Below are 71,321 nucleotides of genomic sequence, written 5' to 3' on the forward strand. Positions count from 1 at the left end.
GTGGAAACAAAGATTGGCTTCGTTGCCTTCTCGTCCGCTTATGTGTAATCTGCAGTTTGCTGCAGCAGATGGAGTGTTTTGTCCGATAAAACACCTTAACATTGGACAATTTTCCCTATGAACCAGGTGACTGCAGCATAGCAATCGTTCTCGCACTCAGCCAGAGACTTAATTCTTGCTTTGAACTTGATAATTAAAGAAAAAAAATAATAATGGCAAGGGTGGGAATCAAACCCGCGTCACCAAATTCAATAGCCTTTGCCTCAACCACTCAGCCACGTAAGCGCTCGTGAAATCTTCGCTTAATTTGTTTATATGGGTAATGTTTCGAGAACGTTCACAATATTATCAGTTTAGTTTGTTTTTATTTCTGACCATCACAACGAAAAAACAATACACGACAAACTTAGCACAGATTTATAAAAGGTAGAAGCGACAAAACGCGGACGTTATAACGTGCACGATACCAAAGCCTGCAGATTACATATAGGCTACGCTGACATGAGGCGTAAGTAATTCACGTTGCTTATGGGTAATTCGACGCGACTTATGGGGCATTTGGGTAATTCGACGCGACTTATGGAGCTTATGGGTAATTCGACGCGACTTATGGGGCTTATGGGTAATTCGACTCGCGTCGAATTACCCATAAGTCGCGTCGAATTACCCATAAGCAACGTGGAATTACTTACGCCTTCATGTCAGCGTATATGTAATCTGCAAGTCGCTGTTGCGACTTGCGATCGTGTCACTTAAACTGATTGTCCTGCTTTGGTATCATGCATGTTATAACGTCCGCGTTTTGTCGCTTCTACCTTTTATAGATCTGTGCTAAGTTTGTCGTGTATTGTTTTTTCGTTGTGATGGTCAGAAATAAAAACAAACTAAACTGATAATATTGTGAGCGTTCTCGAAACATTACCCATATAAACAAATTAAGCGAAAATTTCCCGAGTGCTTGCATGGCTGAGTGGTTAAGGCAAAGGCTATTGAATTTGGTGACACGGGTTTGATTCCCACCCTTTTCATTATTCTTTTTTTTCTTTAATTATCAAGTTCAAAGCAAGAATTAAGCCTCTAGCTGAGTGCGAGAACGATTGCTATGCTGCAGTCACCTGGTTCATAGGGAAAATTGCCCAATGTTAAGGTGTTTTATCGGACAAAACACTCCATCTGCTGCAGCAAACTGCAGATTACACATAAGCGGACGGGAAGGCAACGAAGCCAATCTTCGTGTCCACCTTTAGGCATGCCTTCAAGTGTCCTGCTCTTGAGCGGTGTCGAACTATATTTTGGAACGCCCAGCCCGTGCTCCTCACCACTTGGCTATGCAGCGGACTACTATAGGCTTCTAGACGGCTATAGACTACACTCTACACTATACAGGCTTATGGGTAATTCGACGTTACTTCTATGTAATTCAATGTTACTTATGGTGCCTATGGGTAATTCGACGCGACTTATGGGGCTTATGGGTAATTCGACGCGACTTATGGGGCTTATGGGTAATTCGACGCGACTTATGGGGCTTATGGGTAATTCGACGCGACTTATGGGTAATTCGACGCGACTTATGGTGCTTATGGGTACTTATGGGTACTTATGGGGCTTATGGGTAATTCGTGGGACCCACATCATAAGCTATTAATTTCGTCATGATGCTGATTGCTGAAGTAACGCCTAGAACATCACACAACTAACTACCTGGGACTGGTATATAAGTCCCCCCACCCCCCTTGGTAACTCATGACAAAGACAGGACTCAATTCAATTTTCTCTTTCGCCTTAGTTGTGTGATGTTCTAGGTTTTTCCGATTGCTGAGGTGAGTAGCTGCTGACAGTCTCTTGAGTTAGTGAGACAGTGAGTTTGCAAGTGTTCGTGTTGTGTCAAAGTTTTCCGTGACTGTTCTTCATTATTTCATTTAAAGCTTTCTTTTTTTGCAGGTATTCAAGTTAATGTAAGGTTTTAGAGTAGGATATTATAGGTTAGTGGCAAGAAAATAGGTTACACGTCGCTTATGAAAAGAGTAATTTTGGTTGGTTTGGAATCTTTATCCTCAAATGCTACCGTAATTGATAGGTTATTTCTGGCAGTTTCCCAAACTTGTGCAGGCTTGAACCACTGTGCAGCCTAGTGACATTTTGGATGAAAGCCATTTTAGTGTGAAATGAGATACAAATTGTTCTAATTTAGGAAAGATGTCATTTGCATATATCAGAATGACAGGGAAAACAGTTCAGCAAGTCTGCTTAAAGTAGCCTACCCATGATATGGGACCCAGCATTCCATAAAAGACAATTTGAATTAGCTATCAAGGGTGGATAATAACTGCTACAAGTTACCACCAGTAGCCTAAATATTGTCCAAAATCAAATTTGACATGCACTTTTGCAAAAAGTACAGTGTACCGTATTGCTGTCAGATTTTGTGCAGTGCAGGCCAGGGATATCTATAACTACGGGATTGGAAACTCTATCCAGTGCTATACATCAGTAGGGTCATCACATTACGACGACTATTACGACTACAGAAAGATTAACAAAATAAAATACCGACTAAAAGATATACAAAATTCGATTTTACAATAATAATACAAAATGTACACTCATATTAAAACTTAATTGATTATAAAAGTACATTTACGCTGCTAGAAAAAAAATGATGAATCCAAAAAATGAAAGAATGCAACAAGTCCTAAAACCGCCTACTGTTGTTTTTTAGCATTTTGGTTACTGCAAATCGGATCAGAAGTAAGTGAGGAGTGTTCAGCAATCAGTGAAATATGCTGTTGTATCATCAACTTGTTCACAGACCAATCCAGTACGAAACCAATCCGTTTACGATGTCATCAGAACTTAAACCAATAGCCATTCTGGACATTTTTTAAGCACCAAACAAAATACATCATGACTGCACTAATGGAATACAAACAAATAAACAAACCAGGCAAGCGTAGTCCTTACAATTTACAGCAGGTGAATTGATTGTTACACTTTTGGTTGTTCGTTAACCTACTACTTGCTGCCCTTTGAGGTCAATTTATGTGATTATTTATCAAAGCAGCGCCCAAAGAAAAGTGACCCTACTGTTGTATAAAATGGTTTTGAGTTCCACATAGTTTCCAATCCCGTAGTTATAGATATCCCTGTGCAGGCGCAGTGAGACACTTTTAAATTTTATACGGTATGCAAGCATACATTTACAGTGACGATAGAAAACAACTTTATGAACATTGAACAAGATACAGTTAATCAATGTACAGTACACTTTGTACAGCTTTTCAGGTTTAGACTTTTAATTTACTTGTGATTATATATATATATAACTTTTGCAATGGATAATGAAGTGTTAAGGAAAGGTGACGCTGTAATTGTTATTTCTTCTGATGATGAAAAAGATGATTGGATAAGCTCCTCCAAAAACAGTGATTCTTCGACAAAAAACACAATTAATGGAAACGGTGAAGAGAAAAAAGCGATTTTAAACAGCCATAAAGCACTAGACAATAGCAAGGCCCAGGTTTCTGAAGATTTGAAAAAAAAGACAATTGCAAACTGCTTTTCAATTGATGATTTGTTTGAAAAGGTACTACCGGAGTACCGATATTGCTTTATTTTCAAAATTTTGGAGTTGTTCTTGCTAACATTCAGATATGATTGATAGAAATTAAATCATTAATTTTAAATTGTGTTGAAATAATCGTGAAAGAGTCAACATAGTGTAAAGAGCCAGTTAGTGTTGCAATTGATATTTGGTGTATTACGTACTGTATTATAGGTTGCAGAATAATGTTCCAAGGCAATTGTTGAGTTGAGAATGTGCAAAAGAAGAAAAGCTCCTTTCCATCTGAGATAAGGATGTTGGGATTACTCTAGCCGTAATAGTTAATGAAATACAATTTCAAAATGTTTATTTTTTTAGTTTATTCAAGTTTGCACACCCTTAATGAATGAGGCCAAAGACATTCCTAAAATGATAAAGATGGTTCGTTCGCACTATACAAAAGCATCTGATCAATTCAAAGCCTCAAAAACCTTTCATGGTGTATTAAGCAAGTATGTTCATGTTGGTATAATATTGTTTAAAATAGTGACACATGAAATTAATTGGCTATACAAGTATACAGTCGTCGTCGGCGACTCCAGCTCGTGTCCGAGCATTGGTTTCGTCTTCAAATCGAATTTGGCTTTGGATGGTGATTGGTGATGTCATATGTGGCTTTGGCGGCCTAGTCTGTGATAGAAAAGATGTGGGCAAAAGTTACATTGTAGGCCTATATATGTAATTATGTATGGTGGGGGACATGGTAGTTTTAGCTTTTCTTTTCTTGTGTTTTGTTTTTCTTGGGCTTTTGTATCATGTTTTTTTTTCGAAAATTTTTGTGCCTTTTCTAGTTCTTTTTCTCCAGAGTGATCTGTCACTGTAGTAAGTTATTCCCATGAATCCAGATCAATGTTTGCATGGTTGAGAAAGACTTTCAGCTGATCTTTGTATCTCATTTTTGGTCTTCTGGGGGTCTTTTCCCTGTCTCTGGTTCACCATAAAGCATTATTCGAGGAAGCCTCATTGAGTCCATTTGAACGACATGTCCTGTTCAGCAAAGGTGATGTTGCAATAGGGTGACTTCTAAACTTCTATACCTAGCGTGATCAAGCATTGTTGGTGAGACCGGAATGGCCCGTTTCGGTGAGTCCGATTCGGTGAGTCTGATTCGGTGAGTCCGATTCGGTGAGTCCGATCCCTTAACGGGGGATTTTTTCAATTTTTTTTTAAATTATTGGGTACCGTAGCCTAATTATCATTGCCGTTTTAGGGTTAGGGGGTTAGAGGTTAGGAACTCACCGAATCAGACTCACCGAATCGGACTCACCGAATAGTAGCAGACCCGGTGAGACAATTTTCAAACGTCACCTGATCACACCTCCCCACTCCCCAGAGATCAATATCGACAAAAGACCTCTACTTCTCGTACCTTGGTAGCATACTTTCAACAGTCCAACATGTGCAAGGATATTGAACATTGTATAAAAGCAGCACATTGTGCCCATGGAAGACTTAACTAATTGTGTTTTATCTACAACCATGCTATATCTTTTACCAACAACCATGCTACTGCTATATCTATCCGCAAAAAAATTGTGGTCTTTCTGGCAGTCGTTCTGTCCACCCTTCTCTATGCTTGTGAAACCTGGACAATGGACATTATACAGCCGTGACATCAAACGTCGTAAAAATTTCCAACAAATATACATTGTTACTACTGAATACTGATGTTAGTTGTGTTCATAGGCGTCGAAATAGGGTGGGCCGGGTGGACGGCGCCCACCCTGCCGTGAAACGAGGGTGGGCAAAATATGTTTCGCCCACCCTGTTTTTTTGTTAAACGCTGAATTATTCAACCAACTGCAGCGCAACTTCTTGTTTTACGCTATGTCTCTCGCTAGGTATCCGACAGAACAAACCAATTTTGTAACAACGCTGCGTTGAAAAAAAAACGGTCACTGCATTGTTGTTGCTATGGCAACTGCCACACGCTGGCAATTCCTGGTGAGAGAAAGCCACGTTTGATTTTTTCTCCGAATGTTCTCACTTTCGTTACGTCACAATCAAGCTTCAGTTCCGGGTCAGCGTAAGGGAATATGAATATGACAATGAAATAACAGATACAAACTAAAGACGTACTTAAACAATCGCTTTTTACAAATCTTTCCTCACAAACTTGTTGCTGGGTATAAATTGGGGCACCGCGCGATGTTGTCATTTCATTATTGAAAAGTTAAACATGAAGCAAAGTCAAACATCTATTCGCACATTTTTTAAACCAGCTTCCAAAAGGCGTCGAGATGAACGCTGAAGAAGCCACGTCCAGCACGAATGAACGTAGATATGACATTGATGAAGAAAGCAGCGCTTCAAGGATGGACAGTGGTGAAGTCAATGTTTCAGGCAATGCACCGGTAGTTGTAGAAGACAGCATGAGCCATGGTTCTATACCAGCTCCATTTGACGTTAGCATGCTGCCGGATCAGCTTCCGGCTCGGGAAGGTCGTGTGTTGCAAAGGAAGCTTTTTTTTCGAATTCCAGTGGATGCGTCTTAACCCTGATGGTACTTGTTACTGTAGTCACCTGTCCGCACATTTTGAGATAAATTCGAAGGCGCCACTTTAAAGTTAACAAGTCACGAGTCACGCGCTTTTAAGGTCGCAAAGGAAAACATGAAAGAAGTTTGTTTAGTTTAGCAGCGCTCGCAAGAAAGCAAACATCAAACCTATTAAAGCTTAATTGCTGTAGCGACGCTAAACACAGTCTTTGTAAGAAAGACTAGCCATTGGGAATATCCGAACATACACATTCAATGAAATCTGTTTGAAAACTCTTGCCCACCGAGAATTCCTCTCTTCTAAGAAAAAATCGACGCCTATGGTTGTGTTTATAAGGTTTGTTGAACTTTTGTTGAAGTGAATCCGACCACCCTCTCTAACGGGGGAACATTACCGAATTGAAACTGGACTACTACTTTTAAAACTTGAACAATTGAACTTTATATACAGTTTAATAAATGTAAATTTTGTTTTTTAGATTTATTCGTAAGTTGGAGAACGGCCATGAAATAGTGTTTGTATGTATCAATGACTTGGTGACATTGCTTCGCAAACATTCTGAAAAAGAGAACAAGTATATATACTTCTTTGTTTGCTGGTTTATGTTGCCTATATGTGCAGTGTGCACTTATATAGCTTCTTTTCAATTAAAAACTTTGCATTGTTTGAAAATTAACTTTACAATTTAAAATCGAAGATTTGTTCAAATTGACCCTTTTTTAATGTGGCGGATAAGCAAAATCTAGTTTTGCAAATTCCTTAATGCAGATTTCCCGGTCGGTAGTAACAAGACAACTAATGTGAAAAAATGTGCTTTTTGTTTGCTGTTATTGCTGATTGTATGACATTTAAGACAGGTTTGCAAAGTTTAAGAGAACTAGAGTATTTGCAAAGTAGGCTAGATACCAATATTTGCATATTGCATATGGTACAACTACAACTAATTTTTTTTTCTGTCAAGTCATACTGTGTTTACAAAATAGTTCTGAAAAGTTAAATGGTTTGTAGCTGTGTGAGATATGTCAAGGAAATTTTTAATTCGCACCGTTTGTTAAATTAAATAGACTTAACTGACTGCTGTGAGCAACTGAACACAACAACATAACCACTAGAATTGTAAAATGAACTAATTAACTGATGACCACCGATGCAAATGGATGTTTTGATTTGGACCTGCTATGTTGGGCCTGCTACAATTCGGTGAGTTCCTAACCCTAAAACGGCAATGATAATTAGGCTACGGTACCCGATATTTAAAACAAAAAATCACCGAATAGGGATCGGACTCACTGAAACGGGCCATTCCGTGCTATGTTTGCTTGGGTTTGCCCATGTTTTTCTTGCAACCAAGCGAGATAACCCATCTGATCATTACTATTGTTCAGAAGAAGTAACTCTGACAATGGAGAAGCTATTGCTGTCGTTGCGAAAAAGCGACTCAAACTAGATTCCGTACAAACCGAAACCCAATCATCAGGTATGTCACTGATGCAATGGCAACAACATCTACTGACTTGTGGGCTTTCTTATTGTTGAGACTTCAAAGAGAACTTTGTAAGGTTTTTTGATTTCATTGCTTGCATACGTTGAAAAACGTGTTTAATGTGCTGTAATGTGTTTAACAAACTGCTGAACACTTGTTTTAAGACTCTCGACCTGAAGAGGCCAGCAGTTCAGGATCAAACCAGAAAGAATCTTTAGAATCGGTTAAATCCAAACGTCAAATTCATGATGAAAAAGTTAAAACTAAAGTTGCCTATTATGAAAGTCTATTGTCAAAAGTAAGCAGATTTTATTTTTATGATTCTTATATTATAAAGACCACAGACTTCAAACTTTCTGTCTCTACTCATAGCTTTAGTAGTCTTTAGTGATTTCTATGGCAATTTTTTTCCTTTTTACGTAAATTTGTGTCTCAACAATCAACATTAGGGAAGATTATAACCGCTACTGTTGCTTTATCCCACTGAAGCAACGGTTTATATCACGTGATGTTGGTGTGGGCTGCATAGACGCGTAGTGAGACCCACGATACGGCACTCGAAAGGGAGTCCGTTCGACACCGCTCAAGAGTTTGTTGCTGTTTGCTTCCTTGCCTTCCTGTCCACTTAATCTAAATATTTAACTACTGGGCGTAAGCCTGGATACGACAAAGAATGACTTGGTGTTTTATGCAGTTTTCCGACGAGATCAAAAGACTTCAAGCTCACGAACTTTCGTTGGAAGAAATGGGTCAGGAAGACTCCATGTACATACAAGAGGCGTTGCTCAAAAAGAAGTTTATGAAGGTGATGTTGCTTGGTAGTTTTAAATTATTATCACACTCATGTCACAGTTTTGTTTTGGTTTCTACCTGGTTTGAATGACGGTACTCAATTTAATCGCTTATGTTGATTGTTTGTTTGTAGTACGCAAACTTCTTTTTTCCATAGTTAACCGCAGTGCTTAAATCAACCATTTGTTGGAGACTGGGTCAATTGCGCCATGACTCTCTGATTTACCATTGAAATAATGTACGGTAGGCTACTTAAAATAATCGAACAGATATACTTCAAAACAAGCCTTATGGCACTGAATAAAAATGTTCAAAATTAGGATATCATTGCCTAATTTTTTTCCAACACAAGTGAAATTACCTTACAATTGTTCAAGTGTTGAACTAAGGTTATACCTGATATGAATAGCCGGATTAGCCTGATCGAAAAATATTATTTATATGCAGCTGCTAATTAGTTTTCAGGTTGTGTGGAGCATAAGTTCACTGTTATGTTTCCCCCAACTTAAATTAAATATTTAGATATTTACATCAAGTTCAGTTACTATTATCTAATAACCTCTACAGAGTCTACACTCTACAGCCTGTTTCACCCTTACTGAAAATTATCAGAAGATCCTTCAACAAATAGAATTTATATTTTATACTTTACGATTCTGTTTGAATAAGAACCTACTAATGATCCCCAGTAAGGGTGAAACAAGCTGTAGAGGTTATTTAATATAGCAACTGAAATTGATGTAATTTGCTCTGCTTGGCTTTCTTGCTTGGCATTGAGCACTTTTTGTAAATTTAATAGCATTTATTGTTTATTTAGATATTTCTATTTGGGCGACTAAATATATTAGGCTACTTTAGACGTGTACATTTTGAGAGCGTGGAAATCCATAACCTGATAAATCAGTGAGCTGTGCTTGCACTGTTTGGACAAAAAGAGTTTAGGGTAAAACAAATTTTGCTCTTCACCCCAAAATTCCCCCAAAACTCCCCCCAAAATTCACACCCAAAATTCCTTTTTCATGTTCATGTTTTTGATCACGTCTAAACTGCGCGCAAATGAGAAGCTGTTGGAAAAAATGTTGTTAATTTCTTCTAATGTATGACGCTATTTTGGTTTGGTTGAAAGCGCCTTTTTCATGTTGTGTGAACGTACTTTTTGAGTGCTATTGTTCTAAAGCCTTTTCATTTTTTATCGCCGAAGCGCGATGCCCCACTACTTCCCAGACAGCAAAATGACGAATTTTGCTGTTTAAGTTTAGCCACGCTTCTAAATCTAAATGTCATTGGACATAGCTTCGTCGTCGTCGTTCGTATGAAGATTGGACATAGCTAATACATGCAGACACCTCGCATCTTCATTACGCTGTACTGCATTGTTTGCAGATTTTCAACCAACTCTGTGCCCTTAACAACGTTTCGGTAAAAGTCGGCAGAGTCACTGAGCCTCCTCTTAAAGTCACATGTTCAAGATTTCCTGAGATCAATCGAAAAGTTGAATCATACATCAACAAGTGAGTATGTCCTTGGTTTTTCATGTGATTTCTTCATCTCGTCTTGCAGGCTTACCTGGCTCAACTTCGTTTGCTCTTTAAAGGGACTGTCGTACACTTTTCCTACTTTATTCTCTTCGATTCTTGTGCCACAGCTGGCTTGAATCAACTAGGCAAAACATTGATTGTGTTTTTCATTATACGAAATTCTCCCATTTCCAACCACGCAGATATCCATGCATTATGAAAACTTTTTGATACTTTTTGGGTTGTCACTTTTCATCAAATTGTTTTGATAATAATTTGCGTTTGTATTGTTGGAGAGATTTATTTTGTGACAAAGATTGGTAATTTCATGTAGAATGGAAAAATATTTCCTGTCGATATTCCTTCATCGTTAAATTTAATTTGTTTGTTATTTTCAAAATTATCGAACTTATATTTTTCAATTAGGGTAAAAAAGTTTCCAGACTACTGCGACATCCTCTACCTTGTGAAGCAAAGCAATAAGAAACACAACCTACAGCTGCTTCCTAAGCAAATTGAAATTATCGCTCAAAAGGTCTTCAAGGAAGTCGGTGAAGACATGAAGGTAGTTGAGGAAAATAAGCTTACATGTGCTTTAGTTAGACATGCTTGCTCCGCAGGCATTGAATCAATGCAAAAAAACGGCTGATTTGCTGTCTGGGTTGTGTGGATACATATTCGCGTTGCTTCACATCTTACTAATGTAAATTTCAGAGAAGACGTCATGGCGATTTCGTGCAAGACTTCGGGTGCTACCTCACTGATCCCTTCATCGAGAAGAAGGAACTTGTTGATCCAGCTGCAGAAAATCAAGAACTGCGCAGCAAACTACGGGACAATAAGTAATTGATTCTTTATTTTATGTTACTTCAATGTATCAAGCTTACAATGTGTTGTTCTCACATTGGCAGAATACCCAGTGGACCAGATAAAGTTGCCATATTAAAAATGACGTTGAAACAATGTAAAATTGGAACTTGTTGGATGTGGTTCGATTCTGCACTTCCGATTGTTCGATTTATAACCAGGATGTTGAAAAAAACACTGCTCAAGATTTAGTCGCTTGGTTGGTGTTGTTGTTGAAAGAAAAGAATTGGCCACCCGACTCTCATTAGTGCACCAACCTTAAAACAACGAAAACCGTTTCTTGTCCTTAACGTTCGTTAACATTGTATGTCACTAAATAGAATCAAATCATTATCTTGGCTTGTGGTTAATTTTTTACACTTTTTACTGCTGGTATTGTAAAACACGGTCGTTTTGCGTTGATTCTAGATCAGAATACAGCCGAGAAGCAAAGGTTTTCAAGCCATTTTCTAATTTAGGCAAGATTGACTGGGATGGTCCATTTATTTTCCAGGACGAAATCACAGTCTGCCCTCCAAGAAGTGATCGAAAAATATTCAAAGAAACAAGAAGAAATTGAGCTTGCTCCCGTCTTAAAAGGTCGTGAAGAGGATTCCGAGAAGGACACGGACTGTGGAAGCGAACCCCCAAGTGTATGTGTTAATATTTTGTGTCCCCCAAGGAGTGTGTCAATTGTAAACGTTTTAATTATTAATTTTAACTGTTGAATTAATTATCAATTTTTATTCTTACAATTTTATTACTGTTAAGTGTTACTCATGTTTATTTATAATTCAATATTTTTATGTGTAACTTTTTATTAGTATGCTCTACTGTGCCCCCTTAAGCTTTCCAATCACTTTTTTGTGTCTCTGATATAATTTCAATTTAAGAACATTGCACTTCTGGTTATGCGCCCCTCCCAGAAGTATTGTACTTGTCGGAGAGGTTTTGGCATGTCCGGAGTCGTTAGAAAGGACCGACTCCGGCTTGATACAAAACGATAAACAATAAAATTTTTGTTTGCCAACTTTTTTAAAAATATTGTTTCTTGTTCGATTTTCGCTCCAAAACTTTACTAGAAAATAGTTATAGAAGTGTTTGTTTTTGTGAAAGTCGCCGTTTGGATTTCGATCACAACTTTAAAGTGAGATTAAAGTAAAAAAATCTAATAACCCTTCGAAATCTGGCAACACTGAATTCGGAGTCGGCCAGTTATAAACTGAGGTGTCCGAGTCGTATATCTTTCGCCCGACTTAACAACCCTGTTGAAAATAATATCATGGTGTCATGTGATTGCATTGGAAGCATTATTATTCATAAACAACTCTTTGATGAGCAGGAGAAGGAAGAAAACGAAAGCGGCGACGAAACCGACGAAACGACATCTATTAGCGATTCGGACGACGTGATCGAAATACTTGACGAAGAAGAGCATGAACTTGGTTGATGAAACGTAAGCCTGGTGAAATTCGGCCAAAGATATTTCACCTCTTGACCCAGGTCTATCCATCCAACCAACAAGCCTCGTTTACACTTGTGTGAGAGCGTGCATACCACAAGTGACTTCAGTGCAAGCAAAGCTTCATTTCGATTCAAACGACGCACATCACACAAAAGACTTCATACGGTGCCTGTGTGAAATGCAACCATATCACTGTGTTCTGTACGACGAAAAACTTCATCAAGGTCAATTCCTGTTTTAAATCTTGAAAGTTGATGTTAACCAACTAGATTACTATTGGGATGTTGCCATGGCGACCTATTTATAATACCAACTCATTCATTTAGACGTGGTTGTCATAATATCAAATTAAAAGCACTCTTAGTTGGGTTAAAAACATGAGCCGGTAATAGTGCAGACCTTTGACTCAAAAGGCTCGTGAATACGCATGATGACTGTGTGGCATTGCGCTTGCCTTCCTAGGGACCTGGTTTGATTCCCAGCTGAGCTGGATGTTGAAACACTTTTCACTAAAGCCAAGTATGTACTATAGTCGGTGAAAGAATTTTATTATTAGTTATTCCCCTTGGCTTGGTGTGGTGAAAATATCATCCTTCCGTTTTCTGAAAATCAGCCCTTGACCATGATGTTCTACAGACGTTGAATCAACATAAAAAGGGCTGATTTTCTTTCTAAGATCTTCAAAGGAACGGTGACTGTGTCGGTGATGTTTGATTTTCGTTTCCACCATCGTGTATTTACAGCAATTTCCTTTTTGCTGACACCATCAAAAAGAAACAGAGATCATATCGACTCTAAACTTTTCTCCACAAAATATGAGTCACGCTGTGAGGCAATGATGGCATGGTCACGACTAAACCGCGGTGGTACCTTCGTGGCGTATCTACTTCATGTCTGATGTAAAGGCTGTTTTTACCTTACCGAATTAAATTAATGTGTTGTTTTTGCAAAGATAAATATAGCTTACATGATAGCTGCTAGTTTGTCATCAGTTGAATATTTCAACACTTATTGTGACCTACAAACATATTTCTTGTACGTTTCAACGGTATGGAGTGGTGCCTTTATTTTGTTTTTCTTGCGGCCTTCATCAATGTCTTGGGAGCATTGTTTTTCTGGTAAACTCTTCATTACCGGGCATTTTAAGGCGTTTTTAACGTCATCCAAGCCAAGGGATTTGCTATGCAAGTTGTCACGGAACAGGCCGTAAGGAACTACAAATACGATTCACTGTCGGCAAACAACTACCTATTGAGCCGAGGATTGCAGAGTTTGATGAACATGGCATCGTCGATTTTTATTGAAGTTTTGCTTTGAACATGTTTTATTCCCGATCATCACAGCGAAAAGTATTACAAGTCATAACATGGCAGGTGCCTGGAAAAGGCGGAAGCTACAAAACGCCAACGTAAAAGCGTGTTCAAGACCAAAATGACTCACTAAATTTGACACGCCACATATGCTTTTAACATTGATCCTACGTCTGCAGACGGTAGATTAATGTAATCAATTTTGCTAACTGAGTAGGTGTTAATTTTTTGGTCTGATTCATAGAGATGTTGTGTTGTTACTTTTCAGTGTCTCAGCTTTGGTTCATGCATTGTCACGCCTAAACAACAATTCAATCGTTCATGTTTGCTTGAATGGTAGCGACTTTCCAGATACCAAAATCCGTTGAATCAATGTAAAAATTACGGATATTTCTGTCTGGGTTTTAGACGTTTTTGGAGATCCTGCAATTTATCTCAGTGGAAGTTGTTTGTGAGAATGTGGCAGTGCAATGAAATTCGTTCGCATTTTTGCTCACCAGATGACAGCTCATGTGTCGTTACGTTTTTACAACACTGTCGTGTGTCAATCACAATGTAGTTTTTAAAACTGCTAAACCGACTTTTTGGTGCAATGGCAGTTGCTTTTAACTTTTTTTTCAACTCATTTATGTGGATTGTACGCAAACTTCTTTGCGCTTTTGCCGTCCCATCTAACAACAGTGTCTGTCTATTTTTCAAAGCTTTTACGTCTGGCGGTACAAAATTGACAATTACTGTAAGCTGGGTTCGTGATCCCAAAGTGGATTTTATTCTAGTTGGTAAAATGCGCAATTTATTTTATCTTGAAAATTACATGACTTTTGATTCTTTTATTTTATTTTTTAAATTAAAAAATAAAGAAAAGTCAAAAGTCATGTAATTTTCACTTTGCGTGGAGTTACGTGTACTTGAGAGGTTACTGATATTTTATTCACTTGTTGATTTATGCATATCAGTTTGTGTCCTCTGTGCATCTTTCTCTTGTACCAAGGGCCAATCCTATAGATGTTTGCTGGTACATTTTCTTTCATTTGATCGTGTTCGGCTTTTCTTGACTTGGCAGTTGGCAGCTTAGTTGTCGTTACTATTCTGAATTCCCCGACAGTTTGTAAGCAATAGAGATCTCCTGTCGTCTGCGTGGCGGAATGGTGAGAGCGCTTGTACCACACTCGAAAGGATGTCGGTTCGATACTCATTGAGAGCATGTGGCCGCAATACGTTAATGACATGCCTGAAGGTTGGCTTCCTCCGTTTCATTTAAATTTTCAACTGGCGGGAATAAAATTGACGAAAAGAATGGATCTTCTGATGATGAGCAACCGTCTGTGTTAACCCACAAATTTTGTAATAAGCCTAGCCTGATGCTTTTCACCAGCACTTCTTCTCACGAAACAGTTTTGAGTGGAAAGATTTTTGTCTGAAAATAGCGAATAGAAGCCGAAAGTTGCTCGGAGCTGCATTTTTTCGTCTGACTCTTCAGGAGCTGTCGTCAGAATAAAATAAACCTAAATGTGGTGAAGTAGGCTATTTATAGTAGAAGGAATGTAAATTTGGCTTTCCTTCATTCATTTATATTTATTCTTATTCTGATTAACCAAATTTATATATTTTTTGTCCTACTATAAATACTTAACCAGATTTAGGTTCATTTTATTCTGACGACAGCTCCTGAAGACAGTCGACAAAAAACTGCAGGTATGAGCTACTTTCTCGCTATTTTCAAGTTTTGTACCACCAATTTACTCGTCAAGTATTTTATTTTGAAGAAAAGTCACGTATTCTACAATTTGTGAGTTGTAGCCTAATACATGAATACTTTACTCTGACTGCGAAGCTTTAAATACAACATGCAAAGTGTTTTCTCTGAGATCATTGCAAGAAATAATGGCCAGTTGCCTTCCAAAACCACATTTGCAATCTTTATTCTATTTGAAGCTTTGAAATGTCACAGTTGCACCAGACAACAAAGACCATAAGATGGCCTGGAATGTTTTAGCCTGCACTGAAATTACAAAAATAAATCGCGAAATAGCTTACTAGCCTATGACTGTTGCAGTATCGAAACAAATTTGACGAATCACTTTACTTGTAACAGATCTACCTAAAATCCCGTTGTAGATATTTTTACAACAGAAAAGTTACAAATTTGGCAGAAAATTCTCATTCAGAAATAGACTGTATCACACTCTCTTTGTTCTGGAGTGTCCAATCATAGAAAGAAGCAACATCACTCTCCAGTAGCATTGTTGTGACCTGGTTATTCCTCTGCACACTTCTAGTTAAGTAATCGAAGAAGTTAGCCATGTCCTCTGCGCCGTTCCAGTCATTTCTATCCACGAACTCTTCTGGCGTCAACTGAAAAGCAATAAAAAGCTTGCGGTAACAAATTTTTAGTTGATAGGTGGTGATCCAAGAATAATTTCGCTTGTTTGGTTGAATGTGCAGTCAGCCGTATATCCGTCCCGTTGGCTCAGAGGTTACGCGCCCGGCTCAAGATCACACGGCCCTGGTTCGACTCTCCGGGTGTGCGCTTGAGCAACTCACTTTCAGGACTACGGTACTCTACATTTAGCGACACCTAGTGAATGGAATAATTCCCCGGTAACATCCGGAAAAAAATTCACTCTACCAATCTCGGTAACCGGCCCTGCGTCAAGAGCCTCTACAAGTATGCGAAACTACCAGAAATAACCTATCAAGGCTTTGTCAGTCCGAGAATAAAGATTCAGAAAAACTACCAACAAGCCAGAAAATCAGTCTTTTTCTCCATTGATTTAACGTCTGCATATGCCTTTTTGGCCTAGGCAACTTCGCATAGAGAATAGGCTTAATCTGTAACACAATCATACTTGAAGTCAACACAAAATTTATCACCGACTAGGCTACTAGTAGGTCTAATTTGGTAACGTCTATCACACAGGCCCGTAACTAGGGGGGGCGAAGCCCCCCCTGCAATAATGTTGGCCCCCCTGGAAAAAATGATGTTAATTAGGTCTGTTCGCTAACTTTTTAATTTTTGTACCCAATTCTCTTGTGTTGCTTAATTGTAAACAATGTGTGTTTAATTGTTTTTGTTTGTCGTATCCAGGCTTACACCCGGTGGTTGAAGATTAAGTGTACGGGAAGGCAAGGAACCAATCTACGTGTCCACCTTCAGGCATGTCTTTAAGTGTCCTGCCAAAGATACAGCCGCATGCTCTTGAGCGGTGTCAAACCTGCGGCCTTTCGAATGCCGTTCCAGGGCTCTCATCACTCGGCTGTGCAGCCGCAGTGTGTTTAATGGTGTGGTCGAATGTTGTGTTAAACAGAGAGACTCGAGATTTATTGCTGGAGAGATCCAGAGTAGGCCTACACCAGTTTCCAACTGAGCTAAGCAGTGTGATAGCAGATCAATCTCCAGAATACTGTGCAGTTGACTGCCACTAAGCGTTATTAAAGTACCGGACAAACACCTTGGGATTTGCGTTCTAGGTATGCTTCCATAGGCTACCTGCAGTTTGAAACTCAGAATGGCAGACAATTCATGGTTTCACACATCTGCTCGTGACCTTTCAAGAAAAAATGAAAACTTCTTGGACCGTGAATCGCTCATTCCTCATACGAAAGTGAAGATAGATATTCCATCAGAGACGGAATTGCAAGTCGCAAAATAGTTCCTGCATGATCATGTGGAAGTTGCAGAACACCAGGATTCCAATATAGTACCGTACTGAAAGAACTGTAGGCTACAATCCACGACTGGCATTCCTGAATGTATCCAGGCTAAGCTTGCTGCTACTGCGGCATCATTCGGGTCTAGTAGTGCGGTTTGTGAAAGTGGCTTCTCGGTCTTATCTCGGATAGACAAGCCTACATGCAGGTCTACGTTCCAGGCAAACTTGGTTCTGTTGGAGTTTGAAAAGGAAATGACCGAGAAAATATACCTGGACATTTTTGTCAATAGGCCTACATTCAATGAAGTCCATCCACGCCTTCTGTTAATGTAGGACCTAACCTATCTATAGCGAGGATACATTTCACTGATGGTGTGAAATAGATTCGCACTGTTATCATTAAAGGATTGATCTTGAAGAGATGATTGTTGATTCTGCACAAGAAAAAATGAGGTGCATTGTAGCCTACAATTATTTACAAAACGATGAGTGACAGGTGCAGCGGTTGCAGCCCTGTTTGATCATAGTTCAACGCCTATTTTCTATGTATAGGCTAGGCCTAGTATATTTTGTGTGATTTATGCAGCGCATTAGAGGAAAATGTAAATAAACTAAAACCACACTAAAACGAACTCAAAGTTCATGAAAGGCAATGGATTAACTAACAAAAGAATCAACTACAAAATCATAAATTTCGCTGCGGTTTCTATGCCAATTTTTAACCATTTATCATTAGATGATGGTCGGAAGTTTTAAAAATGATTTAGCTTCTCAATGTCATGCTGTCGTCATTTTGTTTTTCGTATCTTCATCCTGCATTGCGGGAAAGCGGACTTGAGCGCTATGCACCGGTGTACGCCTTCCGACGTATTGGTATTACGCCTTCCGACGTACACCGGTATACGCCTTCCGACGTACACCTGACCCACGCTGCAGCCAACGGCAATGTCTGTTTCCGGTTGTCTACTCTACTTATGACTTAAATTTAGACTACTTATTTATGACTAAATATTTTATGACTACCCATTACTCGAAATCGATCACTGGGTAGAGGTAATTATCGTAAAGTTTCTTGCCCAGAGAAACAACAACAAGTGCGGGTGGCTGGAGTCGAACATGCAGGCTCTCGACTGCGAGCCCAACGCGCTAACCACTCAGCCACTGCTGCCGAACAATTATAACTGTTTAAGCATGTAATTCACTTTATAATGCCAGTTTACGCTGCTGTTTCTATGATAATCTATGCTAATGTAAATGCTGTATTACGATTAGTGTTTTTGCGTAAATATACCCACATTGTGTACAAACGTCGTTTTCGTTACTTACGTGATACGGAAGGTAAAACTTGGGCCCCTCTAGAATATTTCTTGCCCCCCCCTAATGCTCCAAGCTAGTTACGGGCCTGCTATCACATATACGTTAGGCTGCTGAGAAAGATGGTTCTAATCTGGGGCAAAAGGGAGAGTACGGTACACACAAGCCGCTCTTTTCTTTTTCGGAAACAGTGCCGCTGAGTGGATGAAATAGTGGACAGTGCGTGCGTCAATAGACTAACTGTGGCCAGGTGTGCAACATTGGTTTAAAACTATACTTAACCGTCAGCTAAGTTATGCTAGGCCTACCTGGTTTGGAAGGCTTTCTAATCATAAGTTATGTTAACGAACCTGACCGTCCAAAATCGTGTGAGGATATGTGTGATTTGTCATTGTTTGCGCGTATTCCTGGAAATGTATAACAGTTAATAATGTGAAGTCAAATGTTATAGGAAGGGAAAAGAAAGTTGAAAAAAAGAGCCATATGATATTTTAATGGTCTGAAATATATTCTCCCATATTGAAACTACTTATAGTCACAGCTGGTGAAAAGTATAAGCAAAGAAACGTTTGAGTTAACTTAATGTAAAATAAAATGAATGAATTGAAAGTTGACTAAAACAACATGTTGTTTAAAACAAAATGCGGTGCCCGAAGCTAAAATGTAGCCTAGCCTGGAGGGCATAACAAGTAATCGGACATAAGTAGAAATTTAAGAGAATTTTAAGACTTCAACAAGTAAGTTAGCCTCCAGCCCTAAAACGGCATTAAACTTAAAACAATTTCAATTTGAGATTGAATTGATTTTTTTATTTTGTGCCTGATCCGATAAACCTGATCATGGTCGTCCAAACGTCTCTGTCATTTCATACCCGTCTAAAACCAATGGTTCTTAACATTGGGGATTTGCGCACGAGTTCTAGGGGACCAAAGATCCAATCTAAGTCTTAGGCCAGAGGCGTGCAACATACGGCCTGCGGGCCAGAGCACGGCCCGCGGTACCCATTTACGTGGCCCGCACATTTTTCATCAAGTAGCCCATTGTTTTTAAATACTTTTCACTGTTAGATCGGAGGATGTTGTTATTTGTAACGTCATCATTAGCATTATTGACTTTTAGCATTATTACATCATTAGCATTATTGTTGCGTCATTAGTAAGCGTTGTAGAAAACCGCCTTGTTCTTCTGGCAATGAACCAATGATTCAGTAACATAAATCTTACTTTATGGGTGCAGTGTGGTGAATATATTAATATTTATTCTACAAAAAGCTTAGCATAGTAAAAATGTCTACAAGTAAGAAAAGGAAGGTTGGTTATGAAAGGCGGAAGTTCAACAATGAGTGGTGTATAAATTACTTCGTTGTTCAACACAATCAGGATGTTGTTTGCCTGATTTGTCAAAACACTATAGCAGTAATGAAAGAGTACAATATCAAGCGACACTACTGTGCAAAACACTCTGCTAATATGATAGCATTGTGGGTCAATTACGGGTTGACAAAATGCAGCGGTTGAAAAAGTCTTTGAGCAAACAGCAAGAGGTATTTCACGGTGACAAGAAAGACGTTGAGCTTGGTACAAAACTGAGCTTCAAGATATCTGAAACTCAATGTGTAACTTGATTGTGTGTACTTTTCCATTAAATAAATTGTTCATATAAATTCATGTGTTATTCGATAGACTGGCCCTCAGCATCATTATAATTGTACGTTGTGGCCCATTGCGATAAACAGTTGCACGCCCCTGTCTTAGGCTATATAGCCTAACTTTCAAAACAAGATTGAATTCAAATAATTCTATTGTTTATTTCTAGAAAACAGCTTGTTAATTGTTATAGAAAGGAATTGGGAAGAAAAATCTGGCTGAAAAAAGCTTCAGTTTTTATTATTTGATTAACACATAAGCAGTGATGGGCATTATCGGCGATAATTTACCGGCGATAATTATCGGCGATAAATTTTTATCGCTTATCGTTATCGCTCAATTATTTTTTCAGTTATCGTTTATCGTTATCGCCAAAGGCAATATTTGATTATCGCCGATAATCGCTGATAAATTTTATTTCGGATCAACACACAAGTGGAAAAAACATGAAAAGTAATATTTTTACTAGCCACCTAGTAAATGAAACTAAAATTGAAACCAGTTCTTCTACAGTGCCTGAAGTGTGTGTGCACGGGTCGTTGTCAGGAGAGGGGGCACGCCCCCTGCAGCGACGGCCCTGACAACACAATAATTTTTAGAGCTGCAAATTGCAATGCAATGAAATGCATGCAACAATTCTCTTGTTGTTTTGCTGCAATCGGCAATCGCGAGTGAATTTTACAATTAAAATGAAAGCGCACAGGCGACTTTGCTGTAAACAGCCGTTTAAGCAGAAATCAAAATACAAAGTTTGGAATTTTTATGGTATTTTCATTTGATTTAATTATTTTGTCTACTGCACGTAAGCGGCAGTGTAACTCAATTGATAAAAGCATCCAACTGGTATCTGAAGGTATAATTATAAGCACGGCGGTTACCTCGGTGGTTTGATTCTGGATCAGGAGGTTGAAGATTCGATACCCACTGCCGCTGTTGCGATTCTATTCATGCATAACTTACAAAAAGTTTTGTCCCTTTACAGTAGTAAAAGGGACAAAAGTAGTAATAGTAACAAGTACAGTAGTAGTTACAGTAGTAAAAGGGACATAATGTTCGATTTTTCGTCATGTTGATGAAAACAGTTCGTGCTGCATGGGATGGGGCAGTGCTAATCAAGAAAAAAAAATTATCGTTATCGGACATTATCGGCGATAATTTTATCGTTTATCGTTATCGCTTAACTTTTTTTTGATTTATTGTTTATCGTTATCGCTTTAGGCATTTTTCGTTTATCGATTATCGTTATCGCTTAACTGAAAAATGAGTTATCGCGCCCAACACTGCACATAAGAAACAATTAACTGCACAACAAGATGGCGTACCAAGAACATATTGTAGGGATTCATGGCAAAATAAGTTTACGAATTCTGCGTTTGTTTGAAGGGCAGTTCAAATCAGTTTTCCTGTGGTCGACATCTATCAGAGTTCTGCATTACAAGCATTGATTTGAAACGAAATATATTGGAATGAATCAAGTAAAAAAATTTTGTGTTGAAAAGAAATTTTTACATTTCGAAAAGACATCTTTAGGATAGGCTACACCAAAACCGGTGGTGTTGAGGTGTTGCAACCGTGCCATATTTTAAACTGATTGTCCTGCTTTGGTATCATGCACGTTATTATAACGTCCGCGTTTTGTCGCTTCTACCTTTTTCTAGACCTCTGCTATGTTTGTCATATATCATTTTTGTTGTTGTGATGGTCAGAAATAAAAACAAACTGAACTGAACTGAAAACCCAACAAGGCATCATTTTCACTTTGAATGAAACGTCGTAGAATCTTTCTCAGCGCAGATTATAAAACCAACGCAGTATCTTTCTCAATTACCTCTTTCTTTGTTGGCATTGTTTAACACCAAAAGTAAATATATCTTAACTTACTTTTAAAGTCATTTTATCACCAGAAAGGGTCAATGTTTTTCCAAGCCATTGCTTTTTATTTTCAAATATGCTTTTCACGCATAACCCCAAGTCACGCATTCCAATGCTATCAAAAGGAATGTATCCTATCGGAGCAACTGCAAAGATAAAGTTACTTAATTTGTAAATTATTCTTTTCTTTAAAGTAATCCGAGGCATTTTCTCATATAATCGTTCTCTGTAGTTTAAAAGAAAAACTTTCATCCTATCGCTGCTTTCATCTCAGAACAAACGTACCGTATCGAAAAGAATACTAATAGGATTAATAGAAAATGTCGTTGAAATTTGATCGTTGAATCTTTTCAATCCCATAAAGAAGGACTTTTAAATTTTAAAGATAATCTAGTCCAGGGACGTAGGCTGCAGCGATGGCTCAAATTTGATTTTTTCCATCCAGCTTTGGTTTGGTTTTGAATCTTTATTCTCAGGCTGACAAATCCTTTGATAGGTTATTCCTAGTAGTTTCGCATACTTGTGGAGGCTTTTAACACAGGCCCGGCTACCGAGATTGGTAGAGTGAATTATCAGGTTGTTGAAAATGTTGCTACCGGGAATTATTTCATCCACTAGATGCCGCTGAATGGAGAGCAGTCCTTAGAATGCGTTGCTCAAGTGCATAACCTGAGAGCCGAACCAGCGCCGCTTGATCTTGAGTCGGGCGCATAACCACTGAGTTAACGGGATGCTTAAGTTAACGAGACTTAGCTTAAGTTAACGAGACTTAAGTTAACGAGACTTAGCCTACGTAGTAACGTAGGCTATGTGCAATAAAAAGTAAATTTGTTGAAAGCTTTTTTTTAAAAGCTAAAACACGTGCGTGTTCTCACCTTTTTAAGTTGTTTTTCTTTTTTATACTTAACCAGCAGGTAACAACTTTTGAGCAAGCAGTAGACCTATTCGATATCATTTCTTTAGATAAAACTCCAATGTAAATCAAAATCGTCTTACATTTACTAAAATTAAAATTTCATAAACATTTCGTGCACCAGCAAAAATTTATCAACTCACTGATTTTGCTGAAGTTATTTTGATCCATTTTTGATGGTTTTAACAATCCGTACAAGAAATCTTCATACAAAAAGGGCACCACAAGTAGAGTCCTCGAAACTTCATTTTCCGTTAAATATTCCGCAACATAAGCTTTTGCATCACATGGATCCGACCTCAATCCTATGCTAGAGTATACGTGCATCTGCGTACTGTACACAACGTGAGGTATATTGCATTTCAAGCAAGCGTCTGCAATAGACCTTCCCATTGATACTTCTTCCTGTCAGGTAATGCAAATAAAAGGAAAACAAAAAAAAAAATGCTGTAATTTAACTATAGGCCTATGCGGGCTATTTATGTTATTAAAACAACTAAAAGCATGAAGTAGCCAACCGCGATTATTTATTTGTTAAATCAGATTATAAAACTACAATCTCACGTGCAGTGGCTTACGATGATATAATCAATCAGAACATGCGATGGAAATCTATGTTTTGTTAATGTAGCTATAATCCAGTAGCCTAGCGGTTCTATAGAGGGGTCATTTGATCATCACTCATGTCACTCTTAGCATGCGTTTGTTAACCTTTTATTGTATTTTTACTAGACGTGTATTTAACAAAAGACAGAATAAGGCAAAGACAGGCAAAGTAAGTGGAAGAGAAATATTGTAGTCGATTGCACATTTGTACTACGGCAGTAGACTCACCTAATAATAGTAATGTTATGGTTTTATTTGTGTCACTCTATACAACAGCTAAGTTCTTTTAGCGACAGGGCTCATGTTTAATTTTGTATCATGTTTACGATGTCATTAGCCTACATGAGAACTTTATTCTCACTTACTCTCACTGCATTAGGCAAGAAAGAACACAATCGATACCGTTTTAAAGTCTGCGGTTTGACCCGGACTGGAATCGATCTAAGATCTACCTACACCAGAGCCGGAGGCGAAGCCACTCGGCCACTGATCTGGTGAAGACTCACCTAAACTGGTTATAGGTGAATTGTTCGTAAACAGTTGTTCGTAAAACAATTGTTCGTAAACAGTTGTTCGTAAAATTAATTCTTTGTAAAACAATTCTTCGTAAATCGTTTCTTCGTATACATCAATTGTTTATATACTGAATTGTTCGTAAACAGGTGATAGGTCAATTGTTTGTAAACAATTTTTTAGTTGTTACTCAGGGGCGCCGGATGCGGGGGGTATCATGGAGGGACATGGGGGCAATGATGCCCTTTTAAAGTGATGTAAGCTACTGCACATTTTGCAATATAACAATTTCTGCTATTCGCTTTTAGCCTAATTATCACACAGGCCAACAAAATTTTTTTGCCACAAATAAAGGTGAGAGTCATTTTAAAGTATTTTAAGGCCCCTGATTCCGAAAATGCACTTAGTTTTTTCGAATTGGCTCTAGTTTTCGAGATATTCGACAATGAAAATATTTTTGAAATCGTTACTCAAAAGCTCAAAATAATATTCACAGCAAAAATTCTGCAACACAGTAGGTTACATCATTATAACATAGCATGATGTCCTTCTTTGTATACCGGACACTTGTATCACTACTCGATAGTGAGCTGATAGATCAGCATTATCGCTATATCTTATCTTAAAAGTTTTAAAAAAATTGGCCTTTCAGCAACAAAAGTGCCCTTTTTCATAATCTTGCTCCCCCCCAGTTAAAAAATTGATTCGGCGCCCCTGTTGTTACTCGTGCAGGACATTTCCTTTGAAAATGCTCAAATTTCCAATAAGTAGTTTCTTGCCCTTGTGCGTTAAGTGCACTATAATCTTCGTAATAAAGCTGGCCACCATACAAAAGTTTTGGTTTTCCTTTTTTTCTGCCATTCTGAATCAGGGACTCTACACTCTGTTTGCTCGGCTACAGCACATCTCTAGCATATACGCTACCCTAATTAATTTTTCGTAAAGAATTGTAACTGTTTTACGAACAATTAGTATTACGGTCAATTGCATGCACGAAGAAATGCTTTACAAAGAATTGTGTTACGAAGAATTAATTTTACGAACAATTGCTTACGAACAGTTGTTTTACGAACAATTGTTTACGAAAAAACGTCGGACACCACCTAAAGTGATGTTAAATGCCAACGTCAACCTGACGCAAACCTTATGCGAGGCATGGCATGCTCTCAGTTTTTTAACTGGGGCCTACTTAGCCTAAATAATTGTCTCTTTAAAACATACTTTTTGTATTTTTCAAGCTCTCTCTCAGTATTTGTTTTAAAGAAATTAATACTAACCATAAACTTAGGAGCAAAATGGTTGGAACGCCTGGTTAATCTAATCAAAAAATAAAGAGCCCAAAATGTAGATACTAAACTCTACATTTTGGGCTCTTTATTTTTTGATTAATACTAACCACCTTAACAAATATTTATCTCTCTTATTGCTTCAAATAGTTGATAAATTTAAAGATTTCAAAATCGCGTTGTGGCATCCAGCAAAACTCAATTTTTATTTCGTTTTGGAAGCAGAAAAGAAGCCACCTATCATATACCAATAGTCTGGATAAGTCTTCGTGTAAAAGAGGATAGGCTGCTTACAAGCATGTTTCAATATTTGAAAACTTACTGCAACAGAACCATCTCGGTTATAGATCACATTTGTTACAAAAAATACACCATCCGCTCCATCAATGGCTTTTGTAACAGCTTCAACTTTTTCTACATCAAATCCGCAAAGTAGAACTTCAGGATTGGATGACTTAATTGCTCGTACAAAGAAAGAATCTGCAAGTGATAAAAGTATAGATTAGCAAGCCATCCCAAACAGTTAACCAATGTAAACGTTATGTCAATTTAAACAACAGTCCTTTGTCCTGTAGCGTAGCTAGAAAGTTATGTTCCAAGAGAAAATGCAGCTAACAGTTTATTGCTCTGCTATTCAATATTAAATATAATGATAGCAGGAGTGGGAATCGGAGCTTATATTGCTTGCTAATGCTAACCATGGGATAATGTGAAAAGGAGTGCGAATTTTTTAGAGTGCAACAGACAATGGAATGAAACGAAACTTTCTTAGTATTACACTTTTTGTAGTATTAATAATATTTATTATTTATATTAATAATTATGGTCTTTAATATAATATATATTCTGCATGACTATATGATAACTTTACCTGATGGTGCTGGCGTTAACACCTTAACCATAAAGTTTCTTTTATCAGATGCAAAAGCATTAATAACTGCCAAACACTGATTTGCAGCGGCAGCATGCCAATATCCATCGTGGCAACTGAAATATCTACTGGATTCTGAATCATGAGAAATTCCAGATGTTGGGTGCACTGCAGCAATCACCACTATTTCCTTCATTGAAATTTATGACTTTTTGAAAAATTGTTTGATACTATTTTCAACTCGCTTATCCTGAAAAGAAATTGCATCATGTCATGGAAGCCTAAAGATATTTTTGAGGATGTTTAAGTTACAACATAGTAGGCTACAATGTAGTAAGCTAAAACTTGTGTAAAACTTGTTGTTCTCAAACGTACATTCAATCGACATTGTCATTTCAGTTTACATTATTTCTTTTACTTCCACCAATAAGCTAGGACAAAACTTGGCCCAGAAATTGACAATGTTGCAAGCAGCTAAACAGAAATATAGCCTAACTGAGTAATGTGCTACGGACTGAATATTAAAAACAAGAACGAAAGTAACCACGGTCAACGGTATTGGATCACCGTTAGCTGTCCAGGCTTCTTCGCAAAAATAAAATTTTATATTATTAAGAAATCCTGCCACAGTTGTTTATGATGGATAGATAGGCGGTCTGTGAGATAGGCCTAGTTTGCTTTGCCCTGCTAAGATTTGCAGAAAGATCACTCACAATTGGGGTGTTTAATTTTTGAAAAGAAAGCCATTGTTGTCTTTTCGAGCGTCTACATTGTCCAAACAATTATTTGTGTTCATGTTACAGACAGAACATCAATGACCTCCCTAACATTGTTATTCATTGTTAGAACGCTTTTGGAAATAAATCAAGACAGCATTCCAAAGTGCTACGACGAAAATGACTATTTTGCTGTAAGCCCTTATAGACTCGGCTACCAATATCCGTTCTGATGAAGTTAAAAGCAGATTTCTATCGTGGCTCACGCTGAGTTAAAGTAGCCTAAAATAGAAATTGCGTTTTTGCACCTGCAGTTACTTCAAAACTTTTATTCTATGAATATGTAGCCTACAGTAGATTGTAGGCCTATTGGTTGACTGTAAAATTAAAGATGCAAACAAAAATCGTAAATGAGAATGGCACTTCAATTCTTGATCACAATGCAACACTTCTGTTCTATTGTTATGAGAAGCTACAATGATCAAAGCTACACAGTGAGAGAAAAAGCTTCATCGATAGAAAAAAATTGAACAATACACTCGTATGCCGAAACAGAAATAGCCATCACAATCCAATTTTACTCACATAAAAGCAAATATTTTTTATCCAATTTTTTAAGCATGGCCAATATATTAGAGCAAGCCAGGGAGTGTTGTCACAGGGGCGTACTGCTACAGTGCTACTGTCACAGCACATCAGCGACGCTCAACGGATGGTTTGATTTAGAAGCAACAACACTTTAATTATAATATCTTGGTTTCGCTTGGTTTATCTCGCTGATCCGGAATGCATGACTGATTAAAAGTTTCTATTCAAGCTTAACTTTGTATATTTTTTTGAAGCATCTAAAAAATGCATTAACCTACCCATCCGCAGACTTCTGTAGTTTGGTCTTATTGTAGCCTTTAAATTACGAAAGTGTGTGTTTTGAACAATAAACCGTTGAGGGGTAACAAAACGCAAAGATAGCGAGAAAAATTGCCTGATTTTTCCAATTTGGGAGGAGCATGTGATCAAGTGTCCGGGTCGCTAGGCTACTGTTCAGCCTGGAATAGACTGAAACAACTTTCGTTTTTTCGAAGTCATTACTCACTGCCGTAAGTCCGTTGTAAGTTTTATCAAATCCGTATCTGATGCAGTCTGTTCCAATAACACAAACTGGCAATATAGCGTACCCACTACCCACATATGTTTGCATCTTGACAAATAGGTTACAAAGTGGGCGCATTGGTAGCCGTTCTACACCAGATGCAATTATCGTGACGTGACGGCTCACTTGTCTTCAAAAAGGTTCGTGAATTATGAACCACTGTCTACGTTACTGGCCCAGAATGCAAAATCCGTCATTTCTACATTGATTCAACGTCAGCTGACGTTAAATTAATGTAGAAATGACGGATATTGCTGTGTGGGGTGTATATGGTCATTTTGTCGTCTATTGATAAGCAACAGAAGTAGAGTAAGTCTATAGCCTATTGACATCTTGCACTGAATTGTGTTACTCTGTCTATAACTTCAGTCGTGGACGTCGCCAGTATAGCGACATCCACGCTTCAGTGAATGAACGAATGAACACTCAAACTACCTCCTAGTTGACAAAATTGATTCTTGTTACATTTACCGTTTGCAGACTTACAATCGATGAAAAAAGAAAAGATTTTGTTAGGGTGGATTTGCCCAGTGACGTAGCCAAGGGGGGGGGTTGGGGGTTACAACCCCCCCTTTGGCACGCATGTGACGTCACGATATTGAGAATGATGCTTTCGGTCTCTATGTCTCTAAAACAAAGTTTGCCTAATTTTAAACGAAACTGCATTAAAAGAACGAGTTTTGCCAATACCAAACATTCAAATACCTCAGCCAAGAATTAGCAACAAGAAAGCATAGAAACTTAGCTTTAATTCCGAAAAATGCCCAGGAAAACATGATCTTATCGTTTTGCCATGCTACCGGACAGCACCATTTTACAGGAATATTTATACCCACATTTTTGTTGAAAAAGCTCTCAGAATGCACCAAATTCAAAGTAATTTTTCGAAATTTTATGGGGGAGGCCCCCCAGACCCCCCGCCGCTGGATGACGCCTTTGGCAAAAACGCCGTCGGGCTTCGCAGCCGGCGGTCAAAACCCCCCCTTTCAACATTCCTGGCTACGCTACAGGATTTGCCTTAATATGAATTGGTATTGCGATAACGTATAAACATCTTGAAGTCAAAAGCGCAGCTTAGCTAATAAAATCCTGCCTAAAAGAAATTGTATAGGTAACTCCTCAAAGAAAGTGTAGACTAGCAGGGCATATTTTCAGTTTAAAACTAAAAAATACAAAAGCTATGAGTGTGTTTTGTACCGGAATTTATTGTTTTTACTCACTATGTCCCCGGTTTTGTTAATACGTTTTTGATGAAAAGACTATTTTTTATCATAAATTCTTAAAGCAAAATGTTTCTTGATTTGGTTGCATCCGATTTTTGTGTTGGAAAGTTATTCTATTTTATTGAAAAAAGACATCGCAACTTCTTGTTGAATGAAAAGGTAATATTTATTTCGATATGTATTTCTCTTACAGAGGTTTCGTTGCATCATACTAGCTTCAACTAATTATTTCCATGGGCGAAAACTGTAAACAATGATGTGTCCTTTCTTACGCAACCAGCTGTTTGAAACCATTCAAAAAGCTGCTGATTCATCATTAAATGTGGCGAGTCACCTAACGTAACAATTTCAACCAATCGCTTGTAAGCACACGTGCTTAAATCAGCCAATCATAAGCCACCACACGCAGATAACGAGAAATACTCGCCGGTTGCTTTATATAAACTGATCAACTTATTCAAAAGCGCAAGCAAAGCTTAGCTGTATTGTAGATTTGTAGTAGTAGGGTTTAGTGAAGCGGGTGTTGGATTTTAATTTTTTCGGATTGTCCTAAGAAAAGTTATAAAAAGTGTTAGTACTGTCAGCTGAATTCGTATAATTTTAGGCAAGTCCATTCATTTTGAAGTTTTGATTTCCTTCAGGCTTACAGTTTGATAGCCTATTTTGTTTATATTTGATCCATAGCGAAATAACATAATATACGGCACCGTACCCTACATACAATTGAAAAGCGTTTTACTAAAGCTATCACATTTTGTTACTAGTACCTTAGATCTTATGTTAAATTTAGAGCATATTGTCGGTTACAATTTCAACCACTGTTCCTGTGGGTTATCATATTTTTCAAAGTAACCCCTTTTTTAGTTAGCATAAACAATCAACTGATTTTTAACTTTCCCAGAAACGATACATATTAAAAAACACTTGGTTAGTACAAATGTTTTATGATATTTGCTAATTATGGAGACATTTCATTGACTTACCATCAACTGCTCTAAAATAAATCATAATTATTGGTTTTGTGGCATTCTTTAAATGAGGAGTGTCCAAAGTATGGACTGCTGGTTAATTATGGTACAAGCCTGTTGGTGCATTATTTTTGTCTCGCAGATACACCATAAATTATATCAATCTTAATTGTATTTTTGTTTGTACAGTAGCCTAAAGAAATGTTGTGCTTGTTCAGCTCAACATATGTATATATAGGAGCATTCAATCATACTCGGTTATGAACTTTAAAAGAACTGCTTGAGATCAATAGGGTTAGAGTTAGGAATAAGGTTAGGGTTTTGATCTTTGCCCAGGACTGAAAAAAAATTCCAAAATACAAGTTTTTGTTTTCAATCCGCCCCGATAGCTCAGTTGGTTAGCACGTGACTTCTAGAACAAAGAAGCTTCAAGATTAAGCTGTGCTGGTTCGACTCTCGGAGTGTGCGCTTGAGCAACGCATGTTAAGGACTGCTCTCCATTCAGCGGCATCTAATAATTCCCCAGCAACAAGACTTCAACAATCGGAAACTTCACTCAGGTGTCAATCTCGGTGATCGGGCCTGCGTCAGTGATTCAAAGCCTCTACAAGTATGTGGGGATTAAGCTCTGCAAGAAGCTTTCCCAGTCCGAGGATAGATTCAATCAATCAACACCTTTAAACTTTTCTCAAATTAGGGCTGAATTTATTATCTGGCAACGCTATTGAGGCTATATTTACATTATGTAACTTGTATTGAGGAAACTTGTATTTTGGAAATTTTTTTAGTACAATACTTACTGTGTTGGTTAACACCTAAACAGCATACTTTCAACTTGATGTTTCAAGCTGGACAGTACCAATCAATGTCATTGCCTACACTATAAAATAAGTAGTAGCCTATATATATTTATATACAGCCAGTGTGATCCCAGGACAATTTATGCCACACCAGTAAGCAGAGTGATCAATAGTTTTGTTTTCGTTACTGTTTTGTTTTCCTTTGTCAGATTATGATGTTTTTATATTTATTCCGGTTTTCTTTGGCAGACGTTATATTTTTTGTATAGTATTAGTGAACAGTGAGATTTAAAGTGATATCATGATTAAGTGTTTTTGTATATTGGCATTTCTATGCCTTTCCTTTGTGAATGCAGCTGATGATGACAGTAAAGATATGGGCACTGTGATTGGAATTGATTTGGGAACGACATATTCATGGTAAGTCAATTTAATTATTGAGACTCCACATACGTTTTGTGTGTGTAATTGTAGATTACATTTATTTTACTTTTCAACTAAACAACATCTTTTTTGCTAGGACCTTGGCTGCTATTGGGCATTGGCGAATAAATAAGGCTCTCTATCGTTCTGCTTGTTTAATTTACAATATTTAATTTTGTTTACTATGGCTATTTGTATATTCATGCAGTGTTGGAGTCTTCAAGAATGGTCGTGTTGAAATCATTGCAAATGATCAAGGAAATCGTATCACTCCCTCATATGTGGCATTCACTTCAGAAGGTGACAGACTCATCGGAGATGCTGCCAAGAACCAGCTTACTTCAAACCCAGAAAATACAGTTTTTGATGCAAAACGGTTGATTGGACGTACATGGAGTGATTCTGCTGTACAGAGTGATATTAAATATTTTCCTTTTAAAGTTATGGAGAAGAATAAGAAGCCTCATATTCAAGTTGATGTTAAAGGCGAAAAAAAGGTAGAGTTTGTGCCCACTGTTTTGTAAAGGTATTTTTGTGAATTTTTAAGTTCTTTAAAGATGTCGTCTCATTATCATTAGGTATGAGTACATGCATTTTATTTGTTTGTTTAGGTATTTGCTGCTGAAGAAATTAGTGCAATGGTGCTGGGAAAAATGAAAGAAATTGCTGAGGCATATTTAGGAAAGACTGTGACACATGCAGTTGTAACAGTTCCAGCCTACTTCAATGATGCCCAGAGACAAGCTACAAAAGATGCTGGTATCATTGCTGGCTTGAACGTCATGAGAATTATCAATGAACCGTAAGTCTAGTTTTGCTTGTACACTGGCGCACCGGAAGTGGAGGGGCAGCTGCACCCCTGCCTTCAATTTTTTTGTGGATAGGGGGCAGGGGGGCAATGGTGTCTTTTAAGATCATGTAAGCTACTGCATATTTTGCAATATGATATAACAATTTCAGCTATTCACTTTTAGCCTAATTATAATCTTTCATTTCTGCCTCAAAATAATATTCACGACACAAAATTCTGTATCACAGTAAGTTAACCTACAATCATGATAACATAGCATGATGCCCTTCCTTGCCATTGTTCTTTGTATACCGGATGGCGGACACTTGTATCCATTACTCGATAATGAGCTTGATGGATGAGCATTATCGCTACGGTATATCTTATATTAAAACTTTTAAAAAAGTTGGCCTTTCAGCAACAAAAGTGCCCTTTTTTCATAATCCTGCGCCCCAGTCAAAAACCGTTCCGGCGCCCCTGCTTGTACAATTGTACATGATGCTGATTGTTGTGAGCATGCCCATGAATAAAAAAAAAATGTAAAAATTGGTTTTACACTCTCATGTATAATATATTGTATATCTACTATTTCAGGACTGCTGCAGCTATTGCTTATGGTTTGGACAAGAAAGAAGGGGAGAAAAACATCCTTGTTTTTGATCTTGGCGGAGGCACTTTCGATGTTTCAATGTTGACAATTGATAATGGTGTATTTGAGGTTATTGCCACAAACGGAGACACTCATTTAGGTACAAAACTCAAATATTATTTCAATTAGCCCTCTAGATAAGGTTTTTCTATCAAAATTTGTGTCTCTGATGCAGTGATATCACGCACAGCATGGTATGAGTTAGGAGATGTACAATAAAGTTGGCATTTATTATATCCTTTCACTTAAAACAAGGTTAGCTGTGCTTGTTACGTAACTTAGATACTCTTTTAAGGCTTTGCACACTATTACTTTCTTTTTAATTTTACAGGTGGTGAAGATTTTGACCAGATTGTTATGGACTACTTCATGAAATTGTACAAGAGGAAAACCGGAAAGGATGTGCGCAAAGACAACAGGGCGGTGCAGAAGTTGCGCAGAGAAGTTGAGAAAGCAAAACGAGCTTTGTCTTCCCAGCAAACAGCACGAGTTGAAATTGAAAGCTTCTTTGAAGGCGAAGATTTCTCAGAAACTCTCACTCGAGCAAAATTCGAAGAATTGAACATGGTGAGAGATCAGACTGACTTGCATAGGTTGCTTTAAGAATATATTTTTTACTGTGGAAATGGTGCTGACTTTTATTGTGCGTGATTTTACTCAAGATTTTATTGCTTTTGGTAAGTTGGTGACACGGTACTTGCGTTTTTGGTATTAAATTAATTTCTTTTTATATAGAAACTCTTCAGATCCACAATGACTCCAGTGAAGAAGGTTTTGGAAGACTCCGATTTGCAATTAAAAGATGTTGATGAAGTTGTTTTAGTCGGTGGATCAACCCGAATTCCTAAAATCCAACAGCTGGTGAAAGAACACTTCAAGGGCAAGGAACCCAATCGGGGTATTAACCCTGATGAAGCCGTCGCTTATGGGGCTGCTGTCCAAGCTGGCGTCTTGGGTGGTGAATCTGACACAGGTATGAAAAAATAAATGCAGGATCTAATAAACCTTATGAATCGTGACGAAGAAACTGATGTTAATATAAGTAGTTGTTCATCTCACCCGCTTAATTTGCAGGAGACTTGGTACTTTTGGATGTATGTCCACTCACTCTTGGCATTGAGACCGTTGGAGGAGTAATGACGAAGCTTATCGCTCGGAACACTGTTGTCCCGACCAAGAAGTCGCAGATTTTTTCAACTGCCAGTGATAACCAACCCACCGTCACTATTAACGTTCTTGAAGGTAGCGCTTTTGATTAATATTATTGAAATTTTTCTTGTGTTAAGTGAGCGTCGTGGTTTCTTTGACTGTTGTGACATGTCAATTCACCTTCACAGGGGAGAGAGCCATGGTGAAAGATAACCATCATCTTGGAAAATTTGATTTAACTGGCATTCCTCACGCTCCAAGGGGAGTCCCTCAGATCGAAGTCACCTTCGAAATTGACGTGAACGGTATCCTCCGTGTGTCCGCTGAAGATAAGGGTACAGGAAATAAGGAAAAGATCACAATCAAGAACGATGATAACCGGTTGTCAAAAGAAGACATCGAGAGAATGGTACAAGATGCCGAGAAGTTTGCAGCGGATGATCAGAAGGTGAGACCATTTGCAGTTAAAACGTAAACGGTAAGAAACTTTGCAGCTGTCTCTCTCATCCTGTTTTATCTTACCACCATCAAACAATCCCTAATCTAGGAACATTGCTTCTTTTGGCGAAGTCGCCCATTACATGAAACTGATTCACGGTTTTGCACGTAAAACCTAATTCTTGGATCAGCTTCCTTTCTTCAAAATAACACTTAAAATTTGCCTACAGCATGGCCACCTGGAGATGCGGCCTGATTTGTCACATTTTGCAGATTTTGATTACAGCTACTGCTAGTGTTTGACTGATATTTTTTGAGATATTTTTACTTTTTGCGGTTTCCTAATGACATAAAACTTTTTTGTTGCCTTGAGGAAGCAGTAGCAAATGAGAAAAAGTAAGTTGAAAAACGCAAAATCAGACTGTTATTGAAAATTAACAGTCTGACTAAAATCTTTGAAATCAAATTTTCTTTGTTTTTCAACATGTGAGGATGTTAAAACCTATTGTGTCATCTGGGGAAAAGAATAAAGAAAGCGTAAAAATCTAATTTTTAGAAAAATTTATTTAAACGTTCGTCCAAAGTTAGAAAAACCTGGAAATTTCTGCAAAATGTGACAAATCAGGCCGTATCTTTAGGCGGCCATGCCTACAGCAAAGCTTGTTTGCAGTCACAATATAAATATTCTTTTCTTACAGTTGAAAGAACGCGTTGACGCCAGAAACGAATTAGAGAGTTACGCTTACTCGCTCAAGAACCAAATCAATGACAAAGAAAAGCTTGGAGGCAAACTCTCTGACGACGACAAGAAAACTGTGCAGGATGCAGTTGATGAGTCCATCGCTTGGCTCGACGAACATCAAGAAGGAACAGAAAAGGAGGAATATGAGACACAAAAGAAAAAGATGGAAGAAGTCGTTCATCCAATTGTTTCAAAACTTTATCCTGATGGAGCCGGAGGAGCAGGTGGTGCTCCGGAAGAGGACGATAGTTCTGATGATAAAGATGAATTATAAATTGATTTTTTTTTTATACGTTAGACCATTACTATTTTTGGAACCTCGGTGGTGAAGAAATAGTACCGGTACCGTACTTCAAAATTTATGTCTGGTGTAGCCAAGGCGCTGGAGTCGGTGGCTAATTCATAATAATTTCTTTGTTCCACGAGGCTCAGAAAAATACTACTGTATGAAGCATTTCCAGCCTTTTCTACCGGATTGCAGTGAAGATTGTACTACTCTATTTGATTACATGACGACCGTAAACCGTATTTATTTCAATTGTTTACGTTTTGTGTATTTCTTCCGCTGCGTTTTTTTCTGGTCGCTTTTTCATTACTTCGAAGCTTCAGTGTGAAGCTTTAATTAAAATTTGTGAGACAAGTTTTGTAGTGCTTTAAGCTATTGCGTGTACTGTATTTTCTGAAATAGTTTTACAAATATTACTTAATGTAATACTGGAGTGCATTCTCTCTATTGCAAACAGAAATGAGAATGTCTAGCAATTGCAAGATTAACGTGGAGTAACACCATCCGAGATGATAAGGACATCTTACCAAATGAATGAGAATTAACACCACGAGTTGATCACCCTTTTCCTAAGAAAACCCGGTTAGTTATTAACTCAAGCTGTAGTTCGTCGGAAACAAACTTACGCTATGCTGCAAATCGTATATTTAAATAGGACCATCTAGTAAAGTGCTAGTGTGAACGCTACAAAACGAAAGCCGCAAGGCTACAATTCTACATAAAACGGGTGAATCAAATAAACGCACAGGAATTGAGATTCTCCAGAAAAACATGTCAAAACTATTATCACATTTCTAAACAAACCACCAATGGTGCCTTGCTAGCGAATTAAAAGAAATTGCGTTGCAAATGCACTTATTGAAGAGAAGTTCCAAGTTATATACAATATACCGAGAAAAAGCTTCACGAAACCAAAGGTAAAACATTAAACAGTTTGATCAAAAGACAATTGCCAAAACTTTTATATTCATTACAGCTAGCCGCTATAACATAACCTGCATAGAGTACCTACAAAGCAAAACAGATATTTACAATAGCACTTAATAAATTATACAAAAATTATTATTGATATGTTGTGTTAAGATAAAAGATATTTAGTTGATTAAAAATAAATATCACGTCACACAATGCTTCACTAAACGAAAATTAAAGTGCTTCAATAAACACATGAATATCAACACAAGTGCTGCACCTGAAGGGAAAGAGATTAAAGTACAATGGTAAAGTGTGTCGGATTATTAGGAATTATATAACATTGTGATGCAAATAAAATAGAACGGTCAATAAGAAAACAGGATATAAAATATATCAACTCACGGTAGAATCTTCAACTTCCACAATCTATTTTAACTCAGTGAGGATTATTAGGTGGCTCTATTTCAAAAAATTAGATTCAGTTTCGATATAAAACTGTTGTAGTTAATTTCTGTCATGAAACAGACAAAGATGGCGAATTTTATAGAATAATTATTTAGGTCTAATTGAAATAACATATATCACTCTTGCACGATGGCGGCTGGAACGCAGAGAGGAAACTGGGAACTTAGAGTACGTGGAAATTAACGAAAGCCGCCAGATCAACGGCTACTGTATGATCAGGGGTTTAGTCAAATAAGAAGACTGATTTTCACAGCCCTTTAATTAAAAATAACCCTTGGTCTCACCACATAATTTGTGATATCAATAGATGGGTTAAGTGCGTACAATAGACCAGATAATACATGTACAATTGTACATTGTAGAAGCTTGTAAGAAACAAAGCAGGCAGTCGTTTTGACATGAGAAACGTCCAAAGCAGGCCTGCGTTCTATTTTTCACATCTTGTTTGTTTGTTTGTTTATCTTTATCCTGCATTGCGGGAAAGCGGACGAGCGCTATGCATCGGTGTACGCCTTCCGACATACACCTGACCCACGCTGCAGCCGACTGCAATGTCTGTTTCCGGTTGTCTACTCTATTTATGACTTAAATTTGGTACTACCCATTACTCGAAATCGATCACTGGGTAGAGGCAATTATCATAAAGTTTCTTGCCCAGAGAAACAACAGCAAGTGCGGGTGGCTGGAGTCGAACATACAGGCTCTCGACTGCGAGCCCAACGCGCTAACCACTCGGCCACTGCTGCCGACTTGAATTGATTCAGGTCTTGAAGTGGTTCAGGTTAATTTAACCAAACGTAATAATTTCATAGATGCTTGTGGACTACTTTTTGAACTAAATGTCACAAATACACTGCTCTTTGGATTTTTGCGTACAAAATATCTTACAAAACAAATTTACACATTAAAGCGATGTGCAGAAAAACCAATGAGTGCAATTGTGCATGGATTGAAAACATGACAATTAACAGCATAAATTTACGCAAAACAGACGTTTGATGATGTAAAGACAGTGGTCAAATTATGCATTAGTTTTCAAAAAACGTTAGTCATATAATTGGAAAAGCAAAAAAGTAAAAAAAGCACTTGGGAGTGGTTTTAACGAATAATCACCAAACTATTGAAAATTTAGTCTTTTAGATTGATTTAAGGTAGAAAAGACCAGTTCTATGCCAGGTCACAAAAGCCTTACCTCAACTAATAAAGCAAAAAGTCGTCATATTTGTTAGAACACATCGACTTTGTGCCTTATTGGTAAGCAAACAGTTCGTCTGCAAATTAAAGTCACCAAAGAAAAGAAAAACATATAAAGAAGTTTCCCAAAATCATTCGGGAGAGACTACTCTTGGAAAAATGCAGTGCCAACGCGAATATACTTTAAAAATAAAGTTAAATATTTAAAACAAGCGTGTAAAATCGCAAAAAATAGTACGGAAAAGATCGAAAAATAAAGCGCAAAAATGCTAAGACTCTAATATCTTCAGGATGCTGCTAAAGTGGAGCTGAAGTTTTCAAGCATTCCCATTCATCTTGGTGGTATCTTCATCCAGACGAACTGGAGAGCGCAGTTTAGCGCCTTCCACATACATTTTCAGATTCTAGACAAAAGAAATTTTATCTTGAAAACAAAATTTTGATATCAAATGGTTTTCTCCATTTTACAACGGCTGATATTATAGCCACTTTTGCGCGTCATTTTATTAAAGTGTGAAAACGCAAAGAAGGTAATTGCTGCCACATGTCCCTCACCTCTCCATTATAAGATAGAAGCGGAGAAATTTCGCACTGGATAGGGTATTCCCCAGAGTAGTGACTAACTCTGCAAATCACAAAGCAGTAGTAGTAGTCATATAGTAGTCAGTGAAAGTACAAAAATAATACACTAATACGACAGCATTGATTTGCAAAAGAATACTTATGAAGAAAGGCAGGCGCATGTGCAATAACTTGACAAGCTCTTATACCACTCGGTCATGTGCTGACCACTTCATAGCAAATTTTACTTCTTTTTGTGGCACTTCTATACCAACCTTTAAAAAGAAGCAAATTTTGTTTTGGAAAATAATCTATCTTGGTAGAATGCAATCTGCTACTTTTTTCACCCAAACCAACGATAAATAACATGTTCTTGCATGGCCTGGTTCTTGTTAATGAATTCCAACACGTTATAACGTCATGTAAACGAAGACACAAGTTGATACAGTAAAGCAAAACAAGGTAATAATCCTTGTTCTTTTCTTATTCACATTCTTGATACATTTCATTACACATTTCTGATACAAAGAAGATATTGTTGATTGGAAGTGTCACGACTAGCGAGGAGGCTAAATGGTTATGGCTAGCGAAACGTAATTTGCTCGCTGTGCTAGTGAATGTTGAGCCTCGTGCTGATAGCCAGGTAGGTATCTCCTTCTACACTAAATTGACATTTGTTGACGTTGAAAAAAACGTTAAAACGATCAGCTGATTTTTTTCTGAAGGCATCACAAACCTACCCAGTCAAAGGTTTAACTTCTTTGCCTTCATCATCCACCACACAACCACCAGCTTCCACTATTTGCCTGCAACGCAAACGCACTTTGATAATCTCGCAATGGGCTTGTACCGGATCCAGACTTCTACTTAGTGGCAGTGCTGTGGATTTGAAAGCATTTCTTTTGACGAATTGTACAACAACTAAGAAAATGAGAACACTTTATATTGAATCGGTTACCGGTGATGCAAAGATGCAAGGGACCATCTGGCTTGAAGAGGGGAGCAAGAAGAAGAGCCATTGGGATTTTTCAATGGAGAAAATTCATCTTCTCGGTCAACTTCCATGACGGCGAATTTTCTGTGGAAATAAGTCAGAAAATATCAGAGACAATTCACGTCAGTTTAACATGTTAGAGTTGCACAAAAGCAAATCGTTAAACTTCAGCGGTCGGTAGTGCAAATACACAGATAAGGTGAAACACAAATCCCAGCTAAACCAGTGTTTGGTGGCTGTTCAACTTAGTGATAAAACACAGAAGTATTCTACTAGCACTAACAGACATTCAATATTTGCTTTCGCAAAAAAGGCAATTATTTTCGAATTGTTGTCCGATGCGTCATAATCAGCTTTGCGTGGCACAGGTAAACGACGTTTTTGTCTAGTCCAGGGGTTCCCAACCTGTGGTACGCGTACCACTAGTGGTAAGCGAAGGTTTTTCAGGTGGTACGCGGGTAGCTTCCGTTTTTTTCACAAAAACCTGGATTCACAACTTTATATTTTTTTTTATCTGGTTTTGTTTACAAAAAAAAACTCCCCAAGCCTATTCTTATTGTCAAGTAACTATTCCTGTTGTTTCGTGTCATTACGATCTTCAAAATACAAGTCATGCCAATTGCCAACAAGGAGCACAGTTGCTTTGAAAAGCCGTACAACGCTGTGGGACAGTGGGCGTTAATTATGTCAAATGATTGCTCTTGATAGATATTATCTACTGTTTTATAGCTTAGTCTACAAATAGCGTTGAATAATGCTAGTTGTAAGCTAAAAATAGATCGGAATAAAATGTTCTATAACAGCTACATAATGGTTACAAGGAATGTTCTCCAATAAACTTCTGGCTGAGAATGGCCTGTTCATACTCAACGCTAGCTTCCCATGCTGTTCCACAGCTACTGATTTCCCTTCCACGCGGGAATGCGAGCAGGGATTTTCAGTCATGATGAACATCAAGTAAAAAAAATCGAAACCGACTAGGTACGCCCGGAAATGACTTTCGATGCGCTGTTGGCAAATTTACACCGCACATCGACCAATTGGTGGACAGTAAACAAAAACAAAAATACCATTAAATTTAGTTGTGGTGCTTTAGTGTTATTTTAGTAGGCCAATATTATTATTCTTCTGAATAAAATATGATTCGATCAAATTATTTGTTCTGCAAGAAGTGGTACGCTTGGCAGTACAGAGCGTCCAAGTGGTACGAGATCGTAAAAAGGTTGGGAACCCCTGCACTCTAGTCACTCTAGTGGGCAACGACGTAGAGATACCTACAAAGCAGAAACAGTTGCGTGCCGCGTTATTCTCTTTTTACTGATATAGTAGTAATAATAATAACAACTTGTGTTTTTTTATAAGCTTTAAACGCTGTATTCATTGCAGATATGCGGTGATCTCAGAACTTTGCAATGCAGACATTGTCAGCGCAGCCGCATTAGCGCAGCCGAGTCTTACCCTAAAGCAACTCCTTTGCTGAGTGTACCAAGCAGGAATAAGACTCAGTACCACTTTTAAAAAGTCTTTGTAGTTTGAAGTTTATATTTAAATACTTAAACCAGTACTTGCAAGGGTAAGAACTCAGGCAATTGTGAAACATACTTGGCAAATTTGAAGATGTCGAAAACAAACTTCTCCATCTTGATTCCATTGGGGGTGGTGGGCTTCACAAGAGCACCATCTTGGTTCACGTGGGGAATCTTCTTCTTCGCAACGTGATGTTGGAGTTCGGTGTTGGACCTTAGAGGAAAACAAGAGTAATCACCGTAGGTGAAAAGATGAAGATTATGATCCAGATCAAGTGGAAGATGCATTTCACTTAGAACTGCTCAACTTGTGACGTCATATCACCTCAAGCCCAGACAATAAATCAGTCGTTTTTCACATTGATTCAACGTCTGTTAACGTTAAAACAATGTAAAAATGACTCATTTATTGCCTGGAAACATAATTGGCCAACACATGTGCAGCAATACATTACCATCGGAAAGCGTCAAATGACAAAACCAAACAGCAATATTTTAATAAAGTTGTTTCATGTTTGAAACAGTAAATTTTTCTATGCCGTTACAGCAAGGACCCAGATAGTAAAATCCGTCATTTTTACATTGATTCAACGTTTGCAGACGTTGATCAATGTAAAAATAAAGGATTTTTTTGTCTGGGATGCAGCACTGTATGATAAAAATGATGGATAGTGATCAGAGATTCATGTATTGCTCAAATCGCAGTGATGTATTTGCGTTAATTAAATATTTACCCTAACATATAAAAGTACACGGGAAGAAATTAGCTTCGAAATTTTAGGAAAACTTCACACACATACCAGCAAAGAATTTCAATGATTAATTTGCAAGATATATTTAATTGCTTTGGAACGTAATTAATTAAAAGTGATAGGTCAAGCAAACAAGTTAGAGAGTTTGCGGCAAAGGGAAAAAACACATTAAAGTTGTTATTTATTGCTGCAAAAATATTAATTGCTTGCAAGAACATTTATTGCTGTAAGAAACATTAATTACTCCATGCCCAGATGGTGTTTTTTATTGCGTATTCTTGTTATCCAGTCTGCTCATGCTTTTGTGTGGTGGTGAAAGATTAGTGGACGTGAAAGCAAATTATTCTTCCTATTAACTGTAACCCACCAAGCACGCAGAGTAGGCATACCTGAACCATGTTCACCTATAGCACATTCGAAGGATAACCCACATTTAGTGAGTTTTCCTCAGAATATTGGTGATTGGTGACAGAATTTTATGTACTATACTTTGTTATCTACTTCGTTTGAAGCGGATGCTCAATAAATTTGTGTTTACATATCGATAAAACAAACAATGCTGTTTTATGGTGGAACAGACAAGGAAAGTACGTCATAGAAAAGGTATGTCAACTATTCTGGTGGCAGTTTGATGACGACATTGTGGTTGAACTTACTTGCAAAACGTATTGAGAAATTCTGTAGTGAAGTAGTGATTGCATATATTCCCAGCATGGAAGACCAGCCTTCCGTTCTTGTCGCGTTTCTCTGAAGTTTCTTTCGAAATCTCGCTATATTCAACCACCTGGTTCATACGAGCGTCGTAAATAACGAGACGATCAGCCAAACAAAATGTGCAATCACGCGGCAAAAGTCATTTTACTCATGTTGATATGTTTGTCTTGTGGTGGAACCCATACTGGGAATTCACCAGTTAGTCCCAACTGCCTTGAGGGTGGAGCAGGTAAAGTTACCCCAGATGTGAGCCAGAAACAATATGATAATTGACGCTATAAGAAACAGATCAAATAAAATTGAAGTTGAAAAATAATGTGCTCTAACACAATGCTTTAGAGTTAGAGACTTGAAATTTATAAACGGGTAGGAAAAAATGCAAAATATCAATGTCTCGCCGCATTGAGTTATTGTCCTTCAGTTCAAAGGTATCAAGCTAGTTCTGCCTGACACAAAATCACTCCTGAACCAATATGCGCAAACACTCTGCTTAATCTACTTAGATATAAAGTTTAGATAAGTTCAATAAGCTGATATTGCTCAGGCAGTAGGTTTTGACAAAAGTACACCACTCACTTGGAAAACCCCGTTGACTTTGCAGACTACGCCAACCGCTTCGCTGGGTTCAGTTTTCTCCACAACCTGACGAATTCCAAAGTTAAAAAAAACAAAAAAACTTTCAGTTTCACGATATAAACGTGTTTCAATGAAAGTATGTTTAAATTAGACTATTGACTGCGCAAACATAGTTACATCGACCGACAAGTTAGTAACACCAAACCTCGAAAATCCTTCCTTGGTTTTTACTAAAAAAGACGATATTGCATTTTAGACAAAAATCTAAAATGGTTTCAAAACTATCCTACCTTGGCGCCACAATCCGCATTTCTCAGGCGGCAAAAGCCAAGGAAAAGTGGGTCAGCTGTTTTTTGGAGGATGTTGTCCACACAGTGAACATGAGTGCATTCTATTCCTCTTTTTTCCATGTCATCAAGTATGTTCCTTTCTTTAAGAGCTTTGTACAAGCCTCCGTTGCCGTCTAAAATATGCAAGCAAGGGAATTATTCAAGTTTTAACGCTGAGAACATGAGCAGTCGGATTTCTTTGTCACCCAACAAACATATTATGAAACAAGTTCCATCAGAAGTTAAAATTTTCTGCACTAGATGATCTTATCTGGGTCACTGTCAACATTATCCAAGTGGGAAGTAATTGTGAATAAAAAGAAACATTGCATCGAGACGCGGTTTGGCTTGCATCGCATGCATAATCTTTCATCTCTTGGACATTATTACTTAAATGAAAACAACACAAAACGGACACTACATTTATAAGGTGTATTTTTGACGCCGCTCAATACTAAGCAGGCCTCTAAGCTCTCGGCGGCCATCGCCGCCAACAAGCCTCCGAAACTACCGCGCTGGTAGGCCATGTTTGGTCGCCGGCTTCCCCAAGCCAACGTCTCTCCACTCGCATTCGTATTTCAAACTTTTTTCTTCACTCGCATTCGCAACTTTTTATCATAAACAAATCAAAGTTCCCACACGCTGACAAATATTGCTGGTAAAAGTTTGGCAAAAAGTCTGAGCGTCGACCTATAAAAACTCGAAGACTAGCTGTAGCCTGGACCTACTTGGGAAGCAGTGCATTCACGTAGGCTACAACTGCAACTATGTTTCAGGGGCTTGTTTACGTTGCTCTTACCTGAGTGAACGCAAAAACACAACATCAATAAACTGATTAAAAAAGCGACTTTTTAATTGCTTTTTTTTTGGCTACCGGACGCGAGAATTTGGCCGCCGGAAAGAAGCTCTGGTAGGCCATGCTTGGTCGCCGGAAAAATAAAGGAGCTTAGAGGTCTGCTAAGGTGAAACTATGAAACATGTGGCATACATTAGAGCCATACGCGCCGACTTCCGGGGGGGCCGGGGGGCGGCGCCCCCCGTAAATTTATAGTTGAGGGGCAACAAAAATGGCTATTACAAGTGGTGTTTCAAAGATAAAATACTTCGCGAAAGAGATTTAGATCATTTAAACGGACAGAATGCCGAAAGCAAAAAACAGCCAAGCCTACGTTGCTCTTGCCCACAAAACAGCAGCTGATCGCATGGCTTTCTCTGGAACGTGAATTACTACTGAGATGCGCACGACACGCACGCTCACAGTCGCACACTGCTTGTCTTTCGCGCGTGAGGAGCAGCTTCAAAGTCAAAACGCGTGGTAGCGAAAAAGCGAATGATTGAATGTTTATTCTCATTTCACGAGTTATCCAAACGTTTGTTAGATTTTTAAATCGATTTTAGCAAACTTTATCGAGTTGAAACTACGACACAACAAACAATTACGTAAATACAGCTTAAAAAAAATGCATTTTTCAAAACTGTCACTCAGTGTTTTGCTTCAATAAGCACTGTATTGATGTATATATATATTGTGAAAATATATACATCTCATACACTCATCAATATACACTCATCTATATATAATACACTCCTGTACTACCGTTTATACTCGTGGATAGATCGATCTCATGTATAAGTTGTTTGACCACCTTATTCCCGACACTACCATTCAATGGTTCATTCTAAGTATTGGCATTGACATACCATGATCGTTGAAGGTAAGGAAATTTCAAAGTTGAATGTAGAGTAACTTACGCTGCTGGAATAGTCACGTAACCATTCACAGCAATATTAAGTAAACCAGCTAAATTAGAGGCACTATTTTCAACGAGGTCTTCCCGTTTTGAGGTCAATTATGAGTGAACAGAACACATTGTTTTGTTCACAATGTGTGAGAATTAAATCGAAAACCGATAAAAGAAAAGGTGTTTAATGGTCTTGGTCGCAGATATTGCCTGCATTAACGACGTCTCTTACCGATATTATCACCTAGCTAACCTGGCATCATTGTTTTATGCGGCCGCTAAGATTTGACATCGACTTCAACAATCATGGAATGTTACGTAATAAGAACGATTATATCCTACACGCAAAAATAAAAAAAATTGATCTCTTAAAACAGCTCTTTCTGCTGTTTTGTCTCGTGAGCTTTGCATTTTGCTCAACAAGTGTATAAAATCTAAAATTGACAAGAAATCATTAAATTTGAAAATTACGTTTGAATCACTGCAAATAAACGTATTCAAAACTTTTGCTTCGCGGCCGACGCCATTTCACACTCCGTAATCTACGTCGGCAATGATTTTGCCACAGTAAAAATGTCAAATGCGTTCATTATGAAAACTACCGAGCTGGAGACAACGGCTTGTCCCGTGATTAAGTTGAACCTGTCTTTTTGAGGTGAAAATCACTTGCAAACATCTCGACCTATACTCGAGTATATACGGTATTCGATAAAAGACTATAAAGGCTTTCGATAATAAACAGAAGAGAAAACACTTCACCGTTGTTAACGCTTTGAAGGTAAGTAATTAGCAAAACGAGGTTAATAAAACTGATAGCGGGTTTCCACTCTGCTTGAGATCATGATTTTTTGCGTTTTATTTCGATAACTTCACTGTCTTGATCGTTGTTATTCACACTCGCACAAAAATGAAATGAATCGACTTGTTTTCCAACTGTTCCAATTATGAGCTAACAATATCAAAAATTTTACGACTGGGCGTATGCGTTTGCGTAAGTAAAACTTATCGTCTCAAGCAGCGATTCTACAAATTCGGAGTGCGACCTCGGTGTCAATATAAACAAGACAGTAAGCTTAATCAAATACTATTTTAATTAAGTAAAATAGCGTTATGGTTATGACGTCATAAACTTTCTCGCCCCCCAAGGTTTTTGGAAAAGTCGGCGCCTGTGCATTAGACTTCTAATTTTACTCAAATTGTGATCCGAATTAACCGAGCGCAGTAAAACTATTTTCTGTTCAAGGCCTGAATTCGAACGCTTGATCTCGTGAGCACAACAGCATTTGCGCAACTTAGCCGTGGATGCGCCACGAGGTTACTGAATTGGTTAGAAAAATCTGTCCTTTTCATATTGATTCAATGTCTTCATACACTGAGTCAATGTTAAAAGAAAAGACTGCCAGCTGTGAAGCTGGCCTGTTATGACGATAACGTCACGCAGTGCCGGTCTTTGGGATGTGCAAACCGTGCGATCGCACAGGGCCCGCAAATTAGGGGGCCCGCAATTTACTCAGAAAATGCAGTAATTTTGACGTTTTCAAAGGAAAAATTCAACAAGTGAATTCAGCAAAGGAATTCGCAACAAGAAAACATAGAGACTCAACGAATTCAACCTATTTCGTCGCCTGAATATTTCGTACCCTGAAAAGATCGAGAAAAAAAAAACGACATAGCCGAAATCGCTGATCGGAGTTGCCGCAAACATTTCAAAATTTCTCGATCTTTTCAGGGGACGAAATAAGTCGAAATTTAATTTTGTTACACGATTTCAGGGGACGAAATAGGTTGCATCCAGACTCAACATACTGTAGAGACATAGCTTTATTTCCGAAAAATGCCAAAGAAAGCATGATCTTATCCTTTTGCTATGCCACCGGACAGCACCATTTCACAGTAATATTCATACCTAAATTTTTGTTGAACATGCTCTCAGAATGTCCCAAATTCAAAGTAATTTTTCAAAATTTTCTGGGGGAAGCCCCCCAGACCCCCCGCCGCTGGTTGTCGTCTTTGGCGATCACGCCGCCCCTCCCTTTTCAAAGTACCTAGCTACGCCACTGAATTGGATTATTGTCATTGGGGCCCGCAAAAGCATATTCCGCACAGGGCCCCAAAAACCCTAAGACCGGCACTGCGTCACGTGTAGGCATATCACGATAACGATAACGTCACGTGTAGGCAAAAGTAGGCATATCACATTTTAAAACATACTTTCGAAAATAATTGCAATTTCATTTTTTAAATAAAAATAGAATCAAAAACGTGAAATTTCCTACACAAACAGAAAAGAACAATGCGTGTTGGTGGTAAATTTAACAGGAACTTGGCCTACCGGGAGCGCAAGCAATCTTGTGCTTTTGAGCAAGCAGAATCTTTTCATCAAAAGAGATGCAGGGAAGAGTGAATTGTTCAAAAAATACAACGTTCTGAGAAGAAAGTCCAAAATGATTGTGTTTCTGAAAGAATTCCCGCGTCTGCTCCATTGTGGCTTCACTGGTCATGATGTACCTTTGAGGAGTGAAGCAAAATGAAAATATGAATTCGAAAAGTGACATCACAAGGTATGGCAGAGGTTAAAACTTAGCTATTAAACTATCACTTCAGAAGTTTTTGCAAAGGTTTTAAATTCTGATATTCAAGTGACGCAAGCAAGCAGCTAAAAGTGTGGAATTTTTATGAGGAGACGTGATTTTGCATTGTTGTGGAGTAATCACCATTTTCAGCCGCGGCTGCGTTAATGTACAAAAAATAATAATAAAAAAACACAGCATCCATAAGCAGGGCTGTGGAGTCGGGAAAAATTAGACGACTCCGACCAGTGTTGCCAGATTTTTTAAACTTCTGTATTGTTTTAATAATTTAGTTACACTTATGTTGTGACCGAAATTGAAACCTGGACTTTTACAAAAACTAACAAGAACAAACACTTCTATTTTCTGGTAACGTTTTAAGACGCAATACGGAGACCAAGAAACAATAGGCTATTCTGAAAAAAAGATTGCAAAGAAATATTTTATTATTCATCGTTTCGTAACAAGTCGGAGTTGGTCTTTATTTTAACGATTTTGACTCCAGACACGCCAAAATCCCTCCGACTCTACAGCCCTGTCCATACGCAAAGGACTGCATTTGTTACTTTACCATGTAATCACTCCGCGCTTTCCCGTTCTTTCAAGGGCAAAATCTTGGAGCCGCTTTATTTTTTCAGCGTTGACTTGGTACAGACTTTTGTTTGATGGGATGCCGACGTTGTACATTCCTTTCGGGTAGCTGACCCCCAATCTTGTTCCTTGACCCCCGGCCAAAACTAAGACAGATACTTTGCTCTCGGAAATTAATTGCAATCCTGAAAATGCATCTGGTTAGAAAAAATCCCAGTACACATCTTCAACGGTCACATGATCAAGAAAAATTGCAGTTTTTCTAGAGAAAATTCTGCAGATGGAAGGCAAACAATAAAAAACGAAGATTTTGTTTCTTCCACACTACCTTCGAAACGACACAGTATCTTGTGAATATTGACCCTGAAATAACCTTGAATCAACGAAGAGAAACTACCCAGAGAGCAAAATCGGTTGTCTGCAGACGTTGAATCAATATAAAAATGACGGATTTTGCTGTCTGGGTAGACGAAGGCGTTTACCGTATCATAACTGTCTAAACAAGAGGCAAACAAACGCGAGATAAAACTTGTTTTTTTAACAAAGAGCCTTGACGCAATATTTTCAATAATTTACCACCCTCCAGTATGCACTGCATGGAGCCATACATCCAAAGGTCAAGAGGATCTTATCGAAGGATTATGAACACAACTGGGTTTGTTTTGTGTTGATCGAAACCAAAAACCACTCATGTCGTGTAGGAGGGATCTATCTAACGTCAGCACAAGGCTAAATACTCACTACATAAAGTAGGCGAACTGCCTGGCTATGTCACATAAAGCTATGGACTATAATCCCGAGAAACACCCACCCACATACCAGAAGGTTAATTAAAAGTAATTCCATTAACGATTGTTTATGTAAGCATCAAAGGTCGAAATGTGACGTTCAATCACAACTACGCATTGTTTACGCATAATGGTATTGTTTGTTTACTAACTACGTAATCCTTTATGTCTTCTTTTACATGATATAATACTGCAAGCTACAAAACCCATAAAGATTACATAAAAATATTTTGTCAATATACGCAGGTGCAACTTTTTTTGTTTAGCTAAGCATGCACGTAGAAGAGGCACATGAGCAACTGTTTAACAGGGCAACTTTGGTGCAAAATGTTCACATAGCCAAATTATAAGACATTTTGAGGCTGCTGTTTTGATATTAGATCTCATTTCGGGCATTTACCTATAACTATTTTAAGTAAAGTGTGTTTTGTTGAGTTTTCAGTGGCCGAGTAATTCAGTGGCCGTAAAGTGATTGTACTTTCAGCAACACGGTATAACCATAGTTACCTGGAGATGCGGCCTGATTGGTCACGTTTTGACTATTGTTAGCAAGCGGCTAACAGTCTGACTAAAATTTCCTCAATGAAACTGTCTTTATTTTTCAAAGTCTAGTGACTGATATTAATACTGTACCCAATTTGTCATTTGGGGAAGACATTAAAAAGACGTTAAAATCTTATTTTTCAAAAATTTTATTGAGAAAGTTACCAAAAGTTGGCAAAATCCGGAAAGTCTAAAGAATGTAACAAATCAGGCCGTATCTCTAGGTGGCCATGGCATAACCTATTATGATCGAGTAACGATCACATCTAGTAAGACTGGACGCACTAGGTTTCAAATAAACATGGCTATTGGCTATGCTAACACTGGTGAAAATACCATACCAGCATTCTCCCATTCTGCTAGATCCTTCGCATTTCCACTCTTCACGCTACCAAAAGCATCGGAAGGAATGGGTTCCATCATGGTATCCAACTGTCCATTGCTTATGGCATCTGAAGGGGAGTCTTTCTGAATGTCTGAAATGATAACGTGATGTAATGATAGGAAATGCTCCATTCAAATGACCATCCAGCCAAGCTGGGCAACAAAAGTTCTGCCAGGAGGTAGGACTGTACTGGTTACCCGGATGTTGTAATAAGAGAAAGGAGGATATAAGATCAAAGTTGTAACAACATCATAACACAAAAAGGAAACTTAAGAATGAAGAATGAGCATTGTGGGAAAAGATGCCGTGTCTTGGGTGGATATGCTGCAGTGGTGGTGTTGGTGAAGTGGGTTAAAGTATGTATAAATTAAATCTTACATTGCAAAGGAATACTTTTTTGCAAGTTTTTCCTCAACATTAAATAAGCTTAAGAACTATTTAATTCTCGCAGTTTTGCATGCTTTCAGAAGCTTTGAACTAATGAAGGCTGGTCACTGAAGTTGATAAAGTAGAGTTTCCTTTGGTTGAAGTGTTGTCGTCTATAAACTATTTCATTCACTAGGCGCCGCTGAATGGAGAGCTGGTTTTGTTGTGAGGGATACCACGCTCAGACGGACACCCCAAGAGTTGAACCATTGTTTTGTGATCTTTGTTCACAGGTGGTCACTTAAATGAATGAGCTAACAGGGCGGACTGTTGCATATGCTGCCATAACATCAAATAAGAATACGTTACAAAAATGTTACAAGATTTTGATGTTAAAAATAAATTTATGAAAGTATAAAGGTGTAAAAGAAATTTATCAAAATTAACTCAACATACATGTGTTGATGCACAACACATATTACCATACCGCACATTAAATGGCAACACTGCAAGCAATAACAACAATAAAACTCAAAACAAACTTACTTTTAAGGTGCTTGAGATTCAAGTTCTTTAAGTCTCTAAGCAAACAAGCTTGTTCCTTTGGATTCAAATCCTTATAGAATTTTAACAAGTGTTCTTGATTGTGTGAACGTAAGTTATTCTGAACATTAGTAAAATCTTCCATATTGCATTAAAACCACAGCAACTTCAAAACCTAAACTTGAAAAACCCAGCTAAAAATCGATAGATGTTTTAAAACTTAAAATACTCATTACTCAAACATCGTTTTTCAATATTTTTTGCAGGTAGCAACGCATTTTTAACAGTCTGTATTGATATTCATCTCTTAATACAAAATCCTTGATTTCAAAATAAGGTTGCTCGTTTTGAGAAATATACCAAAATTTTTGAAAATATCAACCAATTAATGAAAAACTGACACTAAATGTAAATTAAAAAGTCTCCACTTGCTTGTCGACTAAAAGATTTGTAAAAAACATATTTAATTAACACACCGCTACAGATACTTCACAACAGAGTAAATGAAACAGTTTAAAAACCAGGACTATATATCAGGTCATAAAATAGCTATGCAAATACTTTAGCAATTATGATGTTGTTTGCCAAGCCAATTTATCCCAATAAAGCAAATATTTGACACAATAAACATATCACTTTCAGATCAAGGCTACAAATAAATAATTAACCTTCACTACTTTCCATAGTAAACTAAGTAAAACTTGCTGCTATTGTTGAGTAGTTCTATGGCATTGTATTTTTAAACAATATCTTGTCAATGTTTACTTGACTACTGCATTTTTAGCTATATTGTAGTTAAATCTATAAGGTAGATTAAGCATACATAGCCTACAACGCAATCTACGAGTTGAATCCAAAACCGGATGAAACAGATAGGACATCATTCTTCTTTCAAAGGTTAGAAACGCTTTGTAGTCAAGAAACTTGCATTTAGAAACCTCTGTGCAGAGGGGTACTTACTTGAGAGAAAAGACAAATCAAGACAAGTCCTCAGGCGCAATGCCTGCGTTCTTTTTTATCCAAATCTGGAACATTATCCTTTATAATGTGGATCAGTGCCACACTCTATTAATAAATTACATGCATGGATTACTCCATCTGTCATATTTCCTTGATAGCACATTGTAATAAAGCTAAAGATTTCAGATGCACACTTATTGTAATTATGCTTTATTGCTGCCTGTTATTGTCAACTGAATTGCTTTGTAAGACAAAGTAGCGCTAATGTGTTGCAAGATCTTTACACTTACGGAAAAAAAAATTGTTTAGGGTTGACAAACTGAATCTAATCTGAAGAAATTAATTAAGCAATCCCATGAGCACAACATTGATCATGTTCAACATTGTCAAGCACCTCCTACAAAGTACATAAAGGGTATTGAACAAATAGTCTACTAGCAAACATTTAGCTATGGGTGACATGTTACCAAGCATAGGTGACCAATTTTTACCATCTTATTAATATTAACAGGATTATAAATTTTGGACATTAGTCATATTACTTTGTTGAACTTTTGACTTTACTTGAGTAAAAATCTCATGCCAAATTGGTCAATCAATCTTGTTTTAAAAACAAAACTAAAAATTCTTACTTTTGAGTTTTTATTACAGTTGAAAATTATATACACATACAATCATACATGGTGCACAATACATACAAAAAATGTTACAAAATGAAAATGATGTATCAGAAATTAAATAAGATCAATTTTTTAGGGGAGAATATTTCCCAGAGATATTTTATGGTGGGTGATATTTATCGGAGTGAATTTTTTCCTGGGGAAATTTGTCAAATTGGACTTTTTTGGGAGGATATTTTCTGTGTGGATATTTCCTATATTCATTAAAAAAGATAACTCTTGATATATTTTATTAAACAAAAAATACAAAAACAGTTGAGCTGTTAAAGTTAAAATTTCTTATTTTGTTTTTATTATAACTTTGTAAATGAAAAGTTTCATTTTAAAATTTAAGTCGTCGTCGTCTGAGCTTCTGGGGCCGAGGGTCTATCCTTTTACCACCCCAGATTCACGATGTTCCCGGACTACACTGGAAGGCTGCTAGAGAGCAGCCAGTCTTTAGTTTCATCATCCATGACGCGCAGACCTTCCACTCCGTTAGGTGGCTTGAAGATGGTACAGTCATTGATGATGTGGTCTGCGGTCTGTTCCTCGGCACCACATTCACAGGAGGAGGAAGAAGCCATTCCCCATTGGTGCATGGTTGAGCGGAAAAGGCCGACGCCCGTACGGAGACGGTTGAGGCGCACCCACGCCTGTCTCTGTAGTGTCAGGCCGATTGGGCATGTGTCGGCGTCGGGGATGAATGAATGGAGTCTGGTGGTGTTTGACCTCCATTCAGAATTCCATTTATGGTCCGCCCAAGTAGCCGCAGAGATGTCTTGTTCATCAGCTTCGTTGATCAGAAGCCGAGCGGCTGGCACGAATGGGTGTCTTGATTTCAGTCGGCGGGGGTGCCCGTTTGGGAAGGCAGAGATCTTGTGGTGGAGAAGATGATTAGGCTCCAGTGCCCGTCGACCGAGGGACAGAGTGGCTTCTTCGCGACGAAGCTCAGCAGGTTGGATGCCAGCGAGAATGGGGAGATTGTCCAATGGTGTGGGACGCAGGCATCCGGTCACTGTGCGCAGGGCGCTGTTTATGGCAGTGTCGATGTTGTGGCAGTGAGCACTGCGGCACCAGACAGGTGCACAGTACTCTGCTGAAGAGTAGACAAGGGCTAAGGCTGCTATTCGCAAAGTGTCAGCCCTCGCCCCCCAGCTAGAGCCTGCCAGGCGCTTCAGTAAATGGTGGCGGTATGTGAGCGATCTGTCTAGTGTCACCCCAAGGTACCTTGGCTCGGGGCAGAAGGACAGAGGTTTTCCGTTGTTGTGGACATGTAGCTCACGATCAGCTTCCCGATTGTGTAGGTGGAAAGCTGCCGCCACAGTTTTGGTTTCGCTGAGTTTCAGTCGCCAGTTCTGGAGATAAGCTGAGATGGTTTGCATGTCCTGGCTTAAGGTGTCTTCTAGATTTTCCCACGACTTTGTGGAGTGGAGAATTGCCAGATCGTCCGCATAAGCGTATTTTGCGGAGACCGTGGTTGGCAGGTCGTGGGTGTAGATGTTGAAAAGAAGTGGAGCCAGGACCGATCCCTGTGGGACGCCGTTTTTCAGGCGTCTCAGTCTGCTTCGCCGTGGGTTGCCGGTGGTGAGGGTGAAGCTTCGATTCCTGACAAGTTCCATAATCATATGGACCATATGTCGGTCAGGAAGCAGGCGAAGCAGCTTGTAAGTAAGACCGCGATGCCATACGGTATCGTAGGCAGCTGTGAGATCTAGAAAGACAGCGCCGGCCTTCTTTTTTGCCTCAAAGCAGTCCTCGATGTCTTGGGTCAACAGTGTGACCTGATCTACAGTGGATTTTCCGCGCCGAAACCCAGCTTGCTCTTTTGGAAGGAGCGGGTCGATGATTGGGTTGACGCGGGCATAGATCAGTCTTTCGAGGATCTTGAAAGGAACACAGAGGAGGGATATCGGACGATAACTCCTTGGGTCCTCTGGTGGCTTGTGAGGCTTAGGGATCGCAACTACTAAAGCTCTTCTCCAGATTTTTGGGATTGTGAGGTGGTGCAGGCAGGAAGAGAGGAATCTACGTAACCAGGACTTTAGGGCATGGCCAGCATGGAGCACAAGCTCAGGGAAGATCTTATCGGGCCCTGGAGACTTGTGTGGTTTCACTAGGCGGAGGGCGGTGGCGAATTCCTCTGGAGTGAAGTCTCCAGAGATTGTTTCTTTTGGTGGTGTTTCCACTCGCCATAGGGCAGACACTTCCTTGGCAACAAGGCGGGATGCCTTGCGGTCCTTTGTCTTGTACACCCCGTTCTGCACTAGCTGGGAAGCGATGGCATTAGCAGAAACGGGGCACTGACGAGGGGAGTTTGCTGAGCGCCCAGTGAGGTTGTTGATGATGCTCCATGCTTTGCGGCTTGAGTGTGAGAAGTCGATGGTTTGGACAGCTTCGTTCCACCGCTCAAGCTTCTTTGTGTCCAGCCGCTCAAGTAGTCTGGTGGCGGCGGTGTTTGAAGCAGCACCACTTGTGGCGGCTAGGTATGAGCTTATTTTCAAATCATTTACTTAAAATCAAGTTTCAAATGTACTCAAGTGCTTCAAAGCATCAAATAAAAAATTGAAACAATTCGACAATTTCCAAAAAAACATGCAGTTTGTAGCTCCCGCAAGCTTTGCACATGTTCGCTTTCCCACTTTTTGACATCACTCATTCTTGCCTTGCTTCAAAATTCTGGAATCTGTATACTCCCGCAGGCTCATAGTTCACTTCTGTGATTTTATGGCATTCTTGCCTCCCTTCATAACCTTTAGGACAAAATTCCACACAGTACTTAATTGCCTCCTTACATTGCATTATACACGTAGTTTTGCGATTTCCTTACATTGTGCATCTGTATGTAGTGATTGTAACGCCTCAAGCAACACTTTTCTAAATAAAACTAGGGTTCTTTCTTAAGTAGCTGCAATTATGGTGTGCCACTACTACAGACGAAATCGGTTAATAGTATATATATACCGCTTAAACGTATCAATCGTTTATGTGAATCAAAACCTGAAATCCCAAACCAAATCCAATGTTAAGTACAAACATCGGTTAAGCGTATACCGCTTAAAAGAATAAGTCGGATAAAAGCATCAGGATTTGCTTCTCGTTTGCATACTTAATTCATTTAATCCTATAATGGTAACTCGTAAGCGAAAAGAGAATGTCTCTTTTTGTCTGCAATGTTCAAAGCCAAAATGAAGCAAAGGTGAAACAGACGCATGCAATCAAAACAAAGACAAGTGTCTGTAATCCCAGGCCATAATCTTATGTGCTAGACATCCCACTGCAAATAACCAATTTTCGCACAGCTGGGCTTCAAACAGAAGAGCAGACAAAAGGAATAATCACACTTCCCAATAAAGAAATTTAAATGCTTTTGATGTCATCCGTCGGCGACTGGCCTTCCAAGAAATGGACAGTGGACACGGACAAATTATTTCGGCTTGAGAGGGAAGCATGTTCAAAAGTTTAAACCAAAAAACTTTGGAGAATTTTTTTAAAATTGCTGAATAAAAGTAGCCTACTGTTGTTAAATGCAGTGTGTAATTTCATTTGTGTAGTTTCGTTCAGTTGAAGAACATTGCAAATTAATTATTTTACCAGACAGCGCAATAAACCTGAAAAAAAAACGTTGCGATTTCAAAACAAACAATGAGTGTGAGCCGTGTTTTTCTACCATACCTCTATTTTCGTAGGCCACATTCCATTCTCAAAACTAGCAGCTAGTAGGCCTACGGAGCTAAAAATAGCACGCTTGAATAAAAAACTTCAACGGTTAAAGTTCGTGTTGTGACGTTACAGAGATTGGTGAGATGAAAACAAGTCCGATAGCTGCAGTTTGCAGAAAAATGCTTTGATCGTACATGCTCTTCCAAAACAGCAAAGCTGGTCTTTTTTACATTGATTCAACGTCTGCAGATGATAAATCAATGTAAAAAGAACCAGTTTTGCTGGCTGGAACATAATATGGTGTAGTGTTATGTAACAGAAAACTAGTAAACTCTTTAAAGTTTAACCAGAATTGTAAACAGTTGTAGGAAGCATCAGTTGTAATTTGCGTTGCAGCCTAGTCAGCACAGACGTCTTCTCAACAATTACGCCCATTCACAATGAACCATTTTTTTAGCAAATTGGTTAAACGAATCAATCGTATAATCGTATCAAAACGTCTGGCAAATAGGTGATTATACAATTAACCAATTTCGTCTGTATTACTACTCCTACTTCAGACTTTAATAGTGATTTAATACGGCAGTACTGCTAACATCCCTAGTTTTGGTTTCTGTTAGTCTTAGTTGTTGTTTTGTTGGCTTTTTTGAGAACGAATATGGCTTATGTTAGATTGGCCGACTCTTGCCTTTCCTTTCCTTCTTTGGATTTTGTTCCATATACTGATAGTATACGGAACGCAAAAAGATGCAAAAAATGTTATTGTAGAGATATAACTTTGGAAAGAGGTGACATCACAATATTTGAACAGCCTTCAATGGCTTGTGTACAACATGGAAGATATTGTCTTTTATGCAGAGATAATTTTGCAAAAAACTATACTACATCATCTCACATTTCATCAAAGTCATCACTCACTGCTGCAGGTCTGTTCTTCTTCTTCGTCTACCTATTTTGCACATTGTAACCTCAAAACCAATTTTAATTAACGTGCATTGTTTTCAAATCATTCAAAAAACATGCAGGACCAGTTCTACTAATGTCAAATGTGTCAATAAAAGTTGTAAAAATACTTACGCACCTACATTGGCATCTTCTAAATTGCCAGCATACTAGAACAAAATAATATCAAGACCTACCATAACATATGACTAACAATAAAAAAATAGAAGCAACAAACAAACAAAAATGCAGTTATCGACTTATCGCAATTTGAAGAACATAGTGGAAAAAGGCAAATAACACACTGGAATGTTAACACACACAGTTTGTAAGCTGCAGCCATATATAGCAGCTAATCAGTTGTATATATATATTATACAATCGGCAAATAAAGTTGCTTTTAAGGATATAAAAGCCGTTTAATGTTATGAAAAGGCTTTAACCTCATAAATTATAGAGCTCGACCAATATATCGGTCAGCCGATATGTATCGGCCGATATCAGGCCGATATTTTTCGCCGATAAACATCGGCCAGCAAAAGCACACTCAAAACCAGCCATACATGCCTTTAGAAGAAACACAAGTTGTTCAAACGTGCTTGCATAGCACGAACAATATTGTTGCGACAATATAATTTCCCACCCATTCTAGTGCGCGCATCTAGAAAATGTTAATATCTGTGTCCCTTAGCTTCCATTCAAGCAGGAAAACTTTCGAGTTTTACATTGCTTCAACGATTGATGACATTGAATCAGCGTAACAAAGGTGATTTTTTCGCTAAGAATCGATGGGAGTACCGGTGTACTTCTACACTAACCACGCGCAACTTATTTCAAGTCTTCCGTCACAATGTCTGGCTTTGATCTCCGAGTGACATTGATAAGGCAAAATTCGTTACAAAATTAGATCATACGAGTAGGCTATCACAGCAAGATGCAGCAAAATTTGTCAAGTTTTGGTATTACAGTAAGAAAGAAAAGGCCCAGGAAAAATTAACTTTTGCTCACATAACATGCAAAAATAAACCCAAAGAAAAAAGCCTAGTGAAACTTTGCACAGAAGAAAATAGTAGCGTCATTGCAGAAGTTGCAAAAATAAACCCAAAAAAAAGCCTAGTGAAACTTTGCACAGAAGAAAATAGCAGAGGTGGGCAGTAGCGCCGCTACTAGCGGCGCTTCCTTTTTGGTAAAAGTAGCGGTAGCGGCGCTACTTTTTAGTTGGAGTAGCGGTAGCGGCGCTACTTTTTAGTTGGAGTAGCGGCGCTATTTTTTTTCAAAGTAGCGGTAGCGGGAGAGGCGCTACTTTTTTTCAGTCGCACTCCGCTAACCGCTACTTTTTAATTTAAATTGAAAAAAATGTTTTTTTTGCAATACTGGCATGGTCAAGCAGCTATCTAATCGGTTTTGTAGCAAAGTTTGGGTCTTTTCTAGCTGACGTCAACTTCTTCAGCAAATATCTCCGTGTGATGAAGCCTATCTGCCAGGCTTTAGACATTCTCCAGGGCGAGTCCCAGGCATATTACGGAGTCTTGCTTCCAACCATCACAATTTGCGGGAATAAGTTGACCGAGATCAGTAATCTTGTGACCTGTGAGGAGTGGAAAATGAAAGTCCTTGAAGGGGTGAAGAAACGATTCAACAAGTGCTTCAACGACATGAAATGCGTTATGGTATCATGTCTTCATCCCTCCTTCAAGACGTCGTGGCTACAATTTCTGCACTACGTTTCCACGGATAATGCTGACGCACTGCGAGAAAAAGTCAAGACTTATGTAATTTGACTGTTGCGGGAGATATCAAGTCAGGTTGATACCGAGAAGAGTGACACCAACACCAGTCATGACTCCGAGGATGTATTTTTTTGGAGTGTTTGCGCCATCCCGTGAAACGTCGGTGCAGAAGGAAGCAGCAATTGTGGACGCCTTTTTTTCGGACAAGAGCAAGTCCTTGAGCTTTTCGAATACCGAGTTAAAACATCTGTTCATTAAATAGCCTACAACACCCCCATTCCTTCAAGTGCTGCGGTGGAGAGACTTTTCTCTGTTGGAAAAGATGTGCTTAAGCAAAAGCGGGCAAGACTGAGTGACTCTCATTTGGAAATGGTTGTGTTTTTGAAAGATGCGTATACGGTAACAATAAATTTCCCTTAGAATGTGTTTTCTATAACGACGACAGCGTAAACGAATGATAACATTCGTTTTCAAGGTCATTTTTGCGTCACTAGGGACTTGAGTGTTTCCTAGTGTCATTTTAGACAAAAGTAGCGGAAGAAGTAGCGGTAGCGCGCGTTATTTTGGCCCAAGTAGCGGTAGCGCGCTACTTTAAAAGTAGCGGGTGCCCACCTCTGGAAAATAGTGGCGTCATTGTAGAAGTTTTCCGACTCGTGTCCAGAGCATTGTGACGCAAGAAGCCACACAAACCTCGTTCGGTGGAAGTTAATCAGTTATGCGGCGTATTGCAGCTACACGGCGCTTTGACTCTCCAAGCACACCTCGTTGGTCTGATGAAGGCCTTTGCTGAAATTTTAAAAAGCCTTCCAAACCGTAGCCATAGCTCTTAAATGGCTAAAAATTCAGACCGGACACCTTTTTTCCGCAGTCAGCAAAAACGAATTTCGAGGCCTGGGTTGTTTCTTTTTTGTTTGGTGTTTTTTGTGATTAGTGTTAGGAATGATTTTTCCATTACGCAACTAATGCATAAACTTTCTTGGACTGGTTTGTTGCTTAATAACTTTGTTGGTAACAAATTTTTCGTAGCTGATATATATCGGTATCGGCCTGAAAAAGTGATATCGGTCGAGCTCTAAATTATAGCTAAACTTTTATGTTATTACAGTACTAATTACGTCAATTATGCAGCAATAGGTTATGAAGCCAAATCATTCCATAGAAATTATCCTATTGCAGGCCTTCAAACTCGTGTTTTTTTCCGGCAGCCATCGTGGCCTACCGGGAGCTCCTTCTCGGCGGCCAAATCTGCGTGCTTGGAGGCCAAAATACAATAACGATAGCACAAGTAAATAGCATTAAACTTGCAACAATGTTAAAATGATCACTTAGCGTTGTTGAAGTCTGGGCGACGTCCTGCAATAGAGTCGTTGTACCACGCATTAAATGCTTTATCGGGATTGTAATCCGGTATTGCGGGACCATCTAACGACCCTAAATTGTTTTAACTGCTTGCAGCTCAGTAAATTGCTTCAACTGCATACCGCCTTTCATAAAACCTGACCATTTATTCCGTTATGATGTCGCCATTGAGGGTGTAAAGTCACTAACCCACAGCGTTCTCAACTATGAAGACACGTGTTTTACCCATGGATGTCAACTAACCTAGTTCTCCTTTTTAACAACGATTCAATATCCGACAACATTGAATCGATATAAAAACGACAATATTGCCAGCCTATGTAAATTAGCACTTCGGATTAACACTTCGTTAAAATAAACATCGGGAATTGCAAACAAGACTTACACAGTTACAGCGCTGGTGATCGCAGCTGGATATATTCAATACAACAGTGGTGATTATGACGCGCTGACCTAATTTTGCGTCATTCTTTGATACTACATATTTTCGACATTTAATCCACGATCATTCTATTGCGAAATTAAATAATTGGCTAGAAGAAACCAGCGGCCAAACTTGGCCGACGGAGGAGGTAGCACAGGCGGTCATTCAAGCACTACTTAGCGGCCATGGCCACGATGGCCGCCGGCTGCTTTAAGGCTTACTATTGAAAAAATAAGTATTATGATAAATATGTCGTGTTTCCACCAAATGTTACAAAAAGTGATATCATAAAGATTTTGAAACCATATTTACAAAAAAAACTGTGTTATCATTGACCCAAAAGCCACTACCAGTAAGGGTTGCAAAAAATGCAAAAGGCACCAAAATTTTAATCAAAATTTAAAGAGTGTGTATATATACCAAGAAAAAGAAGCTGAGTTTATTTTATCTTGATGCAGTTTTTTAAATTGGCTGTGGCTGTATACTATATGGTGTATTTACCTATATTTACACTATATGGTGTAAATATAGCCTCAATGGCGTTGCCAGATAAGGAATTCTGCCCTAATTTGAGAAAAAGTTTAAAGCTGTTGAAAACATCCTAACTCTAGCAACACCTGATTGTAACCATGGCAACAAGTATGTAAATTGTAAAAATATTACCTTTGTTTTACATTTGCATTGAAGCTATTTCGAGCCTTTGACCAAATCTCTTTAAATCTGCCGCTGAATTGTCAATCAGCAGATTTATATTGAGTGATGCAGAAAATAGGCCTATCACATTTTTATTTGATTCAACAAGTTGTCAATACTACTTCCGATATTACCGCTCCATATTCTATAACTAAAATACGTCTGGTCTACAAGTTACTTTTCAATACCACATAGTTATTAAAAACTAGATCCTTAAACATCATCGACAATCTACTAAAAGCTGCAGTCCACTCTGGACTACAGGAAAAAATCAAGATTATCAGTTAGTGAGCCATGGTAAATTAGATCAAGCTCTTGTTGTTCTCAGCGTTTGGACCAATAAAAATAAAGTGTCTAGCTTCTGTCTCTTGGCTGCCTTTCCTTTAGAAACTATGCCACCCAATTTAATATATCCTGGATGTTTTTAAAAAACAGCTTGAAGTGGGAATTAAACCAGGATTGCATAATAACAAAGTAAGCATGCTTTTCCACCACATTACAGAATAAAAGATTCAATTTCTTATCAAACAGCAAGTTTGTTGCATTTCAATTCGAAATTTAAGCAATTTCAATGTAACGCGAGATTAAAAGAAAGCATAACACATGAAGATGTCCTATAGATTTTAAGCCTATATTTCAGAATTCAGAGTTACCGTAGTATGAAAGCTAGAAAATACTTTTCAGTTCTTAAAACCTACTGTACCCGACCTAATCCCATGATACGTATGTATTAGAGTGGTTCAAAAAAGTACAAATTTCTCAGAATCTTCCTCCACAAGGCTTAAAATGTGCCATTTGCCCATAGAAGTGCCCTTGCAAAAAATTAGACTGATTGGAGGTCGTTTGAAGGTCAATCAGATTTTCACTTTTTTACCACATGATGCATAAAACACCTTATTTTTCAATATTCTTCTGTTCAAAGATATTCAAAGGCAAAACTTGTAATGCACAGTGCAAGATGGATGGCAAAGGCCATCTACTCCCTAAAGATAATTTTGTTCCGGGACCAGTTCAAACTTACCATTAAAGAGATCACTGGTTTATCCCAGTTTTGTCTCTTTGTGGCTCTTGTTTATGCACGGTACTGGCATGAGGCTCCATTAGCTACAAGAGCTCCCAACAACGACTTGAAAGTTCTCGACCTCTTTCACCACTACCCAATATGTCATATCCAGAAAGCAGCTGTGAAGGCCCTCCATCGTCACTGACTCACTTGTAGTATTTTTCTGAGCATCTTGCTCTGTTTGATGATCGTGTTGAATGTTGATAACCAAAACAGCAATGGTGACAAACTTTACACGACCACCACATCCAAAATTCTGAAGTGGTTGGACGAGACAGGATTCGATCATCAATCTTCAATAGTCATTTATAACAAGTCGATCACTAAAGCTATTTGATCTGCTGTGCACAAATGGTAACAAAGAAGCAGGAGCATTCCTTGCCAATTCCCCCATACCTCTGGGCATCAGACCCAGCATACCATAGATTTAAAGCCGGTGTCAGTCTCCTGAAAGTGGTTAATGACACAGCGAGCGAGGAATTGCACTAATTCAGTCCTACAATTCACCTCTAACCAAAGATGAGACTCAGAACAGTACCTGCAGCACTGTAATTAGTAAGCACCCACAGGAAAAGGTTTCCGGTGCCAACCAAAGCAACCCTCAATCTCAACAAAGCCTGAAACGAGACTGTGATGAAAACAGTGGCCGAATGTCATCTCTGATTTAACATCACAGTTGTATTTTAACTTGACGCTAACATTGTATTTTAATTCATTTATCATGATATTGATGGATGTCTCTTTGTGATAAATAAAAAATTGTATTATGTTTAAACTTATTTAACCTATAAAAATGATTGGTGATGACTGATGAATGTAGAGATATTAAAACCAGGCTGAAATACCTTATAATCAAAATAATGCTCCCTTTTCAACCCAGTTCAAAATGGCCACTTGCATCTTCCATTGTTTGCCTAGATCCTGCTCACTAGATTGGTGGCTGTGCAATATTTAGATAGCCTAATGTTTTCCAAACACTATTTTATCCATGCATATTTTAAACCAATTGGTTTTGCCATTTTGTTGGTTTCAAATTCGTAAGTTCACTTTATCGCTCTCTAGCCTACATGTTTGCGCCAGCAATGAAAAATAAAATTGAACATGTCCATTTTACTCCAAGATCAAACATAAATACATTTGGCAATTTGTATCAATACATTTTACATCAAGCGTGACGAATCGTCACCAAATTCATGCTTCATTGAGCTCGTCAGCTGAGCGGAGTATTTGTTTGTTTGTTTGGTTTATCTTTATCCTGCATTGCGGGAAAGCAGACTTGAGCGCTATGCATCGGTGTACGCCTTCCGACGTACACCTGACCCACGCTGCAGCCGACGGCAATGTCTGTTTCCGGTTGTCTACTCTACTTATGACTTAAATTTGGTACTACCCATTACTCGAAATCGATCACTGGGTAGAGGCAATTATCGTAAAGTTTCTTGCCCAGAGAAACAACAGCAAGTGCGGGTGGCCGGAGTCGAACATGCAGGCTCTCGACTGCGATCCCAACGCGCTAACCACTCGGCCACTGCTGCCGAGTAGGTGACTGCAAGAAAAGTTCAGCTTGTTTTTATTTCTGACCATCAATCAATCATTTTATTTTTCGTCATTAACGCGTCCGGGACAAAAAAGATACTACCTGTAACTACAAAAATCGATATAGACCTACCAGCACGTTAATGAACGGGAAAAGTTGGCAAAACCTTGAAAGGTTTAAAACGAGCCTGAATGGAAAATCCGCCCCGTCAGCTCAGTGGTTAGCGCCTGGCTCAAGATCACGCAGCGCTGGTTCAACTCTCGGAGTGTGCGCTTGAGCAACGCACGTGAAGGACTGCTCTCCATTCAGCGGCATTTAATGGATGGAATAATTCCCCGGCAAGACTTCAACAATCGGAAACAAATGCAGCCACTTTAGCGGTCAGATTGTAAAGTACCAGGCCCCCTTCTGGGTATCGGGCCCACTTCAGCTCTCTGGTGGTAAAATAGCCACTTCATCCACCAAACAATAAAATAAAAATTTAGTTTAGTCAATAGTAGGCTAAGTTATAGTGATTTCCCTAACCATGCATATTTAGTGAAATATAACCCGAAACACGAATTTCAAAATAAACAAGCTGATGTTTGTTTAAATTCAAAAACTGAAACGGTACAGGCAGGGATATACAAGTAAGAAGATTGCTATCTCTATTTCTGCACTAAAAATTAGACCAAAACCGCTTTTCAGATTTCAGCAATCATCAAAAGTTTGACCTAGGCCCAAAAACCTTTCACAAATTAAATTGAAAACTTTCTGACCGTCTGCACTAACTTTGCAGTATATTCTCTTCTGGTAAGTCTAGAATGACCAGTGAAACATCAATGCAATCCGGAATTAATACTCTAGCGCCATGTGACAAATAAAAGTTCAAAAAAGCAACCGCTAGATAGAGATAGTAAATTTTGCGGTTCGGGAAATTTTAAGATTGCGCAAGATTTGCTAAACAATCATGCTTTTGGCATGTCGGGTTTGATCTATTCCTCTTAATTTTCTACTTTGAACGGCATGCGTCATCCTCATTTTAACAGAAACCTTTATATTCATAACATTTTTCATGAAAGGGGCCCGAAAATAAACTCGAACAACTTTAAGACTTCCCACAGAAAGTTCAACTATATTTGAACCGCCTTTGATAGTAGCCTAATTGCGACATAGCCTACCGTACTTTTTAGCAAGGGTTTGACAGATGTCTTATGTTATTCCTTGCCTCAGTCTGAGTTTATTTACCAGTAGACTCCTCTTGTTTACACTTATTGTATCAGCAAAGTTTTGATTTATTAAAGTCTTTGTTGAAGTCTTATTGATCCAGTCCAACTACCAATCTAGTTATCTAGTGGTAGGTGAGTTGCTGTCAGCCTGAACTAGTTCATTCCACACTTTCAAAAACATCTGTCTGAATAGAAAACTCGATAAGCTACTGGTAATAGTCTGTTGTAAACGTGTTCGATGCTCAGTGGCTAAGTAGAGCAAGTCAAATTTGACTGTTTCTTGGCCTTGCAAGATCATTATCAGACCTGTAGCGGCTTGTACATTGCATTAAAACTGAGTAATTTATTGCGATAATTATAGACTAGCAAATATAATACCTGAATACTTTACCATACATTGAATAAATATCAATAACACTTGCAGTGGGTTACAAAAGTAGAAGTGTTGAGAAATGTAGTAGCTAAACTGGTACAGACAAACGCCTACAATTTGCATCCCTTTTGACAAATACAATAAATGACGGTTGATGGTTACCCAAGTTGAAGAAATTACAATAGCCTCCGCTCAAAAACAGAAGCAATACATCAAAAGCGAAGTAAACACAATGAACACATTTCAATGATTTCATTGCGTCCTTTAGTTACAAGTCAGGACATTAGTGAATTACAAAATCGGAGTGGTAATCAAAGGAAATCTGTTGCGTTCTGTTTAAAAATACACCTACTGAGCAGTGGCGTAACTACCCATTGGATCTTGTGGATAAATCCAGGGGCGGCACGTTGCTAGAGGGCGGCAAAATGTGATAACGTTTTAAAGTTTAAACGAACAAAGACAGTCACATTAATTTATTCTCGGAGACTCAGATTTAAACGACATAAGTTAACCCTGATCTAAGTGAAGCCAAAAAATTAAACAAGTTATGCCTATAAACTAATTTGCAACTTTTTTAGATTGTGCCTCACCATGTGGTATTTGTGACGGTTTAATGATACGGTACTCATGCTGTTGAAGTTATGATAGAATGTCGGTTGTAACTCAATAAGCTATAGCATTGTTCAGTCAATTTAGCTTTGGTACGGTAGTTAAGTTCAGATTAGTTTTAAGTTTATTTCACTTTCGGGAGGAGACAGGAATGGACCGTGAGGTCATCGAGTCAACTGCCACCTTTACTATCTGTCAGTGGTAGACAGACGGGATTCCTCCATTTCATGTGTGAAGATGGGTTAGGCTAGTGAAATGTTTAAAGTTTCAGGTCTGAAATAGATCATTTAGCTTAACTCAGCAAATTTGCAATTATATGGTTATTGTTTTTAACTAATGTGCTGCAGATTCCAGAACAAGATTTAAGTTGCAATTTTTTTAAGTTAAGTTTTGCCTATGACGAGAGTAAAAGAAAGTGAAGGTTTTTTTTAAAGAAAAAGAAAGCTAGAAAAGAGGAACTAAAAAGAATGAAGGAGTCATTTTGAAGTTCGTAAAAATTGCCTCTGCTAAAAAAAACAGAAAAGATTAGCACAGTAAATCTCTAATACGGTACGGTACCTCAAACTGAGACGGAAGAAGAATTGTAGGTTACCTCTAGCAAAACAATAACAAAGTGATCATTGCAAGCCTGCAGGCCGGCTGCATAGCCGAGTGGTGAGAACACTGGAACGGCAATCGAAAGGGCGCCGGTTCGACACCACTCAAGAGCATGCGGCTGTGTCTCTGGCAGGACACTTGAAGGCATGTCTGAAGGTGGACACGAAGATTGGCTTCCTTGCCTTCCCGTCCACTTAATCTAAATCTTCAACCACCGGGTGTAAGCCTGGATACGACAAACATTGCAAGCCTGTGAATGAAACACTGTCAGATAAAGTTAAACAGATGCTATCTATTATTCTTATAACGATGTGGCTTGGCCAGAAAGCGATAACGATAGCGAATAAGCGATAACTACTTGGCCAGAAACATTAACTCATAACATGAGAGTTGAGATAATCAAATTATGGCCCGAAAGATTTCAGAATATACAAGGGCCATTCAAGCCAAGGGATTAGAGTAAATAAAGGAGACAAAGAATCCTTCAGCTGTCAGAGTAAGAAGTGATTTTATTTTGGACTTTCAATAAAATTAAATCCAAGGGCGGCATATTGCGTTGCTACGCCACTGCTACTGAGTAGTGGTTCAAATTAAATTGTATCCAAAAAGCACTTCAGAAATACAGCTTAAATTTCTTCATCAAAACTATCCCTAAGCAAAACTGTTCAAGTAGGAGTTGTTCAAATACATCACGCCCTTGGAAGTAGAGTGATGCCACTATATAGATCTATGATTACCGCCATTTTAAGAAAAAGGGGGTCATTTGAATTTGGAACACTCTCTACTGCGACGACACTTCCGCCGCTAAAAGTTAGTTCTCTATTGTTGCTAACCGAATAGCCTACTACGATCTATCAATAGTAACTTCGCAAACTTCTTCGATTTCTTCAGTGGTGTTGTACAAAGGAGTTGTGTCGGAAGCATTTAGTTTCGAATAAACTGCAGTCCAATCAAGCGGTCGGAAATAGCAGAAGAAATTAAAAACATTTCGGCAGACCCCACGGTTGAAAGGATTTCCATCTTTAAATCCTTTTAAATAAGGAATTCTGAAAAAGAAAGGCAACATGTACAAATACAAGTTCAGAAACCGAAGAGTTCAACATTTGATCAAAACCTGATCGTCAAAAAGCATAAACCACAATAATAAAAAATAATTCTTAGTTTAAAATATCATGAAAGTCCTAGATTGACTTTCATTCTTTAATAAGTTCATTATGATAACTCACTTATTAACAAGAGTAGATGACAAATAATTCGAACAAATTGGCTGATACATTCTCGTTGGTGTACGAAATTACTTGTTCAAGAAATATCGTTTCTTGGTACAAAGCCACCATTTATCTGTACGCTTCTTTTAGTTTATTCTTAGCACGTTAGGCTATTAAGTCATTTCTATCCACCATCGCAGACAGCGCTAAACAAAAAATTCTAAAACAGCGTTTAAAATCATAAAATTTTTAACAACTTTTTACCTGTGTCTGCTCATAGTTTCCCACGTTGTGTTATTATTAAGTATCAGAAACGTGTGAATGCAAAATAAGGAACCAACGACCAGAAGTAATATTCCCATGAGAACATCAAGTAAAAGCAAAATGAGATTGCTTCTAGCCCATTCAGAGGGGTTAGGTGCAGAAGCATATCCGGTACTAAAAACGTAGCAAGATGTGATTAATGGATTACAATGAGACATGATAGTAGCTCTACGTACATTGTTCACATTTAACGTCTCAAAAGACAATGGATGTGCTACTAAATTTTTATCTTAATTGAAATTTTTTATAAGAAAGATTCTTTGTCTAAAAAAACTCAAATCGTATTAGTTTAAATTAAACGTGCCAACTCAACAAATGTTTGATGCGTCGAACGACCAGCGAGAGTACGGTACTTCAAAAGTTTCAAGTGGAAATCTAGGATCATAGTAAACACAACATCAATAGAATACCATTAGCCAATTAACAAAACACGCAAAGACAACACCTGCTGGAAAAATCCATCCTCTTAACATTTATTAAATACAATAACTGCCAACACTATTAAATACTAACTGCTCTGTTTTTACTACAATAACTGCATTGCACTTCTCGATAAAGCTTCCTGACAGTAAACAATAGCAGGAAAACTTGAGCCTCCACAAGCATGCGATTGCGGAACCATCAGGATAAAGCTACAAATTTCTGTTCTTAATCCATGTGACAAGTGGCAAAAGCTTATCCTTACTAAACACAATCTCAAATGTGCACTGCATAGCATGCAACTAACTTGTCACAAGGATATCTGGAATATCAGGCCACTTACATTGAGACTATGAAGCTCCACACCAGCATGGCCAATGTCACGGCAAGAAAAGTGTAAAACCACTTGTGGTTTCGTTCGCCGACGCAGTTCGTAACCCAAGGACAGTGGTGGTCGAACCTTCGCACACAATGCTTGCATTCTCGGCAGTGTTTAGCCCGCAGTGGTTTCTACAAAACAAAAATCGACATGTCATCAATTTTCAACAATCTTTGCTTTTCTCTTAACGATAATTCAGAATTTATGAAGTAAATAAAACGAAAAGTGGTAGCAAGCAAAGCTTCAAATAACGAACATGTTTTCTGCGATGCAGTACAAAATGTAAGAACATCTGTTTTCGTCCACAACAAATAAATATGATCTGAATTCGACACAAGCAAGCCTGCCTTGTTTTGTAATGTAAGCAAAGCTGTTCTATGTTCTAGCATCCTTTGTCACACAAAATGTGAACGACGCTGGTAAACATCCCAAACAGCAAAATTCAGTATTTTTACATTGATTTAACGTCTACAAGCGTTGAATCAATGTAAAAATGACGGATTTTACCGTCTGGGATATTGTACGCTTACATGAACATATGGCAGTTATGGCACTGGTATTGAGCAAAAAAGCGTTGTTGATACGTTGAAAGCAGTCTAACTTCTACAGTAAAAATAAACCTACTTCTTTCGCTGAACGCAGTCTAAATTCTATACCACAAAATAAACAAACTACACAAAGACGTTAATGGTCTCAACAACACCACGTTTCTGTCAAACTTGAAGTTTATGAATCGATTTTTAGCAACAAAGATGTGAAGTTATCAAAAAGCTTCTGAATCATTAGCTTCTGCATTAAAGGATTTTGTTCTCTTTGTACTTAAAATCGCATCAAAGCAACGGTAGTAATTTAAAAATGAGAATCGCTACGCACTTGTCACCAGTGTATGATAGGTCCCTACGTGCCAACCCAGAGTTTCAAGTTCAAAAAAGAAACAAAATTTGTAGAAATTAGTTCTTCAGCTTTATCAGACCAACCGGCACCACTTAACTGAATCCATTTGGCCTTGTCCCAATATGAACCAACTAACCAGGGTTAACGGTATTGCCATTAGGAACCAGTACCTGAAGACCACACAAGCCACAGCGTTCATGAGGCTCCAGATTGAAACATTTGTTGGGTGAGAATCCATTTCTTTGACTTTCGTTTCCGAGCATTTTTGTCTTTTCTGTTTGTTCTTTTTCATTCATCGTGATATTCCAGTCATCCATGGTCGTCTTCTTCACCTCATACAATGAAATGTCATCCTCTTCGTCGTCATCATCTAACACCAGCTGAATCTGCAATGCAACGTCTTATTAGTTCAACACAAATGACAAAAATGGACTTTCAAGAAACAAACTAAAAATTATAGATGGACCGATATACCGGTATCAGCCGTTGTTAAAGTATCGGTATCGGCTAAATTTGGCCGATACCGTACTGTCGCCGATATTGGAGTGTTGATGAAAACGCATTTGCAACAAATTTTTTAGTCAGCAAAGATATAATACATTTTTTGAAGCAGCTAGTAACTAACGACACACTGACGTAGAAAAACAACAACCTATTTTAATTTTGATACCTCACACTCCTGTGACCAATGTTGTCTCTAGTGTAAAGTGCGTAACTGCACAGCAACATCAGGTCATTGCGCAGTGTGATTAAATTTCTGCACACTTGCAACGCTTTAAATTCACTGAGTGGTCAAGCAAGTGTTGTAAAAAAATAATATACCATGATGTCTATAAAGCTGTGCTACTAGTTAAATACTTAGAGTATAAAAAATCATTTGCCAAGAGGTCAACTCTTTTTTAGCAACAAACAAATTACTGTTCAAAGAAATACTACAGGTCCTTGTTGATAGAGAGTTTGGCTGTTATGGAAACATGACATTCCACTTACTTCTTTAATGTCAGGATCTCCCTTTTTGACGAAGCCTGGGTCCATGCAAGCAACAACAAAGTATAATACCAATGACGTGATTGCAGCAAATAAGTAAAACAGTGGTTGAAAATACTCTTTGTTGTCCAAATGCTTTCGCAAAACTGAAAATGTAGTAAAACAGTAATAAAATTTGTTTACAATAAATGAGCATTTGAAAGCTCCATTTCTTC

The 71,321-nt window shown here is 38.3% G+C and overlaps 5 protein-coding genes across 6 annotated transcripts in view; 2 read left to right on the forward strand and 3 right to left on the reverse strand.

The window, feature by feature from the left end:
- The first annotated feature begins 3,334 nt into the window (after positions 1-3,334).
- Positions 3,335-14,550, forward strand: LOC145773718 (death domain-associated protein 6-like). The gene is made up of 11 exons (XM_082584852.1): positions 3,335-3,586; positions 3,923-4,056; positions 6,581-6,676; positions 7,488-7,579; positions 7,750-7,883; positions 8,280-8,390; positions 9,761-9,888; positions 10,321-10,459; positions 10,609-10,736; positions 11,255-11,393; positions 12,083-14,550. The coding sequence occupies exons 1-11, from the start codon at positions 3,335-3,337 to the stop codon at positions 12,188-12,190; spliced, it is 1,461 nt and encodes a 486-aa protein (XP_082440978.1). The 3' UTR covers positions 12,191-14,550.
- Positions 14,551-15,259: 709 nt separating this feature from the next.
- On the reverse strand, positions 15,260-26,434 carry LOC145774765 (nmrA-like family domain-containing protein 1). Of its 2 annotated transcripts, XM_082586072.1 has the most exons (6): positions 26,190-26,434; positions 25,641-25,798; positions 23,057-23,318; positions 22,010-22,146; positions 18,833-18,889; positions 15,260-15,870 (listed from the first exon to the last, which is right to left on the reverse strand). In XM_082586072.1, the coding sequence occupies exons 1-6, from the start codon at positions 26,383-26,385 to the stop codon at positions 15,676-15,678; spliced, it is 1,005 nt and encodes a 334-aa protein (XP_082442198.1). In that variant the 5' UTR covers positions 26,386-26,434; the 3' UTR covers positions 15,260-15,675. The 2 variants fall into 2 exon arrangements, with proteins under 2 accessions (XP_082442198.1, XP_082442199.1); XM_082586073.1 differs by lacking the exon at positions 18,833-18,889.
- Positions 26,435-31,264: 4,830 nt separating this feature from the next.
- Positions 31,265-35,877, forward strand: LOC145774147 (endoplasmic reticulum chaperone BiP-like). Its single transcript, XM_082585312.1, has 9 exons — positions 31,265-31,466; positions 31,678-31,966; positions 32,081-32,271; positions 32,854-33,008; positions 33,240-33,475; positions 33,644-33,881; positions 33,983-34,150; positions 34,246-34,505; positions 35,194-35,877. The coding sequence occupies exons 1-9, from the start codon at positions 31,348-31,350 to the stop codon at positions 35,509-35,511; spliced, it is 1,974 nt and encodes a 657-aa protein (XP_082441438.1). The 5' UTR covers positions 31,265-31,347; the 3' UTR covers positions 35,512-35,877.
- A 274-nt stretch (positions 35,878-36,151) lies between these two features.
- LOC145774197 (UDP-N-acetylhexosamine pyrophosphorylase-like protein 1) lies at positions 36,152-51,265 on the reverse strand. The gene is made up of 12 exons (XM_082585372.1): positions 51,081-51,265; positions 50,125-50,259; positions 48,433-48,637; positions 47,624-47,799; positions 43,511-43,683; positions 43,221-43,286; positions 42,587-42,714; positions 41,255-41,392; positions 39,617-39,736; positions 39,399-39,464; positions 38,653-38,722; positions 36,152-38,501 (listed from the first exon to the last, which is right to left on the reverse strand). The coding sequence occupies exons 1-12, from the start codon at positions 51,220-51,222 to the stop codon at positions 38,415-38,417; spliced, it is 1,506 nt and encodes a 501-aa protein (XP_082441498.1). The 5' UTR covers positions 51,223-51,265; the 3' UTR covers positions 36,152-38,414.
- Positions 51,266-65,649: 14,384 nt separating this feature from the next.
- Positions 65,650-71,321, reverse strand: part of LOC145774533 (palmitoyltransferase ZDHHC12-B-like) — a 6,110-nt gene continuing 438 nt past the window's right edge. The window contains exons 2-6 of the mRNA XM_082585795.1: positions 71,110-71,252; positions 70,290-70,505; positions 69,190-69,356; positions 68,367-68,540; positions 65,650-67,940 (exon numbers count right to left, since the gene is read on the reverse strand). Coding sequence (XP_082441921.1) covers positions 67,739-67,940; positions 68,367-68,540; positions 69,190-69,356; positions 70,290-70,505; positions 71,110-71,252 — 902 coding nt within the window. The 3' untranslated portion in view covers positions 65,650-67,738. The remainder of the gene's footprint in view (positions 67,941-68,366; positions 68,541-69,189; positions 69,357-70,289; positions 70,506-71,109; positions 71,253-71,321) is intronic.

The sequence above is a fragment of the Aplidium turbinatum genome, chromosome 7, assembly GCF_918807975.1.
Source record: "Aplidium turbinatum chromosome 7, kaAplTurb1.1, whole genome shotgun sequence".
Lineage (NCBI taxonomy): Eukaryota > Metazoa > Chordata > Ascidiacea > Aplousobranchia > Polyclinidae > Aplidium > Aplidium turbinatum.

Excerpts from the sequence above, each read along its gene's own strand:
- LOC145773718 (XM_082584852.1), top strand. The coding sequence starts at position 3,335 with ATGGATAATGAAGTGTTAAGGAAAGGTGACGCTGTAATTGTTATTTCT. Across the intron at positions 3,587-3,922 it reads TTGATGATTTGTTTGAAAAG|TTTATTCAAGTTTGCACACC; the intron begins GTACTACCGGAG and ends TTATTTTTTTAG. Across the intron at positions 4,057-6,580 it reads TTTCATGGTGTATTAAGCAA|ATTTATTCGTAAGTTGGAGA; the intron begins GTATGTTCATGT and ends TTTGTTTTTTAG.
- LOC145774765 (XM_082586072.1), bottom strand. The coding sequence starts at position 26,385 with ATGAAGGAAATAGTGGTGATTGCTGCAGTGCACCCAACATCTGGAATT. Across the intron at positions 18,890-22,009 it reads GTGATAAAATGACTTTAAAA|GAATACGCGCAAACAATGAC; the intron begins GTAAGTTAAGAT and ends ATACATTTCCAG. Across the intron at positions 15,871-18,832 it reads ACACGATTTTGGACGGTCAG|TTGACGCCAGAAGAGTTCGT; the intron begins GTTCGTTAACAT and ends ATTGCTTTTCAG.
- LOC145774147 (XM_082585312.1), top strand. The coding sequence starts at position 31,348 with ATGATTAAGTGTTTTTGTATATTGGCATTTCTATGCCTTTCCTTTGTG. Across the intron at positions 31,467-31,677 it reads TTGGGAACGACATATTCATG|TGTTGGAGTCTTCAAGAATG; the intron begins GTAAGTCAATTT and ends ATATTCATGCAG. Across the intron at positions 34,151-34,245 it reads CACTATTAACGTTCTTGAAG|GGGAGAGAGCCATGGTGAAA; the intron begins GTAGCGCTTTTG and ends TCACCTTCACAG.
- LOC145774197 (XM_082585372.1), bottom strand. The coding sequence starts at position 51,222 with ATGGAAGATTTTACTAATGTTCAGAATAACTTACGTTCACACAATCAA. Across the intron at positions 47,800-48,432 it reads AAGCGCGGAGTGATTACATG|GTACATCATGACCAGTGAAG; the intron begins GTAAAGTAACAA and ends CACTCCTCAAAG. Across the intron at positions 38,723-39,398 it reads GAAGTTAAACCTTTGACTGG|AGTTAGTCACTACTCTGGGG; the intron begins GTAGGTTTGTGA and ends TGTGATTTGCAG.